General features: G+C 33.4%; 3 protein-coding genes, 1 long non-coding RNA gene and 1 pseudogene across 5 annotated transcripts in view; 2 read left to right on the plus strand and 3 right to left on the minus strand.

The window, feature by feature from the left end:
- The first annotated feature begins 11,236 nt into the window (after positions 1-11,236).
- Positions 11,237-17,099, plus strand: LOC112755205 (high affinity nitrate transporter 2.7). The gene is made up of 3 exons (XM_025803148.3): positions 11,237-12,107; positions 12,451-12,886; positions 16,712-17,099. The coding sequence occupies exons 1-3, from the start codon at positions 11,408-11,410 to the stop codon at positions 16,953-16,955; spliced, it is 1,380 nt and encodes a 459-aa protein (XP_025658933.1). The 5' UTR covers positions 11,237-11,407; the 3' UTR covers positions 16,956-17,099.
- An 890-nt stretch (positions 17,100-17,989) lies between these two features.
- Positions 17,990-22,029, minus strand: LOC112755207 (chaperone protein dnaJ C76, chloroplastic-like; annotated as a pseudogene).
- A 2,709-nt stretch (positions 22,030-24,738) lies between these two features.
- Positions 24,739-27,574, minus strand: LOC112755208 (shewanella-like protein phosphatase 2). Its single transcript, XM_025803149.3, has 2 exons — positions 26,022-27,574; positions 24,739-25,019 (listed from the first exon to the last, which is right to left on the minus strand). Exon 1 carries the CDS (start codon positions 27,428-27,430, stop codon positions 26,222-26,224), a length of 1,209 nt encoding a protein of 402 aa, XP_025658934.1. The 5' UTR covers positions 27,431-27,574; the 3' UTR covers positions 24,739-25,019; positions 26,022-26,221.
- Positions 27,575-31,104: 3,530 nt separating this feature from the next.
- LOC140180386 (uncharacterized) lies at positions 31,105-36,280 on the minus strand. The gene is made up of 2 exons (XR_011874588.1): positions 34,991-36,280; positions 31,105-31,874 (listed from the first exon to the last, which is right to left on the minus strand). It is a non-coding gene; the product is annotated as an uncharacterized lncRNA (long non-coding RNA).
- Positions 36,281-65,181: 28,901 nt separating this feature from the next.
- Positions 65,182-72,089, plus strand: part of LOC112755209 (DExH-box ATP-dependent RNA helicase DExH17) — an 8,969-nt gene continuing 2,061 nt past the window's right edge. For both annotated transcript variants that reach the window (XM_072221285.1, XM_072221286.1), the window contains exons 1-23: positions 65,182-65,331; positions 66,009-66,085; positions 66,392-66,575; positions 66,862-67,023; positions 67,413-67,650; positions 67,748-67,784; positions 67,879-67,925; positions 68,138-68,175; positions 68,312-68,333; positions 68,454-68,666; positions 68,784-68,940; positions 69,035-69,086; positions 69,651-69,722; positions 69,851-69,900; positions 70,012-70,129; positions 70,210-70,273; positions 70,392-70,475; positions 70,567-70,692; positions 70,783-70,979; positions 71,062-71,250; positions 71,362-71,613; positions 71,694-71,743; positions 71,906-71,923. In XM_072221285.1, the coding sequence (XP_072077386.1) occupies positions 66,018-66,085; positions 66,392-66,575; positions 66,862-67,023; positions 67,413-67,650; positions 67,748-67,784; positions 67,879-67,925; positions 68,138-68,175; positions 68,312-68,333; positions 68,454-68,666; positions 68,784-68,940; positions 69,035-69,086; positions 69,651-69,722; positions 69,851-69,900; positions 70,012-70,129; positions 70,210-70,273; positions 70,392-70,475; positions 70,567-70,692; positions 70,783-70,979; positions 71,062-71,250; positions 71,362-71,613; positions 71,694-71,743; positions 71,906-71,923 (2,438 nt within the window). In that variant the 5' untranslated portion in view covers positions 65,182-65,331; positions 66,009-66,017. The remainder of the gene's footprint in view (positions 65,332-66,008; positions 66,086-66,391; positions 66,576-66,861; positions 67,024-67,412; positions 67,651-67,747; positions 67,785-67,878; positions 67,926-68,137; positions 68,176-68,311; positions 68,334-68,453; positions 68,667-68,783; positions 68,941-69,034; positions 69,087-69,650; positions 69,723-69,850; positions 69,901-70,011; positions 70,130-70,209; positions 70,274-70,391; positions 70,476-70,566; positions 70,693-70,782; positions 70,980-71,061; positions 71,251-71,361; positions 71,614-71,693; positions 71,744-71,905; positions 71,924-72,089) is intronic.

Genomic DNA, 72,089 nt, shown 5'->3' on the forward strand with positions numbered 1-72,089 from the left:
TGTTTAGTGGTAAAGGTTTGGGTTAAAAATAAGTGTTTCATTTTTTGGAACTAAATTCGAAGATGAGTAAGAAAGGTTAGTTGTTTTCTTTTATTACTGTAAAGATTTTGTGTGTGAGTTTAGGTTTGGTATAGTTTGAAAAAATGGTGAAGGCAAAAGGAAAAGTAAAAAAGAAGAGAAACACGAAAAAGGGAAAGGACAAAATTATCGTTTAAGAGGAGTTCATTTAGGACTCAAAAGATTCATTTTCATAGGTTGCTGAATTGGTGAAAGAGTAGGTCTCTGTTTTTTATTATGAAACTAGTGTGGCTCAGTTAGGCTATTCTTGTTGGGTTAGGGAGGGTGAGGTTGTAAAACTTGAGTTTTTGCCTTGTTCTGTGTCTGATCGTGTGTTCCACAGGGATGATGGGTGTGAGTTTTTCTTTATATATAGTTGTGTATTGGTTGAGTTAGGTGTTAGATTTTCGTTTACGCAGTGTGAACATGCTGTGTTGACACAAATGATGTATGCAACATCTCAATTGCATCCTAACTCTTGCACATTTGTGAGGAGTTTTGAGATTTTGATGGAGTATCTGGACATTGAGGCTTTGTTAGAGGTATTTTTCGTGTTGTTCTAGACCAAAGGTGTGAAAAAGGGGCTTTGGTTAAACTTAGCCAGGGTCCCTAACCGAACTATATTCAGTTTGTATAGGTCATCTTTTAAGAATTTTAAGGTGATGTACATTAAAGTAAGGTCATGTGAGGATGAGTTTCCCTTTTTTGTGGATGAAAATTTGGTTGAGAAATTTTCCTTGTATTGGCACCCTTCCCCTAAGCAGATTCTTGGTATGGAGATGATGCAGTATAGGAACAAAATAGTTGTGAAATTCTTGGTAAATAATATCATGACCACTAGGTTATTAATTACTTGAGTGAAAAATTGATAGAGATTCGATTACTAAGTATTTAGGAATTTGTGTAATGTAGATCATTGTTCGAAGATGTTGGTTTTGGCTGTTTGTATATACTTATGTTATTTGTGTTTATGTGTAGGTGAGAAAGCCCCCAAGGTACTATTAATAGCCTTCGTGCCTTTTTCAAGGCCAAAAATGTGAAAAAGGAAGGGTCTGCAAATAATGTTAAGCTGGAAGGAGGTGTTGAGGTCGACAAACCTACACCTTGAAAGAAGGTGAACTATAAGAAGAGGAAAATTGAGGTTACTGCTAATAAGGAGTTGAGGAGGTGATCAACTTAACGAAAACCAAGTTTGATAATAAAGATTTGGATTTGGATGAGGTTAAAAATTTTACAAAGAACTAGGTGAAACTTCATGGCTATAGAGAGAATGAGGATATCACTTCCGTGTGGAGTGGGCATTTTTCATTTCTGCTTATGGACGATGAATATGGTCAGAATCCTTCTAATGTGGAACTGGTTCACAATGTTGGTGATGTTAAGGTGGCGCAATATTTGTAGGTAACTAGGAGTATTGAATTAATTGGTCATTGTCGTTTTGTGCTATTTTTAATAAATTGTTATGGTAATTGTGTAGGTGATGGGATCTCGGTTAATGTCTATTAGTCAAACTCATGAGATGAAGCATCCAAGGGATTTTTTTGACAAGGCAAGTACAGAACAAGTAATGCAAGAAAATGTAGAGAAGGGTAATAAGCTTCGGGATACATTAGAGCAAGTTAGCTTGAAAGAAAATGAGGTGAAATCGTTGGAGGAGAAGTGAAAACTGGCTGAGGATAAAGAGAAGAAGCTTGATAAAAAGAGGACGAGTTTAGCAGCTAGAATGATGGTGTTAAACCTTGAAAAAAAGATCCTGAAATATAGCAAAGATAGCGATGGCTTGGAGATGTTTGCTAGCGAGTTTGAGAAAGCTATGGAGTAGGTTAAGTTCCTTGCTCCTGACATGGATGTGGTTGCTATGGACTCGTGTAAGATTGTTGTGAATGGAGAGCTGATGGTGATGGATGATGATGATCAGGAATAGGAGGGCGAGGATGAGAATATTAGTCCTCCATGATAGTTGTTTTATGTAACGAATTTTGCTTTTTGTTTTTTGGAAAAGTTTGTTTGATATTGTTTGCTTATAGTTTGGTAGGTTGATGTCCTAGGTATAGCTCGGTTAATTATAATATGGTTGCTATGTTCGCAAGACAATGTTAGTATATGAAATATTTGAATGTGCATGTTTTTAGTATGATTCGTACTTTTGTTTTTGGTAAGTTGTTTCCCTTAGTCTGTATGATTGCTTTTTGGAATGTATTGCCAAAAAAGGAACCGGCTGGATTAATATTACTGTGGACTGATTTAACGGAGATAGTAGTGAATGTTTTGAGAAATGTAAAAGAATAGGAAGTGATTTGTTAGTTGCCATTATATTCGGCGTGCTTTGCATTGGTCGACTTATAAGTCGGTTAAAAAGTAATGGAAAATAGTAGTGAGAATTGAAGAATTAAGAATTATTATATTGATGAGGATCCTTCAATGTTGAAGGGCAGAGGTGTGCCTCGTTAAAACCTCTCCTGGCAAAACCCGACTTAAAGATAAAATTCAGACAGTATAAAAAAGAGTACAGTACCTTGTTCTGACTTAGCTATAATACATTTTTAAAGAAGAAATGTTCCATGTACTTGGTAGATTATTGCCTTGCAATGTTTGTAATTTGTATGTTCCTCATCTGATAACTTTTGATATTCAGAATGGGTCTTCTCAATTGGCACTGAGCTTTCTGTGACCATGTGGTTTTCGTGCTTCCTCTGTTTTTCTGAGGACGAGGTCTCCTTCATGGAATGACCTCGACTTGATCTTTTTATTGTATTTCTGAGCTATAGCTAGTTGCGTTATGCGTTGTTGAATCAGCGCCTGGTCTTGGATTTCTTCTATTGAGTCCAACTCGGTGGCTCTTAGCTCGTAATTCGCTTCGCCATTGAGGATGTTTATTCAGCCAGACTGATGTGAGACGTCAACCGGTATCATGGCATCACAATCATATGCTAGTCTAAAAGGAATCTTTTTTGTTGATGAATGTTCTGTTGTGTTATATATCCATAAAATTTTAGGAATGAGCTCGGCCCATTGTCCCTTGGAATCATCTATTTTTTTTTTGTAATGCCTGCAATATAACCTTATTGGTAGCCTCATCTAGTCCATTAGTCTGAGGGTGCTCTATAGATAAAAATTGATGTGTGATTTTAAAATTTTGTAAAAAACTTGTGAAATTCTTATCAATGAATTGTCGACCATTATCAGTGATAATGGAGTGAGGTATACTGAATCTACATATTATGTTTTTCCAAACAAAAGAGATCATCTTTTTAGAATTGATTTTTGCTAAAGATATAGTCTCTATCCATTTTGTAAAGTAATCTATAACAACAATTAAGAATTTAACCTGACTTGGTGCTAGTGGAAAAGGATCGAGGCTATCCAGCCCCCACTTACTAAAGGGTCAGCTTACCTCCAATGTGTGTAACTGCTCGGCCAGATTGTGAATGATGGGGGTGTGACGTTAGCAATGATCACAATATCTGACCTTGTTCATGCAATCCCTTTGTATTGTAGGCCAGTAATATCCTGCTCTAAGTATTTCTTATGCTAGGCTTCTACCCTTATGTGACCATATACCCTTTCATTGACTTCATCAATGGCGAGTTTAGCGTCGGCCTTGCTTAAGCATTTTAATAAGGGTCTTGTAAAACCTCATTTGTATACTCGTCTCCAATCAAGGTGAAGAAGTTGGACTGTCTCTTGAATTTACGTTTGTTCTTGATATCCTCTAATATTTTTTCAACTTGCAGATATGTGATGAATGGGTTTCGTGAATCTATCTCCTGTGTAATACTCAAAAGAGCTATTAATGTAACACTGGGTTCATCCAGTGCTAGTTGTGATAAGCTCGGTAAATGAGTTTGACTTCTAATAGTTGCTAGTTTGGATAAAATGTTAACTCAGCAGTTTTGCTCCTGAGGCATGTGGGAGATTTCAAATTTCAAAAAGCAAGAGCTAAGGTTATTAATAATAGATAAATAGTTTTCTAATAGTGTATATCTTACTTGAAAATTATCTGTTACCTGTTGTACCACCAATAGTAAATCACATTTGACATTTAGGTGTGTTATCATGAGGGTTTGAGCTAACTTGAGACCAGCTATAAGTGCTTCATATTCTGTCTGGTTATTGCTGGCATAGAAAATAAATTACAAAAATTATTCTATAACTATTCCTTGGCTATCTTTGAGCAATATACTGGCTCTAGAACCTTGCATGTTCGAAGCGCCATCAACATATACTGTCCATGTCCTGGTACTAAGTGTTGAGTTGTTGAGAGTAAGTTATGCGATAAAGTTAGCCAAAGCTTGGGACTTGATGGCTCCCCGCGCTTGATATTGATGTCATATTTTGAGAGCTCGATAGACCATTTGATTAATGTTCCAACTAGTTTAGGTTTTGTGAAGATTTGCCTTAAGAGATGTTTTGTCCATACTAGTATAGTGCGACTTTGGAAATAGTGTCTTAGTCGCCTTGCTGTTGTTACAAGAGCTAAAGCTAGCTTCTCTAATTTTGGGTATCTGAGTTCGGCATTCTGGAGAGATTTTCTAACGAAATATATTGGATGTTGTTGTTTACCTATTTATGTTACCAAAACAGAGTTAATAGCATAATCAGTAACAGACAAATATAAATATAAAGGTTTACCATGCTCGGGTTTTTGGAGTATTAGAGGTGAGGATAGTATATCTTTTAACTCGGTGAATGTCTGTTCGCATGCTTTTGACCATGTGAACTTCTTCTGTTTTTTTAGTGTTTTGAAGAAATAATGTGATCAGTGAGCAATCAAAGATAAGAAATGGGACAATGCTGCCAGCCGACTAGTGAGTTATTAGACTTCTTTGATTGATTGAGGACTTCTCATCTCTAGTATTGCTTGACACTTTTTTGGGTTGGCCTCCGTACCTCAGCATGTTAATATGAATTCGAGAAATTTTTTCCCATGCCAAAGGCACATTTCTCCAAGTTTAGCTTTATATTGTATAGCCGGCATTGTTGTCAAACTCTCGAGTTAACTCGTAAACTCGTACGAGTTTACGAGTTTAGATATGGAATCGAGTTGACTCGGACATAGACTCTATCCTGAGTAGACTCGGCTAGACTCGATCAAACTCGGACAAACTCGTGAGTTTAGGACCAAGTTAGCGAGTTTGTGTTTTTCTTCATTTTTGCTCAAAAAAACGTTATTTTGAATAAAAAAAATACTTTTTTTATTAGGGTTACGATAACACTCCCAAAGAATGAAAGAAAACTCACTCACAACTCACTCATCTGCGTTGTTTCTCTCAAGTCTCACTTTCTCCATGTTCTGCCGCAGTCATTGTTCCCTGTCATGCTGCCGCTGTTTGCCTGCGTCTGCTACCTCTGCATTGATTTGCGCCATTGTCTTTGTGAATTTTACCTATGATTCCCTCTGCTTTGTATTTCTTCACATATCCACTATCCGCAACTCCATCGTGCTATCACCGTTCACGAGTTCGACTACTTCTCCTACAGTCATATCTCTGCTCTGGTTTGCACCGTCGTGAAATCCATGACTTTTTATTGCCATCGTTTCGTGTTGCTGCTGCACCCTCACCACCGCTGCCTGCTGCACCCTTGCCTTCGATCTGCTATTGCTGGGACTTTGCCCCTTCTTTTCTTCTGTATCCTCTATTTTTTGTATATCTTTTGCCCTTTTTTTGAGCTTTTATTTCTTGATTTAGTTTTTTTTTTTTAATTTTATTGCTTCTAATTTTAGCCTATTATTTATCGTTTATGTTAGATGGCCAGATGGTTCATCCATTCATGGATGATTAGTAATTAATTATTTTGATTAAAGTTAATTTGATTATTTGATATTGTTCAATGTTCAATTAAAGATTTAGTATTACAGATTTAGAATTTTTAATTTTGTGTGTTCTATGTTGTATTTGTATAAGAATAATTATAGATGATTTGAATGTGTATTTTAAAATATTTGTTATAATGTATGCTACTATTTTAATTTATTATGTGCTTTAAGATTGATATTATTAATTTTGAATGGTTAGAATTGAGTAAATATACATTATATATATATATATATATATATATATATATATATATATATATATATATATATATATATATATATATAAACTTCATAACAGGTGAACTCGTACGAGTCTACGAGTTAACTCACGAGTCGAGTCTAGGTCAGCTCCACGAGTTTACTTAGACTCGCGAGTTTGACAACATTTAGCCGGAGCTGTTGAAAAATCTCCTTTAGGTCATTGGTATGACTGCTGTCGGACTTGGTCTTTGCCACCATATCATCTACATATACCTCTATATTTTATTTGATTTGGTTGGAAAATATTTTATCCATTAGCCTTTGATAAGTATCATCTACATTTTTTAACCCAAAGGACATACCTTGTAATAAAAATTGTCATAGTCAGTAATAAATGCAGTCTTATCCTGGTCTGCCGAATACATAAGTATTTGGTTATAGTCAGAATAAGCATCTATAAAATTTAAACATTAAAACTAGATGAGCTATCAACTAATTTATCAATACAGGGAAAAGATGTGTTTTTTGGACAGGCCATGTTGAGGTCAATGAAGTCTACACACATCATCCACCGTTGTGTTTTTTAACCATGACTATATTTGCTAACCAACTTGTGAACCTAATTTCTTTTATAAATCCAGCATCCAATAGTTTTTGAGTTTCCTCTATGGATGCCTTCTTTTTGTCTGTGTCGAGGTGTCATTTCTTCTGAGCTATAGGTCAACTTGAGGGTTTAAGTGCTAGTTTGTGATAAATGATGTTTGGATGAATCTCCGACATGTCTACTAGGGTCCAGGCAAATAGGTCGATATTTTCTTATAGTAGTGTGACGAGTTGTTCTTCTCTGGTCTTTGTAATGCATCCCCTATGCAAGTGTACTTGCTTTCTTTTTCTTTTAGCATCACTTTGGTTAAAGTATCTATAGGCATAGGTCAGTTTTACAAGTCTTCCCAAGGATCTAGGTCTGCTAAAGCAGGTAAATATTCCTAGTTATAGACCGCATGGACGTAGTGCTGATAAGTTTGTTTTAAAGGATTTGTTTTGAGGCTCCCATTATAGCATTGTCTGGCTTTCTTCTAGTCAGCGTGGATGGTGACAACTTTTTTATCCTACATACAAAACTTAACACACAGGTGTACAGTGAAAATAATAGCACCAAATGTATTCAAAAAAGGTCTTCCTAAGATGATATTGTATGGGCTTTGACAGTCCACAACTAAGTATTGGATGTCTAGTGTTTTACAGTTAGGGTATTCACCTAGGGTTGTTGTAGCCATATATAACCACGTATTGGAACACGCTCACCTGAGAAACCTACCAATTCCCTAGTTGATGGTTGTAGAGCGTTGTCACTTAGTTTCAATTTTTGATATGTAGAATAAAACAATACGTCTGTGCTACTGCTTATGTCCAAAAGGATTTTCTTCACCAATAGTTCACCGACCTGAAGTGATATGACTACAGGGTCGTCTAGGTTTTTATCTACCGCTTTAAAGTCTGAAGATTTGAATGTAATCTCTAGAATATCCACGTTGGTGGTTAAGGTCAGTTTGGACTTAGTCACTGACATCATGGTCCTATACCACCACTTTCTAGCACAATTACTGCATCTTCCCCCCAGCGAAACCACCAAAGATATAGTTAATAATGCCACGAGGTTGATTAGGGATTTCGTTTACCTTTTTTCCTTTGTCTCTATAATTGTCATTCAACTTCGGACATTGGTCGAGATCCATTGCGTTTCGTCTCTGTCCCTGACTATCAATGTACTTATCTAACATGCCCTGGCGGGCTAGTTTCTCGAGGAGGTCCTTTGCTATAACACAATCATCTATAGTATGACTGTACTTCTGGTGAAATGTATAGTACTTGGATTTGACCATGTATCATTGGTCTTGATAAGTTTCCGCTTTGTTTGGTGGTTTGATTAATTTGGAGTGCAACATATCTTTAATAATGTCTTCCTTTTGGTGTTGAATGGAGTTATGCGTCAAACTTTGGTGTTAATTTGAATGGCTTTTGGTCCGTCTTATTGTTTGTATGTTTGTTCCGTTTATCCTCCTCTTTGCTAGGGTTAGGTCTTTCTACTCTCTGGATTTGTCGGAGTTTTTCCATTTCAATTTGGCTTGTTGCCCTTTCTTTGAACTCGGTTAACGTCTTTGGCTTCGTCACTGCTATAATCTCTTGAAATTTTTCAGGTTGAAGCCCACTCTTTAGTGTATGTACGTGGACTTCTAGATTCAGGTTAGGTATCTCCATGGCTGCTTTTGTGAACCATGTCATGTAATCTTTAAGGCTTTCATGTTATCCTTGCTTTATAATGCTGAGATAGTATTGACATGCGGATAAATATCGGTCAAGATTACCAAAAATATTTTTTCAAATCAAAGTCACAAGTATAGTCTTAATCGACGAGATTTCCGCAAATCATAGTTAAAAAATGTGTCACAATTTAAATTCAATAACCGGGAGTAGAATCCTGAGTCATTCCCTAGGAATTGACACAAGATGCAAATTATTGGTTGTGATTTTTCTGAAGATTTTTGAAGTTGAAAACAAGAAAAATAAATAACTAGAAAATTAGAGCGATATTTAACTAGTAAGAGTTAGTAATTAATCAATATAAAAAGGCCTTGGTTCGGGGTGAGAACCGGAATTTCTATCCTTATTGTCTTGCCCAATGTGAGGGTAAAAGCTCATTGTTCTCACTTAGTTATCCTCTAAATATTGAAGAAAAGTCAAATGAAACGATTAACTTTAGCTCACAAGTCCTAGTCACTTCATAAAGAAGAACTAGAGTTGATGAGTTTCAAGCTAATAAACAATATTCAATTACCAATCAACACTTGAATATAACAATTCAAGTGGCTCCAATTACTCAACCCCAAACTAAGCAAGGAAATCTACTCCATGATATTGGATGACATTTCCTCAAACACTTGGTGAGCAAAATTAAAAGATATGATAAAAACTAGAAAATAATCCAATTCAAATTACCACTAAGAATAATCAACAAGAACAAAACAAGCAATAACAGTAAATATGGAAATAACTCAATGCCTTAACAAAATTCAATCATAACAAGATCCAAACATGAATTCAAGTAATGAAATGGAAAAGAGTAATAGAAAAATTAGAGAAGAAAACTATAAGGAGAATGACTCCAAATGAAGGTAACCACAACTTCTCTCAGGATCCAAGTGAAAGTAAAACTAAGAGTACCAAGAACCCTAGAGAGAAGTAGGAGTTTCTCTCACTAGAATTCAAAACTCAAAAACCAAGCTAAAGTGAAAGTGTGTTCAGTCTCAGCTCCATCCCAGCCTCTAGTCTGCATTTTCGGGCTTGAAACTGGGCCAAAATCAGCCTAGAAAACGCCCCCATCGTATTCCTTTAATTGTAGCACGTGACGCTCGTCATGCGTATGCGTCAGCCACGCGTACGCATCGGTGGGCCCTGCACAAGGTCACGCGTACGCATCAGTCATGTGTACGCGTCGCTTGGAACTGGCTTGATCACGCGTGCGCTTCAGCCATGCACGCGCATCGCTTTCAGCTTCTCAAATCTTCAAATTCTTGTGTTCCTTCCACTTTAGCATGCTTCCTCTTCATCCTCTATGCCATTCCTGCTCTATAAATCCTGTAATCACTTAACGCACATATCACGGCATTGAATGATAATAACAGAGGATTAAAAATTAGTGATTTAAAGGCCTAGGAAGCATGTTTTCAATCATAGCACAACATTAGGAAGGAAACTTAAAAACATGCAATTTACATGAATAAGTGTGAGAATAGTTGACAAAACCCACTCAATTCAATCCAAAATATACCATAAAATAGTGGTTTATCAAGTATGAGTCATGCACATAGATTTTGGAAGCTACGAAGTTGTTAACGAAAAGGTCGGCCAGCTCATCGAAGCTTGATATAGAACTTGCAGGTAAATCAGAAAACCAGATCAAGGCAGCACCGTCTAAGAAAGTTGAAAATATACAACAAAGTATTGGGTCAGATGCACCGTTCATGAACATCATTAAGTAAAATTTAGTGACGTAAATGTTGGGATCACCGGTTCCCTCATAGGGTTTCAGTGTCATCGGCAGAGTGAAGTTCTTCGGCATCTGAAAGCTCATAACTTCCTTTGAAAAGGGATTGGTTCTCTTTATTAATGGCTTTAGGGTGACTATCATCGCGGCTTTAGTTTCTGCAGTATAGTCGTCATCGTCATCGTCAACGTCATTGGCAGGGATTTTCTGTTTCTCCCCGTCATGCCAACTATTTTGTTTCTGGTTCATTAGCTCGACCATGCGTTGGACTTCTGCTCGCAAGGACTCACTGATAGCTAGAAGCTCGGCTTGAGTGGGAGGAGGAGGAGGGTTGCTTTGCTCTTCTGCCATAGGTCGTGACCTGCAAAAAAAAAAAGCTAAAATAGGGCAGAAAAGATGATGGTGGGGTTAATTTAAAACTTCAGCCCCACGATGGGCGCTAAATGTTCCTGCGTAGTAAGCCTCGGGAAAGGTATAGCTCGTTCGATCCAAGGTTGAATTTACTTCCGCCTGAGTTGGATGAGATATACATTGGCTTCTCAAGAACGGAGGCGGTGGACACCTGCAAAAGCACTCCAACGCTCAAATTAAAAAGAAAATGAGATGAATATATTGCTATTCAAAATAAATAGTACCTTCTTTTGCTTAGGGTTTTTTCTTTTATAGACTTTTGAGTTCGAACGTGCTATCGTATCATTACTTAGTTGACCTATTTTTTAAGTGATTCACTTGGAGATTTCTTCTGAAGACGCGTTATCTTTAGTAACTAAATTATACACGTAATTTTGGATTTTTCTTCTGTTTTTTGTTATCATGCCGATTTATAGATTTTGCGGGCGAGTTATATAGAATGGATCACTTCTTATATACCAAATTTCTTTATATCATTATAAAATATGATTATTATTAATTAATTATGTATTTAAATTATTTTACTTAATAAAAAAAGAAACAAACGTATTAGTTACTTAATTATTAAGAAAATATTAACATGAAAATAGTATGGAAAGTGGGCAATGCATCGCATAGCAGAGTTATTACTTATTTAGTATTTACCTAGATTTTGTACGATAAAAGTATACATGTTTTGGTTAAAAAAAGTGTATTGTACATGTATAACGGAGTGATCCATATATACACCTCATTAAGTCATGTTTTTGCCGTTTAGTGCCTTGCTGCTTCAATCTACATACATATTTTGCCTCCCCAGAATTTAGTTCCAAGTTTCCATTAAAAAAAAGAAGAAAAAAAAAAAAAGAAAACTAAATAACTAAAAAGGTCCCAACATGCAACCTGAGCATTACTTCTCGGAGAAGTCCTCGTTCCCCGTTGCCGTCGATGAGGACGACAAAGCCACCGAGTTCCGTCCGCTCTCGGCAGCGCGGCCACACATGCTTACCTTCCACCTGGCATGGCTGAACCTCTTCTCCTGCTTCTTCTCCACCTTTTCCATTCCCCCACTCCTTCCGATCATCCGTGAAGACCTCAAACTCACCGCCGCGGAAATAGGCGCCGCTGGCACCGCCTCCTTTGCGGGCTCCATCTTCTCCCGCCTCCTCATGGGACCCACCTGTGACCTCGTCGGCCCCCGCATAGCCTCTGGCACGCTCTCCCTCCTCACCGCCCCAATCATCCTCGCTACCTCCCTGGCCTCCACACCCACCTCCTTCATCGCCGTCCGCTTCCTCGTCGGTTTCTGCCTCGCTAATTTTGTCTCCAGCCAGTTCTGGATGAGCTCCATGTTCTCCGGCAACGTCGTCGGCCTCGCCAACGGCGTTGTCGCAGGCTGGGCCAACGTCGGCTCTGGCGTGACCCAACTCGTCATGCCCGTCGTCTACTCCCTCTTCATCTCACTATTCAACCTCCCTTCCTCCACCGCATGGCGCTTATCATTCATAATCCCGGCAATTTTCCAAGCCACCACCGGAACCTTGGTTTTGTTATACGGTCAAGATCTCCCTTCTAGTAACCACAACACCAAGAGAGGTAGTTAAGATTTAAGATTATATATTGATCAAGGCCAAAAACAAAAACAGAGTAAACTCTCAACTGAGGGGTCAAAATGTTATGTGTCAGCAAAGAATTAATCACCAAATCAGTCGTATCTGTATATAACGGCTCATTTTTTGTAAACACTTAATATAATCAAGAAAATGTATTAGATAAAAGTAGAATTAGAAGTATATATTCATGGTTTAAAGATACAATAGTAATGACACAATTAAAGAAACATCAAATTGAATGAAAATAAAATGAGTACTGAGATATAATTAAATATTATATTATTGTATATAAATGTAATAGAATCCTAATATATATATTGTAACAGGTACTAATCGAAAGGAGAGTGTATTTGTTGTTGTGGTGCGTGGGTTGTCGAATTACAGAGGATGGGTTCTGGGACTGCTGTATGCGTCGTCGTTTGGGATGGAGCTTACAATGGACAACATAATAGCGGAGTATTTCTATGACAGGTTCGGGGTGAATGTTCAGACGGCGGGGACCATAGCGGCGTGTTTTGGGATGGCGAATGTGTTTTCGAGGCCAATGGGTGGAGTGATGTCTGACAGGATGGGAAAGAGGTTCGGGATGAGAGGGAGGCTTTGGGGGGTGTGGGCGGTTCAGACGGTGGCCGGTTTGCTGTGTGTGTTGCTAGGCCGAGTTGACTCGCTTTGGAGCTCGGTGCTTGTTATGTGCTGCTTTTCAGTGTTTGTTCAAGCCGCTTCTGGCCTCATCTTTGGCGTGGTTCCTTTCGTTTCCAAGAGGTTAGCTGCTATATTCTCGCTTCATCAAATTTATTTTTTTGTTTTTCAATTGAATCTTTAAGTTGTTTTTTATTTTATAATTAGATTATTTTTATATTAAAAATATTAAAATTAATAGAATATTTTTTTAAAAAATATTTAATAAAAAATGTAATTAAATTTTTAATTATAGATATTTTATATTAAAAATTTTAATTATAAAATTAAAAATAATATAAAAATATAATTAAAAAAAATATAAAAATTAAGAATTTAATAAAATTATAAAAAATAATAAAATAATTAAATTAAAAAAAACAGTACTCTTTATACAAAATTAATAGTTATTAATAATTATTAGATGGTAATTTAACCAATTCTATCAAATTATTTAATAATTATTAACTTCACATAAAAACAATTATACGTAAATTTTTATCATTAAAAACTAAATAGTAAGTACACACAAAAATAATTTTAGAATCATTCCTACATTTTATTCTTCAATTAATTAATTGGTGTAGTAAGTAGACACAAAAATAATTTTAGAATCATTCCTACATTTTATTAATTGTTATGTGAGTATTGTCCAGTAAATATAAACAATACAATCAAAGTAATTAATTACCAAAACAATCAAAGTAAAACTACTATTATATTTTTGTATTTTTATTTGTATTTTGATCAATTGCATTAGTGATAGTTTTTAAATTTAAATTTCAATCTAACTTAATTATATTATTTATTAAATTTGTTTGTAAGTAGTATAATGTCATTCCTGTATTTCTATATAGATGATTAATCTCTAATATTTACGATTCCTATACCGGCATCCTTACAAAATTAAGCACATAGTTACTAGCTATTTGTAGCTCAAAATCTATACTTTTAAACTTTCAAAACAATTTCTCGTTACATTTAAAAGTTATGATTAAATCACCACTGTTAGTGGATATATATAACACAAACATATAAAAATAAGAGTACGACCTTAAGGATGACTTAGGCTGTCCCTGATGATTTCAAATTTTTAATTTATAAAGATGATTGATTTATTAAGGATGTAATCTGAAAATTTTAATTACTATATGAATTTTATTAGTCTTAAAAAATTATTTTCTAAAAATATATTTTTATTTAATTATTAGTTGAGCCATCCCTATTAATACCTACCTAGCACTATAATATTTTGGGTATATGATCATGGTTTTTTTTGTCACGGTAAAAAATTATAATTATAGATCTTCTATGATCACGATTTTTTATCGTGGCTAAAGAAACAAAAGCTATGGTCACGATTTTTAAAAATAGGGTGATTATAAAATATCTATAATCACAGTTTTTTAAAAAGAGTGGCCTAAAAGAATCTACGATCACGGTTTTAGAAGGTGATCTAAAAGAGTTTATGGTCACGATTTTTTTACAATAACAAAAAAGAGTCTATGGTCATAGTTTTTTAAAAAAATGATGACCTAAAAGGGCTTATGATCACGATTTTAAAGAGGGGTGACCATAAATAAAGCTATGATCACGGTTTTAAGGTGAGGTGACTATAGATAAGACTATGATCACGATTTTAAAGTGGAATGACCATAAAAATTATGGTCATATTTCTAAGGAGGGATCACCCTTTTTATTAGTTATAATCAAAATTTTTTACTGCAACCATAGACATTTTTTTAGTATAGAGCATGAAAAGAAATAATATTTAAATATCTAAATTTTTATCAATTAATATTTAAAATAATATTTAAACTTTAATTATAACTTAATTTAACTTTTTTATTTTTAATTGAGTCAATTTATACCTGAAATTTTAAAGTTTGACTCAGTTGGCCCTTCCATTCACAAAAAAAGAAGAATGCTATACCCTTCTTGTGTTAATGTGAAGTATAGTGACTACAAACGCCCCGGTCCGTAAATAGTCATGCATATGCTCATGCTTTGGTCATGTTGTTTGTATATATCGTGTGCGTTCACTCTCAATAAAATTGCTTTTTTCCAACTTAATTACTCCAGAGTTTCTATTTGCTATTTTTATATATAAATATTAATTAAAATTTTAATTATAACTAATGATATATGTACCTAAAAAATTATTCACCAATTAATTACCGTATTAATTATGAAAAAATTTAATTATATTATTACAAATAAATTTGATTATTCTAATATGATAAATATAATTATTTTAATAATTGATTATAATATTAAGAGAAAATTTTATTTTTTTAAAGAGATATTAAAATAACATTTTACTCTCTTACTCCCTTTTATTTATAAAATATACACTCTCATCTCTTATAACTTTTAAAAAATTTTATTTTTAATTTATTTTAACTTTTTTGTATTAAGTAACATTAACTTTATCTATTTTTTAAGAAAAAATAAATTATTTTTTATAAAAATATCTTTTAGTAAAATTTTTTTATTAAATTTTATTTACCAAACTACCCTCTAATAAATTATTTTTTTATTAATTAAATTGTATTTTTTTCAAAATATTTTTTTAAAAATTTTTTTACCGATTAAATTATTTTTTTCTAAGATACTCTTCAATAATTTTGTAATTATTAAAGAACTTGTTTTATAAAAATGTGAAGGAATGAGATGTTAATTTTTTAAATTTGGGATTTATCCATCTCAACTTGTTTTTAAGTTTTGATAAATTTGTTAATAATTTTTAATAGTTCTATGAAATAAATTATTTATTAATATTAATTATTATACATATGAACAGTGGTAAGATTTTTTTATTTAATATTAAAATAATATGTATTGATATCGAAAAATTAATACTAAAATAAAAATAATTGTTAACAAAAATTTTGGTAAAATCACAATTTAATAATTAAAAAAATTATTGAAGGATATCTTAGAAAAAAATAATTTAATCATTAAAATTTTTTTAAAAAAATATTTTGATAAAAAATACAATTTAATTAGTAAAAAAATAATTTGTTAAAGGCTATTTTGTTAAATAAAATTTAATCACAAAAAAATAAAATTTTTATTAAAGGGTATTTTTGTAAAAAATATTTTATTTTTTCTTAAAAAATAGATAAAGTTAACCTTAATTAACACACAAAATTTAAAATAGATTTAATTTTTTTTTAAGTTATAAGGGAGAGAAGTGTGCATTTTACAAATAAAAGGGAGGAAAGTGTTATTTTAGCACCAAAAAATTTAAATTTTCTTATAATATTAAAAATTATAAAAAAATATATAAAATTGATTTGGAAATTAATTTTTTATATTAACAAAATCATTATTGCAAAGTTATTTGTCAATTCAGATAATAAACAATTATTTTAGATATACACAAAAAATCTGATATCAAATCAACTATTTATATAAAATATATATTAAGAATAATTTAAAACAATAATATATTTATACAAAAATACATTATAATTGATCTAAAGACTAATTTTTAATATTTAAAACAATAATTTTTGCCTTTGAAGTTTTAAATTTGTCAAAATTTTTGAAAGTACTCATAAATTTTATTTTATTTTAATTTAATTTTAGAAATATTTAATTTGCATCAATTGTACTCCGCCAGCTAAACTTTTATGAAATTGAGAATCAATCAAATAATCATGTTTGACTACTCAGAACATGTCTAATTTACCTGTATTAAAGTTCTTCTTACAAAATTGTCTTTAAATTGATCCTATTAGCTTATATGGATATATTTAATGGAAATAAAAATTTTATTAATAAAATTAAAATAAAATAAAATTTAAAAATATTTTTAAAATTTTAAAAACAAAAAATATACTTTGTTTTATTTTTTATAACAAAAATATAAAAATAAATAAACTTGCGTTTATTTATAAACAGATCACTGGGAGTAATAGCAGGAATGACCGGAAGCGGTGGAACTATAGGAGCAGTTGTGACGCAAATGTTGCTGTTTTCAAGCGGCAACTTATCTAAACAGACAAGTATATCCGTGATGGGTCTATTTATCATATTTTGTACTCTTCCTGTAACTTTGATTTACTTCTCTCATTCGGGAGGAATGTTTTGTGGTCCTATCTCATGCGAGGATTCGATCCAAGAAAATTACAGTCTTTTGGAATAATATCCAACACTTTCATTTATATTCGAAGAAGAGCCAAATACGCGTATTAGGTCATGTATAACTAAATTGGTCAATGTAATCTATGACATATACTGATATACTATAATCCGCTGAATTAATTTATATTATAATTAATTTTCTATACTTTTTCTTGTAATTAAGTTTATTTTATTTGAAGAGCGAGAACTTTATCCAGCTAATAAAATAAAGTGAATTATCTCTCATTATAAAAAAAAATCAAGTATAATTATTTTTATATAAAATTAATAATTAAAAATTATTATAATAATTTAATCAAACATATTAAATTATCTAATAATTCTTAATTAATAAATTTACACGTAAAAAAAATTACATATAAATTTTTATCATCTCTAATTCTCTATCTTTTCAATCCCGTTATATAATGGCAACAATAATTAATTAACATGATCACTATATTGATAATGGATGAGGTATAAATAACAAATTTTTTGTACTGAGTAATTGTTTTATAATTTATTTTATTATAACAAATATAACAAGCTTAAAAAAGAATTTTATTAGTTATTTATTAATAAAAAATAAAATTTACTATTTATAAACGTTTCAACCATCAATAAAAGATTAAATCATTAGATATATTAAATAGAATTTTATTAACTCGTGTTTCAAGAATATAAACTAAGAATATTATAAAAAATATTTTATTAAAATTATTAAAAAATAAATATTTTTATATTTTAATACATTAAATATATAAAATTAAAAATTTTTTATTATTATATTTTTAAAAAGTTAGTTAAATTCTATTAATTGTTATTGCTGTTTTTATATATAAAAAAATTACTTTTTCATTTTAGATTTTAGTGACAATTTTAACAGATAGGTAACATGTAAAATTGATTACTTATGTGGGAAAATGTTTCATCCGTGGTGGGATTATTAGTTACAAGAAAAAAAATAGACAAAACGTCGTATTATCAGTAAAATGTTTTTTGGTGAATATTCACGTTTTTATATGAAATTGATAATTAAAAAATATTAAATAATAATTTAGTTAAATATATTAAATTATTTAATAATTATCAACTATGAATGTCGCTTAATTTACAAAACATCACATGTATAATCTATTGATAATTTACAAAACTTTAGATAATAACTTCGTTTGTATGGATTTTATATAATGTTTTAGTTTTTAGAATTTAGTCTCATTTTTTAACCAGTGTTTTGATTTTTTCTGGTTGTTGTTACGTTGCTTGTCGCTTGAGCTGTTTTTTGAAAGACTAGCGGCATTAAAGATATTTGCAGGTCTCTCCCACCCACCTCCATATACTCCATACCCTGCCTTTGGCTGTGGCTGGATCAGAAACTCAAGCACCGCCAATTCCTCTGTCTTCACCCGATATATGCAGTTCACTGGGCATGACTCAATAGACACCTAAGATTTTCATGTATTATTTAGAAGCATATATAATTCATCAAGAGGGAGCTGGACTAAATTTTAGAGAAAAACAAAAGTTAATTTTGTATTTTTATAACACAGAAGAGATTAAACTAAATATTTTAATAAGACTAAATTAAAATTTCTATATAATTTATGAAGAAAAACTAAAATTTAGAAGGATCATGATTATTACTCTCTTTTCTTTACAATAGACTCTACCTACGTAACTTGTATATATATTATATATGACCCAAATGTAATATATAATAACAGTGATCTGTACTAAAAATTTTACAATAATCACAATATCGACAATTATCAACATTAATAATGAGAGGTGAGAGAGTATTAATAAACCATGAAAATAAAATATTAAAAAAATTATAAAATAGTACTCTATACTCCAAAAAGTATTGCATTAATAATTCTTAACCATCATCAAAATTAGTATTTCTTTACACTTCTATTCTCCCTTCAACCATGTATTTTTTATTCTGTTGTAACTAATTCATACGTCAGCAATAATAATAATAATAATAATAATAATAATAATAATAATAATAATAACGTGTGTTAGGGGTGTTCATGAATCAGATTCGATTTGTATATCCACGGTACTTATTCGAATACGATTCGAAAATTGCGAATATAGATTCGATCCGCACACTAGTAGGATTGGATGTCGGATTTTGGGTAGATATCCGCAAAAATAAAGAAATATATAAGTAAATATTCTTTTTATTTTTTATTCCAACCATAGTTATCAGAATCGAACTGGTGATCGAACCAGTCAGGTCACTGGATCACTGAGTCATTGGTTCAACCGGTAGATTACTGGTTGAACCGATTGACTCGGTCCTATGTAAATAAAAAACAAAATATAGTTAAAAATTTAGAATTAAAAATTTAAAATACATATTTTTACTAATATTTTAAAAATATCTAGCTATTCTAAACACTATGGAACAAAATCGATAAGTATTTTATTAATTTTACTCCATCATAAATATTTTTATTTTATTTTTATATTAAAATAACTATTATTTTCAAATTTTAATAATTTATTAATTAATTTATATCTATTATACTATTATATACTACAAGTATTTATTGAAAAATAATGTTAATAGATATTATATAATTATAAAAAGAAAATAATAAGTGAGTTTATAATTACTGTTAAATAAAAATATAATTAATTTAAAAATGAGTGAACTTATAATTAAAATTAAAATAAATTAAATAGAAATAAATTATTTGTCGAAAGATATCAATATGTATTTTAATTTGCATATATACTAGTAACAAACAAATTAGCTTGGTGGTTGAGGCCACCATTCATATCCTTGAGGGAGGGGGTTTGAATCCATCTGTCGGTTTTATACCTTGTGCAGTCCAATCATCGGATTGGTATAGGATCCAGTTTACTAGTTTTTCGGTCGAACTGGTCTGATTCCATTTTCACACCTCATAATTTTTTTTCACATTTTCTCTAATTGGATTACTCTTCTTAATGGGTTTATTCGACCCATCGTTTTTATCTTCTTGGGCTTTCATATTGGCATTGTTATTATTGTTTGTATCATATAGAATATAAACTTTTAAATATTTTTTAGTGTACCTCAATATTTTGGTCCGTGTCTCCATATTGAACTTTGACTCGTGCACATCCATGAGCTTCATCCATGATAAATGTGTTGCTTGCATGATAGACACATTCCCTGCATCCTGATATGAATTGGATTAGTGTTCACTTCGGTTCTTATAGGCACACATATGAATCATATATCCTTTTGATTATATATTAATTAATTAATGAAGAGTATACCTATGCATGCATTTTCATCAACAAATAAAGCTTGTGGTCGTAAGGGTCCTTTCCACGTGCTGTTATTTTCCCCAAGTCTTATCCTCATTTGATTTATTGATTCGTCATATTTTCTCCTTAGATCATCTTTCATCAGCACCTCATAAGCCTCATTCAACAATAGAGTATACTTGTGACCCTAAAAATAACGGAATAAAAAGAAAAAGCATAATACCTAGTTATTCTTATTCAATCTCCACGTAATGAAAGTATAAAAGACTAAATATCCTATTTTCTACCAAAAAAGATTTATTTCCCAAAAAAATATAGATAAATATAGAGAATATAAAAAAAAAAAAACAAATACACAGACAACCAATATTAGAAATAACAGCACGACTCGAATTTATGGATATTTAATCCAGACAAAATGAGTTAACAACCTGATCTGCAGCAGACAGAGTTGAATTTGGGTACTGAATCAATCCTAATTACCCAACCCACATCCTTAGTATATAATGTGAATTTTTATAAAATATATACTTATGATGAGCCGGTACAAATTTTAATACAAATTTCTATCTTTTGCATAAATATTTAGTGTCACTAAATTAGTAATTTAATTTACTAGGCATACATAAATAATATAATATATAAAATCTGAAAGGACTTAATATTGTGATCGAGTGAAAAATAAATATATTTTTACGGGTCAAGTCGAGGTCCGGATGAGAGATTTGAGGTGAGAGTAGAATTCAAATTGAGAAGTTTAAATCTACAAGTGAAGTTAGAGTAAAATTTAAACCCTATCTTACCCTACTCATATCCATACATAGAGTTACCTTTTGGCCAACAATGTCTGGATGATGCTGCTTCTGCAGCTTTCGGTAAGCTTCTCTGATTTCTTGGGCATTTGAATCAGCAGAAACTCCAAGCAATTCGTAATAATTGTGTTGAGCTCTTGGTGTTTGCCATGATCTACTACTACAGCATCTCACTGTAGTGCATTCTTGCCTTCATTTTCAACAGGGTAAGGTATGTAAAACTACTATCAGAGCTAAGTTATATAAACAAGTGAGAGACTCACATGGAAACCAGTTTAAAAGAGGAGTGCTAGGGGGCAGCAACTTTTGTGTTTTGTAACCATCAATTGGCTATCAATAGTGCTTTTAATGGTGTGAGATTACATCCAATGGTGAGAGATCACTCACTCTTCTTTTGATGGTTAAGTGCTGGCCACAAAACACAAAAATTGCTAGTCCCCTAGACTTTTTCAGTTTAAAATTTAAGAAAAAATTTGACAATTTTATATATTCATTAATGAAACGATACCTTAACAATTTTGAATGTTTGCTGAAATTCAGATAACCATGAATTTGAGCAGGCTTTGACCATGATAACAAATAGCAGCTGGAGATTAGAAGTGACATATTCCTTGTGTTCTTCAATAGTCCTTGTACCGGTGACTTTGCTCACAACGGTTTTCAGAAGATATTTAGTTGAGACTTGAGAGTTGAGAGTAGATAAGCAAGACTAGATATTTTGTTCCAGGGATACATACAAAACCTATACACATTACTTGAAAGAATATGAATATATGATATAGACATCGCTTTCGTAAACAAAATATTGCAGATACTAATTAAAAAGAAACAAGAAAAATCAATTAATCAATATTTAGTCCATTCTTTTTTGAAGAAATAAGAGTAAAAATAGACTCCTTAACTAAAAGTTGGTTAAAAAATTAATATCGAGTTTGATTTTATTTAAAAAAGGACAGGTTAAAAATAAAAAGTGTGTTTAATTTGCTATAAAAGTGTATTAGTGCGGTATACTTTGGCTCCAACCACAGAGACATTACATTTACTACTTGACAAATCCACGTAAATACATATCTCAAACAAGTTAGCTATACATGGAGATATTACTATATAGTGGAAGTCTACAAAGTTGACTATGAGTCTATGACAACTAACTTCACAAAACAATTCATGGATAGTCCTATAAAAAAGGCAGTTAATCAACATGTTGAAGCATCCTATTGATTATCTTATATTGAAGAAACACACACAACTTTATATGATAACAATTACATTATGCACAGCTCCACCAGAGAGCAACTCTTTACTCTTTAGAAGCTATTAGGGGTGCACAGACCGGCCCGGCCCGAAGGCCCGGTCCGGTCCCGAACACTTTAGGGGCTAATTTGGTGTGATTTCATCGGGTTTAGGGCCGGGTAAGGGTCTCAAAAATAGACCCGGTCATTATTTCGGGTCGGGTCCGGGCCATAGCTCGGTCATCCAAAGTCGGCCCGGTGGCCCGGTCATCATACACAATTAATATTTTGTGTTATTAGTGATGGATCATGACTATTCTTATGTGAAATTTAAGTATTGTAAACCTTAATATTTTGTTTTATTAGTCATTATAAGACTATAAGTTAATGTTTTATGTTTAGAATGCATAAGAATTTAGACTAATGCATAATATTGTGTTATTTGTATTGATTTAAATATTTGGTATTATTAGACAATATTAGTATTGATTGTGGTTTTGCTTTAGTATTGATTGTGGTTATGCTTTAATTTTAAAGAAGGGTTGGTTTTTATTATGTTTTTCTAAGTGAATTTTACCATGTTAAATAATGGTTTGAGTCTTGGAAATTTGGATATTTTTACATGCTAGTTTACAAGAAGGTATCAACGTAATGTAATGTTAACGGCCCGGTTTTCACCCGGTATAATTGTGGCCCGAAAGTGTATTGGTTTCATCGGGTCTATGGTCGGGTTCGGGTCTAATAAATAGACCCGGTGTATATTTCGGGTCGGGTCTGGGTCACATCAAACCCGGCTTCACCCGACCCATGTGCACCCCTAGAAGCTATGATTGGCAACTAATATCCGAAACATGTCAAACAATAGTCTTGTAGACTCATCTCTTTTGAAAGGCTGCTGCACAAGATCGAAAATATATAGATTTCAGGAAAAACTACCAAAAGTATCCATGAAGTTTACGAATGCTGACAAAAGTATCCATAAACTAAGGAAATTAACGATGTACCCATGGAAGATGAGTTTTGTATGACAAAAGTATCAAAATTTTAATTTTTTATTGATTTTTTAATAAAATTACCAAACTATCCCCACCCTCAACTTCAATTCACTTTTTCAACTTTTCATAACTCAATATGCACCTTTAAAACCCTTGCCATGGAGTCCAAAACTACTCCTACAACAGACGAAATGAACCTTTTATGATGGACATTTTGGATAGTAACGCAACAGAGGATTGCAGCGCCGAGATTAACAAAAGAATCAATTAATACCGATGAAGAATCAGAGAAAGAATCATAAAGGAACAGTTTTTATCGTTTCAGTTGTTTTCTCCTTTTTTTCTTAATTTGAGGGCTTTCTTTGTGTGAAAGGATTGGCGAAAAAAATGGGAAAGAGCTCACCATACTAAATTTATTTGTCAGGAATCAGTCGAAGTCCTCTACCACCACCACTATCATTGATTTTGGCCTGGTCTATTATAGGAGTAGTTTTGGACTCCATTAGACCATAACAAAGGTTTTAAAGGTACAGGTTGGATTATGAAAGTTGAAAAAGTGAGTTGAGGTTGAGAGTGGAGATAGTTTGGAAATTTTATTAAAAAATCAACAAAAAAAAAAATTAGGGTTTGGATACTTTTGTCATACGAAATCCATCTTTCATGGGTACATCGTTAATTTTCTTAGTTTATGGATACTTTTGTCAGCGTTCGTAAACTTCATGGGTACTTTTGGTAGTTTTTTCTAGATTTCAAGACCTCGATGTTGATAAAAGAGAAAGAAATTGTACTCTTTTTCTTATTAAAGTTTTTGTCCACAGGATTTTTTTTACAAGAATTTTAACAAAATAGCCCTTGTCAAAAGAAATGTACTATTTTTTCTTCGTCACAGTTTTTTCCAGTCTTTTAGTAAGATTTTAATAAAATACCTTCTTGATGAATATCTAAGGAGAAGTGTTATGAAATATTTAAATGTTAAGAAAACTTTCAAGTATCTCGGTACACTAGTATTTCAGTGATTTTTAACCATTGATTCTAATTATAAAATATACACCGGTATACCAATATACTTGAAAACTTTCCAATTAGTTATAGATCTAATTTAGTTTAATTCATATCTGGCATCTTTTTATTATAGAAAGGTCTTTTAGATGTACATTCTGTTATTGTTAACTATTGTATTTCACTACAGTCTTGCAGTTATGCATATTTTAGCTTGCTTTGTTCTTCTGAATTGTGTTTGTTACCTAGATCATTTTTTTTTTTTCTAAGAACACGTATTCAGAGTATTAACTGAGAAAATTTTAATAGAAAATATATAAAATATAAAGCTTCCATTATTATGTGTTTATTAAAACTATATGTTAGCTAAACTCAAAAAAACAAATTCTTGTCAGTGTTGTTGCTAAGTAGCTGGGTGTTGCAACCATGATCGCCATGCAGAAGACAGCAAACTCAGCTGCCTTGTTCTAAGACACTCCCCAATATTACAATGCAAAGGACTTCAAACATTCTATTTTGCATTACTGTCACAAATTAGTGACAGGTATATTTTAAGATGTGAGGAAGAGGTTCAATCCCACCTTCTCATCATTTCCTCCCTCTTTCCAAACCGTTTTCCCACTCAAATAAATAAACAAATGAAAGAAAAAGAATAGCGAGAGGATATATATCTGGTATGTGGACCAGGCAGAACAAGTGTTAGTACAGTATGACTGATGCTCCTCTCGCTTTCCAACCATGCAAGGAACCCTAGATTTGTCCCCCACATCATATGTACCTGAAAGAACACAGCTCAGGCATGAACTAAACCTTTCAAAGGAACAAAGGGGGAAGGAGGAAGGATGTAAAGAGAATTATCAAGATATGCAAAAAGATGAACGAATGCTCAATGTGAACAATAAACAACAGAGAGCGATGCCAAATTCAGAATCAAATCAATGAACTGGTCCTAAGAGAAGAATAAGGGAACATACACTTCATCACCAATGGGACTTTTAACAACAAATGTACACTCCTTTTTTACCTAATTATGAATTGCAGCTAAAAGGAAATAGGCTTTTATTTTTGTTGCTTAATATAACTTAATGGAAGCATGACAATTCCCATATCCCAATGGAACTTGCTGAAAACTCCCCAAGTTCTCAATAAAATTCTCTGCACATGATAAACAATAAAGTTTCTCTTTATGAATTTGGCCTATTAGTGCCCTTAACTAGTTCGCTCATGTGCTTAATTATTTTAGAAAACATAAGAAGTTCACATTTTTCAATGCACCTATTGAGTTAAAAAACTTTTAAAATTTACCATCATTAGTAACCTTTAAAAGGCATTTGTTAGACAATCCCTTTATTTTGGGCACATCATGGGTTATAAAAAGCCATAAGTTAATGCAATCAACGATTACATTCAACCAAATGATTTAGCCTAAAAAAAGGTCATATAGCAGACTAAGCGTAGAATAATGGCCAAGATGTTTAACGCATATATCTTGTGTCCAAAGAAGTCATCCATTCATTTCAGAAAGAATAAGTTCATTGTGAAATAAATAGTGAGGAAACCTAAGCATCCACCAGATCAATGAGGATATCAACAATGAACCAAATATAATGGAAATAGCTCCAAGCCCTCTTCACCAAAATAAAAAGACACTGAAAGAGGTACCTTCCTAGCAATGGCTCTTGATAAATCAATGCATTATTCAATGTTTTTTCATACTTCACATACCAATGATAAACTTTACAAGCAACATTTATTTTAATACAAGAATGATTTTGTTTACCAGTCAAGGTAAAGGTCTTAAGACATTCAATGAATTCAGCATCCTCACAAAGTCTTCTTCATGGTGGACCAAAGAGAAAAATTGTGGATAACATCCTATACTGTACAATCCCCCAATTCATTCGTTGCCAATTGAAACAAAAACCAACAATAGCTCATGAAAGTTTAACCAATAACACTAAAAGCTAAACCTCCTTAACTTCAAGCTTTAACTTCTACCTCCCTAAGTCCACCATGTGCAGGAATCAACAATTCTTCCTTACCCACATTTAACCCAGCATTGCCCATATTCTGGTACAATGGATTCGAAGTCAATATCCGCAACCCAGAATTCTTACTTATCTCCAAAACCTCAGGCAAACCACCACCACACCCCCTCGACATGCCCACATCGATCCGAATAGCTCTGTTCTCGCAGGCACCATTAATACCAGCCGTCTGAATTGTGTGTCCCATGATCATCCTCTTCGCACCAGGGACCGTCTTCAGAACATGCTCAAGAGTCGCACAATCGCAATTCTGAGCAACCTCATTTGAGAATTTCCTCAACCAAACGACAGCATTCCTCCCCCTGCAATACTGCGGCGAAAACTTCCCCGAGGAGCCATTAATCCAATCCCTAACTTCCTCATTGATCCTCTCCAAACCGTAATCAACATGCTGCGGCAACAACCCTCCGTGAACAAAAACGGAATCCCCAACAACCAAGACAGTTACATTCTGCGACAGAAACCTACTCGAAATTGGGCCGTTAGGCCGCAGGGCCGCAGCCCGGGCTCGAAACCCGTCGAAGAACTCTCTTCTCACACCGTGAAATGACATAGGAACCCCTTTGAATGGGTCTGTGGGGGTTTCTAAACCTTGGCAGAGGCCCTTCATTTTGTTACCAACACTGAACCACTGCTCCCAAACCCTAAATTCATCTAGAGCTGTTTTCGTTACAAAGCGGAAATCACCCTCAACGTTCATGATCTCGTGGTTGCCGTTCATGGTGATGATCTTGCCGCCGCTGCGGGCCGCCTCGCGTTTCAGCTTCTCGAGGAAGTAGAGGATCTTGAGCTCGTCGCCGCCGCGGTCAAGGACATCGCCGACCTGGACGACGGTGGCGGAGCCCCCTACGTAGCGGTCAGAGGCGTCGATAAGGCCTGCCAGGCGTAGTGCCTGCTTCGTCTTGTCGAGGTCGCCATGGAGATCGCCGACGGCGATCAGGCGGCTCGGAGAGGGCAGCCGGGTGGGTAATGGCGGTAGGGAGCGGGAAATTGAAGGGTTAGGGTTTTGTAGCGGCGGCGTCGGGAGGAGGAAGAGGCCACTGACTGAGAAGTCGACGAAGGTGTCAACGAAGGATGAGAGGAGATTGGGAGCGTCTTTGCAGATGGAGGTTTGGGTCTCGGCCTCTTCTTCCCCTCCCATTTTGATTCAGTAATGAAAAACAGGATTTCCTTATGTGTTATAGTATTATTAATTTATTATATTTTGAATGTCAAAGGTTGGTATGAGTAGCCCATCACCAAACTATTAATTCAAATTCGATTCGACAACTATTGTTTCAATTCTAATGTGGCAACTATGTTAATGTTATAGGATGTCTATAAAATAGCATATACAAAGTTAAGAAAGAATATATATCTTTAAATAAATTATAATATATGTGTTATATTGAGTATATTATTATTGAAAGTATGTTATAAAATTTTAATTATAAAGAGATACATATCTCAGAGGATATTAATAATTTTTTATTTTTTATTTTATTTTAATATTACTTTTTTTATTATTTATTTATTTTACAATACGTTATCAGCACGAAATTCTAATAAAATTTAAGAAAAAAAGATGTCGATAATAAATTTATATTATGTCAAAAATTTTTTTATCCTGAATTAATGTTTTTAATATATCTAAAAATAACTATTTATTATGAATATTAGATGTCGGAATTCATCTTGATTTAATAGATTTTAGAAACATTATTAAAACTAATAATAAAATATCTCAAAACGATAAAGTTAAAGCTATGATCTTCATTGGTAGTCATCTTGACAAAACATTGAAGAATGAATACCTTACTTAAAAGATCCTACATATATGTGGAAGAACATAGAAAATGTATAATAATCAAAAAAATGATACTTCCTCAAATCTGTTATGAATGGATACATTTGTGCTTACAAAATTTTAAATTCATAAATGAGTATAATTCCACAATGTTTCGAATTATCTCACGAATAAAATAATGTGGAGAAAAGATAACTAATAACAATATGTTAGAAAAAAAACTTACTCGACCTTCCATGCTTCGAATGTGCTTCTATAACGGCAATATCGAAAAAATAATTTAAAAATATTCTAAACTAAATTTTTTGCCTCCTTATTACTAAACAAAATAATAAATTGCTCATGAAAAATTATGAAACGCGTCTAGCTGGTACTGTCCTATTTTCTGAAACAAATGTGACAAATTATAAGATTTTGGTAAAAAGAATAATTATGAAAGAAAAAAAATTTACAAGAAAAGATATCATCAGAAATGGGATAATCATAAAAGAAATAATAGGTAAAATAAAAAAATAGAAAATAAATACTTTTATTATGGTAATAAGAGTCATTTATCACGTATCTGTCGTATCCTAAGACCACCTAGTTAATCTTTATCAAGTATCTTTAAAAAAATGATAAACAAATAGAAACAAATTTCGTTTCAAAAGATATTATTGAAAGTTATGTCACTCATTACAAAATATTTTATTTTTTTGAGAATTTTAAAAGAAATATTGATTATTTAATCAATAATAAAAAAATTTAATAGTTTGGTTCATCGTTTTCTATGTTTTTTATGTCATGAAACAATGTAAGAAATTTTTTTGTTGAATTTTGTTTTTTATATATTTGAATCTAAAGTTTAATGCATTTAAATATAATATTCATTAAAATATGAGTAATATCCAAATAGGTCCCCAAAAAATTTACCACCCGACAGTTTTGTCCCCCACAAAATTTAACTAAGATTTCGATCCTGAGGTTCTCAGATATTCTCCAGATACGTCCCCAAAACCGTTTGATCCGGTTAAAGTGGTGACGTGTCAGGTTAACTGTGACATGTCACCTTTAGGACATTTAGGTCCCCATCCACGCTGGACAAAACGACATCGTATTGAAACCAAGGGCAAAACGACGTCGTTTCGAAGAGGACAAATTCGCCCCCACTTAGACAGAGAATGCAAACGGCGCCGTTTTTATGTTGGGGTCCTATTTGCCTTATAATAGTATCTTAGGGGACCTATTTGACCTATAATTCGTGATGTTAAAAGAAGTTATATGTACTTCAACGCAAACCTTAAAAACACATTGACATTAGTCTATTCATTTATCAAAATGGTAACATAAACCTGAGAACCCAAACATGTTAACCACACAAATATTTGGCTTCAATAGCAACACAAACCAAATCAAGTCAAAAGAAGGTTTATTTTCTTCAACATAAACTAAACGAAACCATTCTAAACAACATAACGTCTTCTTCCTCCAACATAACAAAATGTGGTAACATAACTAAGACAACAACTTTGACACTAATTCTTAGAAGCATCATTTATTGAAAGACTGGTTCAACCCTCGTGTTGGAATGAATTTGAACAACTTAGATACTGTGCCACTGGTTGCAGCTGATATTGTCTCAACACTAACACTCTCCGAATTATTTACCCTAATTACTGTCTCCTTTGACGTCTAAAAGAAAGCTGAACTTGGAATAAACAGTATTGTTATCACCATGTTTCACACAAAATTTCAGTATTGCTGAAACATGGTGATAACAATACTGTTTATTCCAAACTCAGCTTTCTTTTAGACGTCCAAAGGAGACAGTAATTAGGGCCGAGAATTCGGGGAGTGTTAGTGTTGAGACAATATCAGCTGCAACTAGTGGCACAGTATCTAAGTTGTTCGAATTCATTCCAACACGAGGGTTGAACTAGTCTTTCAAAAAATGATGCTTCTAAGAATTAGTGTGAAAGTTGTTGTCTTAGTTATGTTACCACCTTTTGTTATGTTGGAGGAAGAAGACGTTATGTTATTTAGAATGGTTTCGTTTAGTTTGTGTTGAAGAAAATAAACCTTCTTTTGACTTGATTTGGTTTGTGTTGCTATTGAAGCCAAATATTTGTGTGGTTAACATGTTTGGGTTCTCAGGTTTATGTTACCATTTTGATAAATGAATAGACCAATGTCAATGTGTTTTTAAGGTTGCGTTGAAGTAAATATAGATTCTTTTAACATCACGAATTATAGGTCAAATAAGTCCCCTAAGATACTATTATAAGGCAAATAGGTCCCCCACATGAAAACGGCGCCGTTTGCATTCTCTGTCTAAGTGGGGACGAATTTGTCCTCCCCGAAACGACGTCGTTTTGCCTCTGGTTCCAATACGACGTCGTTTTGTCCAGCGTGGATGGGGACCAAAATGTCTTAAAGGTGACATGTCACAGTTAACCTGACACGTCACCACTCTAACCGGATCAAACTGTTTTGAGGATGTATTTGGGGGATATCTGAGAACCTCAGGGTCGAAATCTTAGTTAAATTTTGTGGGGGACAAAACTGTCGGTTGCTAAATTTCTTGGGGACCTATTTGGGGTATTACTCTTAAAATATTTATGTTTACGTTTTTATTAAGAATTCAAATCATCTCTCAAAATTTTTTTGGTATACCTACTGTTCAAAAATAGGATTTTATTGTTTATACACTTATTTATTTTATTTTATTTTTTTATCACATGTATAAAATATTTTAAAATTCTTCATATTATGATCTAATTATTATTATTTGTTTTTTAAAAAAATAATAAAAATATATAATAAAAATATTTATCTTACAGATAGTACAAGCATATCATTATTAAAAGTAATATTTAATTTTATTTATCTTACTTCTAAAAAAAAATTTGTTAATACTATTATTAGTTTAGGTAATGTGACTGAAGACTCTGAAAGAATTATTATTTTATTTTTTAGAGGAACAAAATTTATAATAAATAATGCACTATTGTTTGCTAAGTATTTAAGAAATTTGTTAAATTTTAAAGATATTCGCCAAAATGGATATCATATTGAGACTATGAATGAGACAAATGATATGTACCTATACATCACAATTAGTGATTCAAATACAAAAGTTATACTGGAAAAATACCTTCACTTTCATTTGGTTATATTATACTAAAATTAGTACTATTGAATTACATGCTATTTTTTTTTTGAAGGAAAATGAGCTCAACATATTTAGTGGAGCATACAAGAAAACATAATAAACAGTTTTGCAACTCCTATATTATCTTCGGTATAGCCATCAACAACATGAGTTACCTTTCGCACCACTCTGTAAAGTAACCAAACGTCTTAGCAACGCAATCTACCACTTCCGCTATCTTGTTCTGAAAAATGACTTCATTTCTACACGACCAGATGTTCCATATAACTGAGAAGAATCCCACTAACCATGTTTTTCACACATCTTTTCTCAAATTCATCGTCCTCCAGCTCTCAAAATGTTCTTTTATGGAACCTGGGAAGCTCCAAACAAGACCCACATGACTTATCCATGCGCAAACACCTGCCAAGCAAACTCACACGTAACAAACAAATGTTGTACAGTTTCAATTTCCTTACTACACATAACACAGATGTTATCACTTTGTTCAATGATGCCTAATCTGCTCAAGCGATCCTTTGTATTAACTCAGCCTACCAGCACGAACCAAGTAAACAACTCTACCCGCGGTGGAACAATTCCTTGCCATATTTCATTTGTAAACTTATAGCTGAGGATATCATCCGTCAATGTCTGTACCTGCAAAACCTGCACAAATGAGTTAGTGGTATAAACGCCTTCTTTATCAAATTTCCACACCACTCTATCTTGTGTGTCTGCTATCAGTCTCACAGCTTGCAAGATCTCAAGCATTTAGTTCAAACTGTCGGTCTCCCATTGACGGAGTTCCCTCCTCCAATGGAAGTTCCAAACCCACTCTATCCCATCCCAAAATTCACACTCCCCAATCACGGATCCCTTATTATCTGAAATTAAGTAGAGTCTTGAAAAGGAGTCTTTCAGCTTCCCCGACTGTAGCCATGTATCTTCCCAAAATCTGGTTAGTCTACCATCGCCTACTTCCATAGCCAGCCCGTCAATCATCTTCTATCTGACATGCTGCTCCTTGATTTGCAAGTGACAAATATCTCTCCACGGACCCCCTTTTGCTAGTATAGCTTGAGTAGACAATAGCTGCCCAAGGTTCAGATTATTGCATGAGCACACTACCTTCTTCCATAGAGGGCATTTTTCCTTAGAGAATCTCCACCACCATTTAAACAACAATGCGGTATTACGAATCATCGCATCTCCCACACCTAGTCCCCCTAGTTTCTTCGGTGCCTGTATCATCTCCCATTTTACAAGAGCCAGTCTAGGTCATCCGTCGTCCTTCCCCCAAAAGAATCTTCTTTGCAATGAGATTTTTTTTTTCCACCGTAAATGGCATTTTATACAAGCTCAAATAGTACGTAGGTAGACTATTAATCACAGATTTAATGAGAACCAACTTCTCCGGTTTACTGAGCACCTTTGCTTTCCACAAACTCAGATTCTCCTCCACCTTATCTATTACTGGCTTCCATGTTTTTACTAGCCTCGGGTTTGCACCTAAATTAATTCCTAAATACTTCACTGGTAGATTTGCCGCCTGACATCCTAATAATCTGCACATTTGACTCACCCACGCCTGACTGCAATTTACCGGTATCAAACTAGACTTGTCAAAGTTAATGCTCAATCCCAACGTGACCTCAAAACACTTCAGGAGCCTCTTGTAGTTTCTCACTGTCTCCTCCTCTGGTGGGCAGAACAATATAGTGTCATCAGCAAATTAAAGGTGAGATAGCTCTACATTGTCCCTGCCAACTAATAGAGGAGATATTCTCCTATTTCTTACCGCCTCCCCGATCATCCTGTTCAGCACATCTACAACGAGGACGAATAGAAAAGGTGATAACGGGTTGGCTTGTCGAAGCCCTCTTTCCATCTTGAACGGTTTGGATGGAGCCCCATTAATCATTATAGATATAGAAGTTGATCTAATGCACTCTGCAATCCATGCCCTCCATCTTCTACCGAACCCCATCTTTTCCAGCATAATATCAATAAAATTCCATTTGACTCTATCATAGGCTTTCTGGAAGTCCAATTTGATGATAGCTGATGCCTTCTTCTTCATTTTTAGCCACTATACAGTTTCACAGGCAATTAACGCTCCATCATGTATTCGCTTGCCTTGACAAATGCACTCTGTGATTCTCCAACCAATCCTGGCATTACGCTCCTCATTCTTCTTGTCAACACTTTTGATATGACCTTGTAGATGCAACCAACCATACTGATCGGTCTAAGGTCCTTTATCTCCTTCGCGCCCACAAACTTTGGAGCCAACGCTACCCAAGTAATATTGGAGTCTGCTGGTAGTCTCTCTGTCTCAAAGAAGCTTATCACAGCTTTAGTGAATTCCACCCCAATTTTCTCCCAACATCTTTTTATAAAATTCATGTTATATCCATCGCTACCTGGAGCCTTAGATGATTCACAGTCCCATATTGCCACCTTTACTTCCTCCACTGTCGATAACACCTCTAGTGCTTGGGCTTCCTCCATCTCCAAGCGATTGACTAACCCATCTCGAAAACTGATATTTGGCGACTCGTCCTAGTGGTATAGGTTCCTGTAGAAATCTCTAATTGCCACCTTAATCCGCGCATAATTCCTTACCAACCTTCCATTAATCACTAGAGACTAAATCCGGTTATTCATTCTCTTTGCTGATGCAATATTGTGAAAGTACCTGGTATTCCTATCCATCTCCTTGGCATGATGAGACCTAGACATTTGCTTCCAGTGTATATCTTGCCTCTCATACTATACCTCATAACATCTTACCAGTGCCTTTCTTCTTACTTCCACTGTACCATCGTATACACCGTTGCTAACCATGTCATCCACTTTCTTAATCTCGTCCTCAAACCTTTGGATCTTCTCACGTATATTCCCAAAGTGCTGCTTGTGCCATCTACACAGTGGTTTTGCCAGTGCCTTCAGTTTGTCCAGGAACTGCACATTGCCCAATCCCTCCATTATTCCTTTATCATCTTTAGAAATCCTTCATGCGTGAACCATGCGTCTAAACTGCGGAATGGTCTTGGTCCCTGAGCTATTCTTCTATCTTCCACTATCAGAGGACAATGATCTGAAAGGCCCCTCGGGCCTCCTCTTAGGTGAGTATCTGGGTATGCATCTAGCCATTCCAAGCTAACCAGGCTTCTATCAATACGGCTGCAGGACTGGCCTCTAAACCATGTATACTTGCGATCATTGATTGCCAAATCCACCAACTCCATATCATTGAGCCATGCTTTGAAGTCTTCAGCAGAAGCTGACAAGTTGGTCGCCCCTTTTCTTTCCTCTATATGCACAATCTCATTAAAATATCCTATGTAGAAAAATTGGGTTTGACACAATCCTGTAATATAACTTAATTCCTCCCACATTAAGAGTTTTTCGTCTCTCACATGCGGGCCATACACCAGACAAATTGCACAGTAAAAATTATCTTTGGCCATCACTCCTTCTACACAAAACCACCTATCTCCTTTATAGCAATTCATCAATTTAAATACTGATTCATCCCAAATTAATAGTAAACCTCCGGACGCTCCAACAGAATTAACACACTCCCAATTAGCTCTATCATTACCCCAAATTCTAGCTGCATCATATTTATTCACCTCTTCTTTTTTTTATTTCTATCAACCTAAACATATCTAATCTAAACTTATTTTTGAAGTTTCTGATCATGTTTAGTTTTGCAACACCTCTCAACCCCCTAATATTCCAAGAGCTTAAAATCATTTATAAATTTTATTACACACCTGCTTACGACATTTTGGGCGACTTCTTTTGACTATCTTCGCTTCAGAGCTATGGCCTCACTTTGCTCCTGGAGGATTGCCATGATGTCTTCCTCATCACTGCATGGTATTGCTCCTAATTCGACTGCCAATTTCCAGGCCTCTTTATTCTCCGCCATTTCCTCTTCCCAGCTCCGAATTTGCATTCCTCTGCACATCGTTGAGTCTTCTTGCATATCCACGTCTGTGCCAAACTCTTCCACTACTTGGTCCTCAGGTTCTCCTGTTTTTCCAAGCCCAGAAGTTTCTCCCAGGCCCACGACTTCCCCCGCCATGAACTTCCTGCCTTCTGTATCACCGGTTACACGTTCCTCTTCTTGTGCATCCATTTTTGTCATTTCAATTGTACCCTCATATAGCTTCTGTACATCTCTAGCCTTTCCCCTTCCCTCCACCTCAACTTGCTCTGGATTACTAATCTTCCTGTTGGTACCTTCAAATTGGTGGTCAGTTGTAGCGGCTCCTGCCCCCTGTTCATGCTCGTCATGGCCGCACCTTGCTCCCTCCTCCGCATTTACACCAGCCTGCTGCCCATGGCTTCCTTCTTCTCCAGTAGCTCCTTGCACTCCGCCGCAGTCACGCTGTGCGATAGCAAGCCCGCCCCCAACCGCATCCTCTTCTCTTCGCTAGCATCCTGGTAACATTAAAGGAACCGGCTGATTCAGAGCGCAGACTTCCAACCGGGACATGCCTTCTCCAACTTGTTCGCACTTCTCATGGCTGCCCCTTGCTCCGTCCCCCGCATCCGCCACTGTAGGCTGTCCCTCTCTCGTTGCTTCCCCAGCAGTTTGTAGCGCTGCGCAGTAATCCCTTTGGTCGCTCGCACTCTCGCCTAGGCTTTCAGTATCGTATCTCCGCTGGCGTCGTGCAACTAGAAGAGGAGGCACTGGGTTTTTCGCTCCTTCATCAGACCGGGTCAACACATCTTCAACCGGGTCAGCCCTACCCGATCCTGATAGCACAAGGCCAGCCTCCTTCCTTTGGGCCTTGGTCTTCTTTTTTTTTTTACCACCATCCTGTTTCAATTTGTTGGGCCTTTTTGTCTTCAGCCCATTAATGAATCACCCCTTGATTTTTGAATGCCTTTTTTCCTGACCAAAAAAGGAATATTCCCTTCAAATCTCCTCATAATTATATGATAGAGTACAATCTGAGTCTTCATCTGTTTGATTTGCAACTGACGCCTTGAAATTTTCCTTCCCCTTGATTATTGCATCATTAGTACCCACATAATTGCAATTTGAATTTTGAACATTCTATTCATTTAATTCATACGGTAAAATCCCAATTTTTCCCTTGTGTTGTTCTTTGTTCCGTTGTTCCACCACCGTAAGTTCCGCTGCCGGATCCCTACTGACCGCCATTGGCTCTACTCTGCGACTGACTTCCTCCCTTCCTTTATCATTCTGCATATATTCCCTTACCACTACGCGACCAGCTTCTTGGTCTACCTTCATGTCCGAAAAGCATTCTTCTCTATACACCTCTCCACCCGCCTCTTTTACAAGGACGTCGAATTTGCTCGTCCCAATAGTGACATGAATCCACTCATTAATCATACCAAACATACATGTGTCAATCATAACTCGGCCAACACTAAACGAGTTACATGTTTTTGTTAAATCGTCACACCTTACCACCTCCCCCTATTGACCTCCCAATTTGGTAAAGGTCTCCGTTGACCAAGCACGCAACGGTACTCCATAGCACTCCAACCATACTCTTCTTGTCTCACTCCTCTCACTCTCATCCCATCTCCATACCATATGGAATAGTTTTAAAAGCTCGTTCATTCTGAATGTGTATGCTTCCTCCGCACTAGATACCGTGTCAAACGTTAGCATTGCTTTGTAAGCGCCCAATTCCTGTACATGCGTCACGCACGGCCATTCATTATGAATCTTTTGGAGGAGTGCCTGAAAGTTAATCATCGTCTTTGTTCCTCCCACAATACTCCTTTGTAACCATACCACATTATCTTTTGCCACTGATATTTCTATTTTCTTGGTCCACCCATTTTTATTCGAGTCCTTAACAACTGTCTCTCTCGGCATCTTTTCCACCTTCTCTTCTTCCTTCCTTGGCTCCCTATGTTTCTGCTGCATGCTGTATTCTTCCCCTTGTCTTGTGGCACTCTCTATTTCTTTTCCTTTGGTCTCTTCCACGTCGGATTTCCTTCTATACCTTGCTTCTGCTACAAACATTCTTTTCCCCCTCAACACCATATTATTCATTTCTGCAATCGCCTTCAATGCTCCTCCCTTTGTTGTGTACCGCACGAATGCAAAGAGATAAATCTGTTCGTTCTTGTTCTTTCTTGACAGGTAGATGACTATAATCCTGCCCGTCCAGTTGAACAGACTGAAAATTTCTCATTTTGATATATCCACCGGTAGATTGTCTACAAATACAGAGAAAGAGTCCAGCTCCAATCGATGATACTCTTCCTTGTTCCAGATTCTAGGATCTTTTCCGTGACTGGTCGTTGCCTATTGCTACCCCTCCCATTGTTCCCCCACCCCGTGTTTTCCATCACTTGCGCTCGCTCTCTCATTCTCTCACTTCCTCAGCCCAATAACCTTGTCAGTGCACTTACTGTAACAATAATCACATGCTATTGTAAATCAGAAGTATACTAATCTAAATAATTTCATTATTTGGCATGACCGATTGGGTCATCCTGGAGTAACTATGATGCGAAAGATTATTGAAAACTCACATGGACATTCGCTAAAAAATTGGAAGATTATTAAATTTAGTGAATTTTATTTGTGCTATATGTTCTAAGAAAAAGGTAATTTTAAGACTATCATCAGTAAAGATTGGATTTGAATCTCCTAAATTTTCGGAAAGGATTAAAGGCGATATATGTGGACCAATTCATTCACTATGTGAATCTTTTAGATATTTTATGGTTCTAATATATGCATCTTCGAAATAGTCACACATAGGGGCGAAGCTAGACAATATTTAGCAAGGGGCCAATATTTTTTTAGTTTTTTTATTTTAACAAAAAATAAAAAATAACTATATATATAATTTTAATTAAAAATAACAACTAAGACTTAGAATTTACTTTTTATAAGATAATTGAACATATCGTATATTAAAATAATTAGACACAAATATCTCAAAACTAATTTCAAATATTGTAATATATAGGTTGTTGCATACTTACTTTAGAATCTTCAAATACTATTCAATTTCTTTTTAAATATTTCCTGCAAAATTATTGAAAAATGTATTATGCTTCATGTAAATAATTTAAATCACAATCATAACTTATACAATGAAAAAATTAATAATAATATTACTAGAGCTGAAATGAATTAAAATTTGTAATTTACATAGACAATTGAGCTTGACGTTTTTTCTTGATTCAAAGTTATCTATTATTGAATCTGTACTGAAAGTAGCTGCAATTTCTTTCTCAATGTAAATAACTAAATTATCTGCACGAAATTCGTCTGCCATTTTATCCTGAAGCCTTATTTTAACAATTTTCATTACCGAGAAAGCTCTTTCTGTTGTTGCTGTAGATACTGGAAGAGTCAAGACATTGCGAATCAGTTTATTAACCAAATGATAAGTTCTTGATTTTCCCGTTTCTTTTAATTGTTGACATAACTCAGAAAGTGTCCCAACATCTTTTAGATGATTCGATATATCAAATGCATAATGTTGCAATTGAGCATTGAAAAGAATTCTTTCATGATTAGAAAAACCTGAAGGATAAAACTTTTCAACTAACTTGTATATATTTTGAATATTAAACAACTTAAAATTGTCTTTAGGGTCCAAAGCAGTACTTAAAGTCAAAAGCTCCATGGTTTCCTCATTGAATCTACTATTTAACTCTTGTATTTGAGAGTCAATTGTTGCCAAAAATACATCTACTCGATAATGATGCTCAATTGTTATCTTTAGTTTATGAGATTGACCTCTTCCAACCGTGTATTGCGTACTCATATCAGATATGTCAATTTCATGTTTCTCACAAAACTTCTTAACAATCTCAAGTAAATTACACCAATCATTATCCCTCAATTTTTGAAGAAGTAATTTTAATGTGAAAGCAACATACATTGCATTCAAAATATTTTGAGATTTTTGTTGTAATGCTTGGCATAAAATATTAATAATCCCCATAATTTCCTTCATCAATTCAAATGTAATGAAAAAACAAATTCAAATGAGGATAGTACTTTATTGACACCATAAGCCTTACCTCTTTGAGCAGAAATTGTACCATCATCAATAATGTTATTGAGAACGGTATGAGTAGTTGCAAACATTCTTATCAAGTTATAAATAGAATAAAAGTGAGAACTTCATCTTGTATCTCTAGTTTTTTGTAATGTGCCCACTTGATTTGCACCTTGACCTGTTTCTAGCTCATCATTGGCAATCAGTTTTGCATTTTCAATTTCTTGAGCTTCTTGTAGTTGATCATGTTGTCTGCAAGATGCACTAACAATATTTACAATAGCATTCAATTGTGTGAAAAACTCATGAATTTGAAGTACTTTCCTTGAAGCAGCCACTAGTGCTAACTGCAATCTATGAGCAAAATAATGGACATAATATGCTTGTCGGCAATCATTGAGAAATAAAGCTTGTAAACTACTCCATTCCCCTCTCATATTGCTAGCACCATCATACCCCTGACCTCGAATATTTTCAATTTGGAGATTATAAATAGAAAGCATATATACCAATTCTTTTTTCAAAGTCAAAGCACTAGTATCACTAATATGTACAAGATCAAAGAAGCGTTCACGAACAAAATCATCCACATCAACAAATTTCAAAATAATAGCCAGTTGCTCCTTTTTAGATTCATCACAGCTTCATCAATGATGATACAAAATTTGGCATCTCCAATATCTTTTCTAATTGAGTTTCTCACCATTATAGCAAGAACACATAGAATTTCTTTATGAACATCACTTGAAGTATATTTAACAAATCTAGGAACATTTTTTAAAACAAGCTTCTGGACACTACTATTGTAAGAACCCAAAAACTTTAACAATTCAATAAAGGTACCTCGATTATTTGAACTCGAGCTTTCATTATGGCCTATATAAGTGTAACCTTAAAAAGTCAACCGTCTAACACAATCCATAGATACTCTAAGTCTACGTCAATTATTCTCAATTTCCTCTGATGTTTATCATTTCATAAGTGTATCAACATGTTGTGAATGCTTCATCAAATCATCTTACCCTGTGATGGAACGAATTGGGACCTTTGCCAATGTGATTCAAACAAGGACAATCTTTTTCACTATTTATCTTCTTCTAATTCCTGAAGCTATTTTCAATGAAAGCATTTGAACTTATGTTGATTGAAGATTCCATAGTAAATAGGTAGCATGGTAAAAAATATATAGCGTCATCTTCAATAGAATACTCTAACATGAAGGGTATAATTCAAACCAAGAAGCTTGAAAATGACGACGATGACTTGTATCGCTCGAGAATGGATAATTATCAAGTATGGTTGATTTGGTCCAACTTTAAGATAAGCTTGACGAATTTCATCTCTTTTACTTGGATAAAACTTTCAAATCATTGGTCAAAATCCTGGATCTCTTACCAAATGACATACTTCTATTTGTTCAGGATTAAGTCGTTGTGGGCGCTTTGACCTTGAACTATCTTGTTGAGGAGTTCAAGTATTTATGTTTGATGCCTCAAGTATTGAAGAGGTTGGTGTTGATGTAACAATATTAGAAACATCTTCACTCTTCTGGCTAGTCCTTTTAAAAAAAGTGTTTATTATTTTCATCTTGCCCATGATTCAACTAAATTCTTACAATTGAGAATTTACATAGATAATAGATAATAAGATAAATATTATGCAACTTAATTAAACTCAATTAATTTTTTATAAATCAATAATATCAATATCATAAACAATTAATAATGGGAGAAAAAATTAAAAACAATACATGCTAGAATAGCATTATAATTACATGATTATCATCTTCAATTTCTTTCAAAAACCTAAATTATTATTATAAGATTATAAACTAGATAAATAAATAAATACATAAATTATTCAAAAACAAACAAATAAAAGAAATAACTTACAAAAGAAAGAAGAATGAGAAATAATAATGAAAGACGAAAGACTACTTGCTATCTTGTAAGTTGTAATGATAATGAAAATATGGAGTGATATTTTGTTTTCTGTTTGAAAAAAGAAAGAAGAATTGAAGAAGTGATTTGTTGGCCTGTTGTTGTTGTCGTTTCAGATTCTCTTCACTTTTAATATGGATTAGGACTTTTTTTTAACTAAGCATATGACCCATGGCCCAAATAACACACTAGTTTCAAATTATTCTTTGCTGCACCCACTTTTTGAATGAGAATTACGAAAAGTTATATAAGGTTTATCATCGGCTTAGAATTTCTTCTCGATAAGAGAAAATAACTTCGTTGCACGTATAGTTCCAAATCGACAAATAATACTCAATCAAAGTTTAATTTTAGTTGTCACAAGTCAAACCCAATAAAAATAACCGAGAGTATTAGTCCTGGGTCGTTCTCCTTAGGAATCACAATCGAGTGCTCAATTATTGGTTATGAGTTTCAAGGGGTTGGGTTGATAAAACAAGAAATTAAAAAGGACAAGGAATGTAAATCAAACAACTAAGGAAAATAATTACTAAAAAGGAGGCATTCATGGCAAGGATTGAGAATTAAGACTTTCTATCCTAGTCATTAATTATTATACAATAGTTAACAAGAGCTAATCATATTTCGTCATCTCCAACATCGGAAGAAGGTACAATGTTATCTTCACATTGAGAGAAAGTCAAATAAGACTAGTTAATCTCAATCCATAAGTCCTAATCAACTTACTAATTGAATTAGCAAGAGATTAGAGTCAATGAAAATAATATTAACTAACAACTCTTGATCACCAACATAAGTTGGGTATCAATGACTCAAGATTGCCTAATTTCTCTTTCCAAGCCAAGAATGCTCAAAAAGCTATAGCAACATCCAACCAAGCATTTTATCAAATACTTGGAAGGCATAAAATAAAAGCATGGTAAAATTACAAGAACTATAAAATCTAACAACTACCAATTGCAAGGAAACAATAATAACAACTCAATTAAACAACAATAAACAAAGAAACATCAAATTGTATTAAATGAAATTAAAATCAACAAAAGTGTTCATAAACTATAAAGAGGCATAAAAGAGAAATTAACAAGAAGAAATAGGAGAAGATTGAAGCAAATCAACAAGGAAAAATAAAGAAAACTAAATCAAAACAAGTAATTAAACCTAAATCTAAGAGAAGACTAAACTAAGAACCCTAATTTCTAGAGAGAAGAGTGAGCTTCTCTCTCTAGAAACTACATAAAGTATGGTCCTAATCTAATCTAATTGCTCCCCCTCTTGTCCAATCTTGAATTCTGCATCAAATAGCCTCAGAAAAGAGTTGGATTTGGGCCTGGAAAGATCAGAAATCGCCCCCAGCATCTTCACTTTAATGAGGTCACGTGATCAGCGTTACGCGTGCGCGTGGGTGACGCGTGCACGTCGCTGATAGATTTCCTTCTCATGCATACGCGTGGATGATGTGTGCGCGTGGCCTTAAGTCCTCCAAATGCTCATTTCTTCATGAATTCTCCACTTTGCATGCTTTTCTCTTCATCTCTTCCATCCAATCCTTGCCTTATAAGCCTGAAATCACTCAACAAACATATCAAGGCATCGAATAGGATTGAAGTGAATTAAATTTAGCTATTTTAAGGGCTAAAAAGCATATTTTCACTCTTAAGCACAAATTAGGGAGAATTACAAAAGCATGCTATTTCATTGAATAAATGTGAGATAAGTTGATAAAATCTCCTAAATTCAACACAAAATTGGGGTTTATCAAACCTCCCCACACTTAAACTAAGCATGTCTTCATGCTAAACTCAAAAAAGATACAAGAAGTATCAACATTTATTCAATGCAAACTATCTAAATGCAATCTATCTACATGAATGCAACTACTTGATCAAAATAAATCAATCTCCAAGAAAGTATATATGAACATAAGGGCTAGAGGTATTAACAACCAAGTCAAATCCACAATTGAATTGAGTTATTGAAAAGAATTCACAAACTTGCAATAAAAGAGATGATAACCGGTGGAAACATGTGATTGAGCAATCGAACCCTCACCGGATGTGTGTCCGCTCTAGTCGCTCAAGTGTATAGGGTTGATTCACTCAATTCTCCTCTAATCATGCTTTCTAAGATTTGTTTTTCATCTAACAATCAACAATTATTCAATGCATGCATACAAATATCATGAGGACTTATCCATGGGTTGTAATGGGGCTAGGGTCAAGGTAAGAATTTATTTGGTTAGGTAGACTAGAATTTGAATCTTTGATTAACTTAAACTTTCTACCTAACCTATGACAACCTATACTATTTAGAGCAAACCTAACTACCCATTCTTCACTTTTTCACACACTCATGCATTCTCTTTTTTATCACAACCTATATGCATTGATTATTATTGCTTTACTTTGGGGCATTTTGTCCCCTTTTTATTGCTTCCTTTTTTTTCTTTTCTTTTTTTTCTCTTTCTACAATTTTTCTTTTATTTTTCTTTTGTTTTTCTCTTTTTCTTTTGATAAATTATATACAAAGGTACCAATGCATATGGTTTAAATATATAATGCATGAGTATGTACCCAATTTCTAAAATTTTTAACAAAAATACCAAAAATACACTTTTATCTCTACCCAGTGTTCCTAACTCTCCCACAATTAAATGATAAACACTCTCACTAGTCTAAGCTAATCAAAGATCCAAACAAGGGACATTTATTATTTTTCGCTTTACGGCTAGTAATGTGCTAAAATTAAGAACAAATGGGTTTAGCATAGGCTCAAAGTTGGCTAACAACGAAAGATAAAAGGGTAGACTATTTGGGTAAGTGAGCTATTTGAAACGATGGCCTCAATCATATGAATGCATTCATACACAAAATAATGGACATAAAGAATCAAACAAATCAAAGATTGCAATCATAGAAAGAGAATAATACACACAAGAATGAAAATCGTGATTATATGATGTAATCACACAATTAGGCTCAAAACTCACATGCTTATGTGTTCTTAGCTTAAAAACAAGTCCCACAATATATATAATTCAAGCAAGTTCAATGAATTTTTTTTTTTTCAAATCAATTGGGGTGGCCTATAGATGAATTTCTTGGAAAATTTTATTATTTTGACTAAGCTTATTATATATATGCAAACTAAGGAAATGCAACTAAAAATTCTAAAAGACTTAAAAATGAAATGCGAAAGTGTTGGGATTAGAAATTTGTCACCCAAAAACACCGATTGGTCGGACGACCTTCCCACACTTAAAAGTTTGCACTGTCCTCGGTGCATTCAAAGATGAGCAAGGGGGTACGGCGACTATACGGATTGCCACCTTCAGCTGGTGGATCAATCGGTTGCTGTGGGTTCTTGCTCCCCATAGTTAGCAAAATCGGACCAGACTGGCCGGTTTGATAAAAAAATCGGTAAACCGGACCTAGTATCGGTCCAGTTTGACATTTGGACCGTGCAAGGTATGAAACCAGAACGAACCGGTCAAACTCAGAGTGAACCGGTCAAACCCGGTAAGACCGGTCTGACCGAACCGTTTGAAAGTCAAAATTATCCAAAACGTGTGATATAGGGTTCGAACCCCTATCTTCTGTAAGATCAAAACCTTTCCTTGCCGCTAAACTGTGTTGATTTTCAATAATATATATGCAAATTATAATATATATATATATATATATATATATATATATATATATATATCTTTCATCAAATAGTTTATTTTTATTTAATTTATTTTAATTTTAGTTATAAACTCACTCATTCTTAAATTAATTATATTTTTATTTAACAATAATTATAAACTCACTTATTTTTTCTTTTCATAATTATATAATATATTAATATTATTTTTAATAAATACATATAGCAATTTTTTATTTTACTTATATTCAATTAATTTTAATTTTAAAGTCACTCATTTTTAAATCAATTATATTTTATTTAACTATAAATTTTATTTATATATATATATATTAAAAAGATAAAAAAAATATTAACCATAATTTATTTTTTCTTTTTATGATTATATGATATCTATTAATATTATTTTTTCAATAAATACTTGTAGTATATAATAATAGGTAAAGACTCACATGCAGTTATCTTCATATGAAGTTAATAATTGAAAATCGTTTGATGATATTTAGTTAAACTTGTCAAATCATCTAACTATTTTTGAATATCAAATTCACATGAAAATTAACTGTATGTAAGTTTTTACTTATAATAATATAATAATACAATAAATATAAATTAATTAATAAAGTATTAAAATTTGAAAATGATAATTATTTTTATAAAAACAAAATAAAAGTACTTATAATAAAGAAAAAATAATTAAATTTTACATAATTATTTAATTATACCGGGTTAACCGGTTCGACTAGTGACCTACCGGTTGAACCAATAACCCAGTGACCCAGTAACCTCACCGGTTCGATCACCAGTTCAGTTTTGACAACTATGTTGCTCCCGCTTTCGTTTTTGCTTATGATGAGTCACCCATGAAAAATAGCAAATAACACAGTAAGATGAGAAAATGCAAAAGCAAGGAAGCGTAGATTGTTGGAATGAGGTAAGAATCACTAGAATGAAGTGAGTGAATTAGTGTGACATCGATGAAAAATGGTGTGTGAGTTCTAAGTTGCATGCGGTTTAGAACACACATTAGCATAGAAGCTATGTCACAATTACAAAAGAGGTGTACCTTCACTCATTCTAGTGTGCTTGAGATACGCTAAAGAAAACTTGTAGGTCAAGACAACCAAACAAGTAGTGAAGAAGAATGAAAGCATTCAAGCAAGAATTAAGCGATTGTAAAATGGATGATGAATGGACATTGATTGATGTGCAAGGAAGCTTAATGAACAAAGGAATAATGAAAATCACACATCAATCAATGACACACTTTGTATTTTGGCTCACATCACCTACTGGACATAAAATGGGAAACATGGTTGCTATGCAATGTAGTAAAAGAGAACTAGAGGTGAGAATCAATCACATAGTAAGCATGGTCCATATAGCTTGAGAATTACAAAAGGATGTCCCTAGGTGATTTTACAATCTAATTCACAATTGAAGCATTATGCCAGAATGAACAGTTTCAAATATGTGTAGAGCACATAAGTAAACAGTTAATGGTCAACATGTCATTAAGGCATAAGCATAACATATGGATGCATATGATCAAGAAATTGCCTAGTCAAAGAAAAGAATTCAAATCACATGGTGGCCAAATCATGCAATTCAAAAGATTTAGAAAGTCTTGAAGGCAATGTCATAAATACTTGGTGTACGCAAATGTTCAACATGAAGAACTCAAAACCAAGTAACAAAGTAGCCTCAATAAAGAGATCCAACAATGAATATAAAAAACAGTTATGCTAAAATAGCATCAAGTTAATAATAAGCAGCAATAAACAACAAACAAAATTAATAATCCAACACTTATCATGAAAAACAGAAAATTAAGCAAAAATTAAACTAACTAAATAACTAACTAACTAAAGGAGTTGGTGATAGATGGTGATTGGTAGTGTTGGATGATGGTTGAAGGAAAGAAAGGAAAGAAGAGAAGAGAGAAGAAGGAAAGAAATGGAAAGAAGAGAAGAAAAGAAGTATGTAAAACAGGGCCGAGGGTCACGCATACGCATCAGGTCACGCGTATGCGTTCATGGCAGAAACAGGGTGCGACGTGTACGCCTCATCGACGCATACGTGTGATAAGAGAGAAAAGAAGATGACGCGTACGCGTGGAGCATGCGTATGCGTGGGTCAAAATTGTGCTAGACGCACAATTTCAGCACACTATGCACACAACTCTCTGGTTTTGGTACTGCACCTGGAAATTTTGGGTGTCACGCGTACGCGTGGGCGAGGCGTACGCGTGAGGGGTTGGAAACTTGGGGTTCATGCATATGCGTGGGTGATGCGTATGCGTGGCTGGGTGCTCTATTTTTCAAAATTTTCCAATTTCTTGCACCAAACCAAGCATTCCAAACATCCAAACAGCTACTAAAACACCATCAAACCTTATTTAACATACTAGACTCCCAAATAAACACAACAAACCAAACTAAACATGAAATTAAACTAATTTTACCAATATTTACAAAAGAGAAAAATGAAAAGAGTTTACCATGGTGGGGTGTCTCCCACCTAGCACTTTCATTTAAAGTCCTTAAGTTGGACAATTGATGGGGTCCTTGCTATGGTGGCTTATGCTTGAATTCTTCTTTGAATCCCCACTAATGTTTGCATATCCAATGTCCACCGGGATCCCAAATTAGGCGCATAAAGCCTTCAAGCGAATTGAAATGAGTGACAAGGCCCCAAAGTTGTTGATTGTCGAAGTGGATTCCGGGGTCCCAAACCTTGTTTTTGCACCCGTCTTCTTGTTGACAATCATAGTTCAATCTGGGTGACAAGGCTTGTGAATTCTCAATTGAGCATCCAAACACCTTCCTAGACCCATTCAATGTAGCATTACACCAACCATTGCACTTAAACTTAGATGAGGCAACCATAGTGAACCTTGAATTATGATGCCTGCCACTAACCAACTCTTTCTTGCTTTTCATTCCATAAATATTCCTAAGTTGACCATCCGTTTCAAGCAAACCATATTCAAGTGGAATAAGAAAGCTAAGGGATATGAATTTACCCACTTGAATGGTATAAAGGATGATGGTGACTTAGGAAGAGGGGCTTCCCCACACTTTGACAATATGAGGTCCACTCCTTTGTGCTCTTCTTTGGTTACCTCCACCTCTTGACAAGGTTCTTCACATTCAATCACTTCCTCACCAACCTCTTCTAGCTCTTCTCCATCCTTCATGTCATAACTTGGAGGTAATGTGAAACTTATCTCAACATCTACCTCAATTTTAATGGGAGAAGACTCCACAAATACAAAAGAATCATGTGTTGGTGTGGAATCATCATCAAGAGAAAGATTTGTTGCTTGCCTAACTTCTTCCAATTCTTCATCGTTCATCCTATGCTTTGGAGGTTGCGTACCCTCCTTAACATAGCTTTCAAGCTCAATGGAAGAAGGATCAATAGTATCATCGAGGTGATTTGTTAGTGTGGACAAGAACTCATCAATGATTGAGTCCAATTCTTGATCAACCTCTCCTAATTCTTCAACCACTCCTTCCGGCTCAATTATCTCAACTTCCTCCTCTTGTTGCAATTCTTCCTTCAACTCCTCTTCTTCACCTTGAAACTCCAAATTCACTCCCTCACTATGCTCCTTGGTCGATCCTCCACATTCGTCAATGGGAGTATCTTGAATGCATGAGCTTAGGTGGGGGGCCATGAGGTTAGCGGCTTCAGTCATGGTAGCCACCATGATTTCTATCTTCTTTAGCTCCTTTTGCTGCTCTTCTTACTTTTGGATATAAGAAATAATATCTCTTTGTTGTTCTTACAAGATGGTATGGAGAGCTTCATCCATTGAAAGAGGTGGTAGAAGAGAGGGTTCATTGTTTGGGGAAAATGGTTCATAACTGGAAGGTGGTTCATCTTGGTAAGGGTATGGAGGTAATATATATGGAATTGATGGTTCTTAAGAATATTGATGTTGGAATGGTGTTGGCTCTAAATATGGCTCATATGGTTGTTGGCATAGTGGATATGAGTTAGGATCATATGGAGGTGAATGGTGGAATGGGGCTTGTGAGTAAGGTTGTTGAGGGCTATGTTGAGGGAAAGAATTATATGCATGTAGTGGTTGTGGTTGACAACCACAATGAGGGTCACCACATCCATTAGATTGGTAAGCATTAGGAGTTGGATTGTATCCATAAGAAACCGGAGGAGGTTGTTGCCAAGAAAGTTGTCTATATGCTTAAGGCTCTTCCCACCTTTGATTTCTAAATCCTTGATGCATATCCTCATTGAAGCTTCCATTTCTTACAACATAGTTTGAACCGAACTCATAGCCAAAGTGATGAGAATTCATAATAGTAAAAGAAAATAAAAACAAGAACTAACAAGAAACAAGAAAAACAAGATGCTACAACTAGTAAAAACTAGCAAACAAACAAAACATCAAGCTATCCACAATATTAACATATATACAATAACCAATAACAAGCACACATTGCAATCTCCCGGCAACAGCGCCAAAAACTTAATATAAGGTTTATCGTCGGCTTAGAATTTCTTCTCGGTAAGAGGAAATAACTTCGTTGCAAGTATAGTTCCAAACCGACAAATAACACTCAATCAAAGTCTAATTTTGGTTGTCACAAGTCCAACCCAATAAAAATAACCGAGAGTATTAGTCCTGAATCATTCTCCCTAAGAATCACAATCGAGTGCTCAATTATTGGTTATGAGTTTCGAGGGTTTGGGTTGATAAAACAAGAAATTAAAAAGGAAAAGAAATGTAAATCAAACAACTAAGGAAAGCAATTACTAAAAAGGAGGCATTCATGGCAAGGATTGAGAATTAAGGCTTTCTATCCTAGTCATTAATTATCATACAATAGTTAACAAGAGCTAATCCTATTTCGTCATCTCCAACATCGGAAGAAGGTACAATGTTATCTTCACATTGAGAGAAAGTCAAATAAGACTAGTTGATCTCAATCCATAAGTCCTAATTAACTTACTAATTGAATTAGCAAGAGATTAGAGTCAATGGAAATAATATTAACTAACAACTCTAGATCACCAACATAAGTTGGGTATTAATGGCTCAAGATTGCCTAATTTCTCTTTCCAAGTCAAGAATGCTCAAAAAGCTACTCTAACATCCAACCAAGCATTTTGTCAAACACTTGGAAGGTATAAAAGAAAAGCATGGTAAAATTGCAAGAATTATAAAATCTAACAACTACCAATTGCAAGGAAACAATAATAACAACTCAATTAAACAACAATAAACAAAGAAACATCAAATTACATTAAATGAAATTAAAATCAACAAAAGTGTTCATAAACTAAAAAAAGGCATAAAAGAGAAATTAACAAGAAGAAATAAGAGAAGATTGAAGCAAATCAACAAGAAAAAATAAAGGAAACTAAATCAAAACAAGTAATTAAACCTAAATCTAAGAGAAGACTAAACTAAGAATCCTAATTTCTAGAGAGCTTCCCTCTCTAAAAACTACCTAAAGTATGGTCCTAACCTAATCTAATTGCTCCCCCTCTTGTCCAATCTTGAATTCTGCATCAAATAGCCACAGAAATGAGTTGGATTTGGGCCTGGAAAGCTCAGAAATCGCCCCAGCATCTTCACTTTAATGAGGTCACGTGATCAGCGCCATGCGTGCGCGTGGGTGATGCGTGCACGTCGTTGGTAGATTTCCTTCTCACGCGTACGCGTGGATGACACGTGCGCGTGGCCTTGAGTCCTCCAAATGCTCATTTCTTCATGAATTCTCCATTTTGTATTCTTTTCTCTTCATCTCTTCCATCCAATCCTTGTTTTATAAGCCTGAAATCACTCAACAAACATATCAAGTCATTGAATGGGATTGAAGTGAATTAAATTTAGCTATTTTAAAGGCTCAAAAGCATATTTTCACTCTTAAGCGCAAATTAGGGAGAATTATAAAAGCATGCTATTTCATTGAATAAATATGAGATAAGTTGATAAAATCCCCTAAATTCAACACAAGATAAACTACAAAACTGGAGTTTATCAGCTATACATTTTTCAAAGGGGAGAGACCATATATTTTTTAAGGGGGTCATTCTTTTAATTTTTATTATTTTTGTAAAGAATTTTGGGGGGCACTCCCTCCCCTCCATAATAGGTAGCTTCGCCCCTGGTCACATGTGTACTTATTGTCTTCTTTCAACTTGGTATTTGCGATATTACTTACTCAAATTATTTGATTTAAAGCACAATTTTTAAAAAATTCAATCAAAACAATTTGTCTTGATAACGTTGACGAATTTATCTCCCAAGTTTTCGATACTTATTGTATGGCCAATAATATAAGTATTGAACATCCAGTAGCTTATATTCATACACAAAATGGGCTAGTAGAGTCACTTATTAAACGAATCTAATTGATTGCTAGACTTTTACTTATGAGAACAAATCTTCCAACCTCTACTTGGGGGCATGCCATTTTGCATGCCGTAGCACTTATTTGTTTAAAGCCAACGAATTATCACAAATTCTCTCCTTTACAGTTAGATTTTGGCCAACAGCCAAATATTTTTCATTTAAGAATATTCGGGTGTCCGATATATGTTTCAGTTGTCTCGCCTAATCGCACCAATATGGGACACCAAAGAAAATTGGGATATATGTTGGATATGATTCTCCCTTTATAGTGAGGTATCTTGAGATACAAACCGGAGATATATTTAAAGTCCGATTTGCAGATTATCATTTTGATGAATCAATATTTTTAACATTAGGAGGAGCGGATAAACCACTTGAAAAAGAACTTAATTGGATTCCATCATCCTTGATGCATCTAGATTCTCGTTCAGGACAATATGAACTAGAAGTTCAAAAGATTATATATTTGTAACGAATAGCAAATAAACTGCCTGATACATTTTCTGATACGAAAAGGATAATTAAATCCTATATACTAGTTGAAAATACCCAAATTCAAATTAATGTCCCAGTTAGACAAATGGCTACTGAAATAAATTCATGCCAGAAGTGAAGTAGACCTGTCGGTTTCAAAGACTAAGATCCTAAAAAAAAAAGACAAATATTATTCCTATTGAAAAATATAAAACATAGTAAAGATACTAGCAGTTATTCAAAATTTGGATGTAGTTTTAATGCTAAAAGATGTTCAGGTACTTGAAAAATTAGAAAATTATAAAAATAATGAGATCTCGATAAATTATATCTTTACGGGAGAAAAATAAAATCGAAATGAGACAATTGTCAATAAAATATTTGTATATCATGTGGCATTTCACATCATGCGTGAAAATGCTGATCTTGAGTGAAGAACAGTCGAAAAATGTCAATAAAAAATAATTGGCCAAAATAGAAAGAAGCTATGAAAGCAGAATTAGACTTAATTGCAAAATATGAAGTGTATGGACTTGTAATTCTTATAAGGCTAGACTTGTCGTGCAAGGATTTTTACAAAGACCTAGAATCGATTATGAAAAAACATATTTTTTTATAGTGGATGAAATTACATTGCGTTATCTGATCAGTTTATTTGCATATCATAAGTTTGATATGCATCTAATGGATATGATGACAATTTATTTATACAGATCATTAGATCGTGATATTTATATGAAAGTCCCTGAAGGAATTAAGATATCTAAATCATCTAATGAATGTTCTCAGGGGTTATATTCAGTCAAATTGCAAAGATCTTTATAAGGTTTAAAGCAATCCGAACTAATGTGGTATAATCATCTTACTCAATATATGATAAAAGAAGATTCAAGAACAATGATATATGTCCATGTGTTTTCATAAAAAAAAATTATATTTGGATTCATTATAATTGCTGTGTATATTGATCTTTTAAATATTATTAGAACTCTTGAAGAGATTCCAACAATTATAAAAGTTCTAAAAGAAGAGTTTGAAATGAATGATCTCGAAAAGACTAAATTTTGTCTTGATATGCATATCAAACATACAAATAAAGGGATCTTTACTCATCAAACAAATTACACAGAAAAAATCTTGAAGAGATTTTATGTGGAGAAGTCACATTCATTAAGTATTCCAATTATCGTAAGATCTTTGGATATGAAAAAGGACGCGTTCCGTCCTAAAGAAGAAAATGAAAATATTCTTAGTCCTTAAGTACCATATCTTAGTGTCATTGGAGGACTAATGTATCTCACTAATAATACACGACCTTATATATTATTCGTTGTAAATTTATTAGCAAGGTACAATTCATCTCCAACCAAAAGTTATTAGAATGGAGTCAAACAAATTTTTCGATATATTTGCAGAACAATTGATATAGAATTATTTTATCCATATGAATTCAAGTCACAGTTAGTTGGCTATGAAGATGCAGGATATTTATTTGATCCATACAAAGACAAATCTCAAATCGGGTATCTATTCACATATGATAATATAGCTATATCATGGAGATTCACAAAATAGACTATAGCAGCAACATTCTCTAATCATGTTATAATACTTGTGATACATGAAACAAGTCGTTAATGTTTCTGGCTTAGAGGTTTGACTTAATATATTGAATCGTCACGTGGATTATCTAATAAAAAAATAGCTCCAACCATTTTGTATGAAAATAATGTACCATGCATTGATCAACTTAAAGGTGAATATATCAAAGATGATAGAATAAAGCATATTTTTTTTAAAATTCATCTTCACTTATTACCTTCAAAAGAACAATCGATGTTCAACAAATTCGTTTAAGTGATAATTTGGCAGATTTATTCAGTCATTTCTGACATCCTCATTTGAAAGATTGGTATACCAGATCGAAATGTGTCGATTTCGAAATCCTAAGTGATATTAATAACAAAGAAAGAGACTGTACTCTTTTTTTTTAATCAAAATTTTGTTTCTATTGAATTTTTTTTACAAAATTTTTAACGAGACAGTTTTCATCATAAATAGATATTATACTTTTTTTTTTACTTTAAGATTTTTTTAGTAAAATTTTAACAAAACATATCCTAAATTGACATAAAAAAAATGTTATAGTATTATTAATTTATTATTATATTTTGGATGTCAATAGTTGGTATGCCTGGCGCATCACTAAACTATTGATTCAAATCCAATTTGGCAACTATTATTTCAATTTTAATGTGGCAACTATGTTAATGTTGTAGGATATTTATGTGTTTTTGAATTGGCTTTTGTTAAACTGAAATTTAAATAAAATTGATTTTGGATAAAAATAAATCTGTGTCAATATTATTTATATTTAATAATTTTATATTAAAATTAATTTTGATAAAATAAATATTATTTAAATAATATTAGTTAAAATCACTTTTAAATAAATAATTATTAAAAAAGATATACTATTAAATTATAATATTATTCTTTTAAGTATATTTAATCTTTTTATACTTTTTTTTAGTATTTTTTTTATATAATATTTTTTTTAGTATTCTTAAAAAAAACAATAAAAATTTTATAAATAAAATAATAACATGTATGAATGATAGAATTGATAGAAGAAAATTAAAAAAAACATAAAAACTAGTTAGTGGAACGCAAAAGTTAAAATTTGTTGTTTTTTGTAAATATGAGTTTGAGCACTTTTACATTTATAAAAAAAAATTAACCCAACAAAAAATTGACATTCAAAAAATATATTTTTCACCCTTCAAACGCAAAAACAAATACACCCATATAAATAGGTTCCAAATCAGTGTCAAAAGATAGATAGATAGCATAAACAAAGTTTAGAAGGAATATATACCTTCAAATAAATTACAATATATGTTATATTGAGTATATTATTATTGAAAGTGTGTTATAAAATATCAATTATAAAGAGATATACATATTAAAGAGTTTTAGTAAAATCTTCCTATTCTCCTATTTTATTTCCATATCTACTTCTCATTCCTATTTATTTATTTATTCTACAACGGTACAAAGTCTTGATCACCCAAGTTTGTTTTTGAAATAACAAGAAAAGTATGTCCAAAGAGCTGGATCTCGGATTTAATAGTGATTTTTTTTTAAATTAAAAGATTAAAATGATAAAAATTATAAATTTGAGAGATCACTTTAGGTTTTGGAATTTAGTTTATATTTATCACATTAGATAAATTTATTATATATTTTATATTATTAATTTTATAATTAAAATATGTCATATGTTATTTATTTATTATAATTGTAATTAATTTTTTTTTAAATTAAAGAGTTTTTTCTCTTTTTTTATCTCTCCTATTTTTTCGTCTACTCTATATTTTTTATATATCATTAATAATGACTAATTATAATTTTTACAATTAAAATGTATAACATTATATTTTCTAATTGTAATTAAAATTAAAATTAAAATATTAAAATTCTAATTAAGAAATACTAGAAAACCATTAAAATTTATTATTTTTGGCTATCAATTAGCATTAATAGCCTTCTAGTATTTTTCATTAAAATTAAAATATAGCTATATTATATTATTAATTTTATACCCAAAATCTATCGCACGACACTTTCATTAAAATTGAGATAAAATATTTTCTTTTAAAATTATCAAACTTCTTTCTTCCATCCTCTTTTTAACCTCTCTCCCATTTTCTATTTCTCTCTATTCTTTTCATTCTATACATAACTTATAATTTATATTTTACATTTTTAATTTGACAAACTAAAGTATATTAGGAGATATTCTTTCATTATAATAAAAATATAATCTTTTTTCCCAAAATTAACAATCTCTCTCATTTTTTTTTTATCTTTTTCTCTTTTTTCTCTCTCATTCTCTATCTTTTTGTTCTATAAAAATTAAAATTAATAAAATAATATAATCCAATTAAATTTATAAAATTATAATAAGTAAATTATATGCATATATTTTTAGTTTTTTTATTTAGTTTTAAATTTTTGTCGTTTATCTTTTTAATCTATATTTTTACTTCTCTTTCTTTAAATATTTATTAGGTTTAATTACTCTGTTGGTCTCTATCTATAGTTTTGCGAAATTTTTAATTAGGCCCCTGTACTTTTTTTCCTTTTAATTGAGTCCTTGCACTAATTTTTTTTTTAGTTGAGTCCCTACACTTTTTTTTTCCTTTTATTTGAGCCCCTGCACTAATTTTTTTTTGTACGGTCCCTATACAATTAAGCCAGTTACTACCAAGAGGGACTTAATTAAAAAAAATTTGATGCAGGGACCCAATTAAAAGGAAAAAAGGTATAGAGACCTAATTGAAAATTTTGCGAAAATATAGGGACCAACAGAGTAATTAAACCTATTTATTATATATAATTTAGAGAGAATAGTAATACTAATGTTGTGATTAATAATTAGAATCAAGGTTCAATTATTTCAAAAAAATTAATTTTAAGTTAATAATTAATTTGATAACTATCAATATATATATTTTTATACTAATATTTAATTATATTTTTATATTTATAGAGAAAAAAGTATTTTTTAAAATAACAAGCATGAAAATTAATTATTTTTATTTGTGTGACATAGTTAACATCTCATTAATGTAAAAGTATACAATTAAATTCTTTTTAAGTTTTAGATAATGAATATTAAAATTAATTATTAGTAAAAAATTAAATTCTTTTACATGAAAATAATAACTAAAAAACTTATTATTTGAATTTTTTATCTACAGAGATCTTGGTTCTCTTAGTTGACAGAGATTTTTACCTCTTATAACCTTTTTATAAAAGTAGTTTGATCTTATAAATTTTTTGTATTATAATTTATAATGTTGACAAAACTAACATAATTTTAAAAGATTTATATTTCTATAATATTATTACATATAAAAATACTAATCAGTTTCTAAAACTAATTCAACTAAAGTAAAAAATAGTTTAAATTCTTAAAAAATGTTGAGTGCACCGAAAATAAGTTATATATATATATATATAGTTTAATTTATTTTATATTTTTATATTTTATACAGAGTATATATATATATATATATATGTATATATAATATGATTAAATTTATAAGTTACTAAATTGTTGGTTTTTTTATTGAAGAGTGTTAGGAAGTCAATAGATTTTGTGATTTGTAATCATTAATTAATTATTATTAGTATTTTTAATAATATTAGATTATATTTAATAGTATAAAATTATTCATTTTTTTTTATTAGTTAAATATTGACTAAATTTTAATAAAAATGCTGCTCCTAAATTTTTTCTTTATCTAATTCATTCGAGATTTATAAATCTAATGCATCTTTTGTCAATCGTTTATATATCTTGTTTCATTAGAAACCTATAAGATTAGTGATGTAATTTTTTAAAAACTTATTTTGTATTTTTTTCTTATAGAACCTATAAATCTTTAGCAAAAATTTCTCAAGGACTTAATTATACTTTTTTTCCCCTTAAAAATATATAAATTGACTACAAATTTTTTAAAAATCTATTTATTCTATTAAAAGATATTTTATGAACAACTACTAAATTAATAATTATATATTATATTTATATATGTTTTTAACAAAATAATTAATTATTGGAATAATCATATCTTTTATAATAAAATAATTAAATTTATCATAATAAAATAATCAAATTTATTTTTTTTAAGACAACATAACTAAAAAGTTTTTTTTGTATCGGGCCTGCTACACATACAAGCAAAAAGGCCTTACAAGTGATACAAACCCCAGCCCACAATCCTTCCACACACGCAGTGAATAACATTGAATGGAGCGTCATTTACACGCGCTCTACCCAAACGGTTGCACTTCGCGTAAACCGCTCCTTAATGACGCACTCTTCTACTTCTTAAAGCCATTCAAAGAAAACTCAACAGTTCCATTTTCGAGAAACATTCGAAAGCGAAGATATACAACTTGTCGCTCAGATTCGAAAATTTCATCAACACAACATAGAACTCTCGATCGAGAATCTCCAGAAAAAACGAAGTTATAATACTGAAGGTACGTTACGTTACTATTTTAGTCATCCTGTATACATTCCACATTTCGAAATCGAAGAACTAGATTTTACTGTTCTTCTACGTTGTTGTACGTTTTACTGTTCTTCTTGTTCTACGTCTCATTTTACAGTTAATAATGTTCTACTTGTTCTAGGTTTTACTGTTATTCTTGGTTCTATGTTACACTGTTCTACGTAGTTCTAGTTCTACTGGTAACTGATTTTTAGGGGTATATTCCGTAGTTTGGTGGGTATATATGGAGTAATTTGTTGGGTGTATATGGCATAAATTGTTGGGTGTATATTTCTGAACTGATATATTGTAATAGTCAACAGTTGCAACTGTTCTTATATTTGCTTGTCCATGGGTGTATATTGCTTGACCTTGTAATGTTGCTTGACCTTGTAAATTAATGCATGTTTGAGTGATATCTGACTGATATATATGGGTGTATTTGACTCATATCTATGGGTGTAACTGACTCAATAAAATTCCACCTTGGGTGTATATTTTATTACAGTATAGGTGTATATTGGGTTACAGTTTGGGTGTATATTACCCCTAAATAGTTTTTTTTATATCATGATTAATTTTATGTGTCGTGCAGCACTCCTGAACCCCCCCAAACAACTTCAAGAAAGCACACACACACTTCCCCCAACTCCATCTAAAATGTAAGTTCATTAGAGTAAAATCAATGTATGGGTGTATATTGGGTTACAGTTTAGGTGTATATTAGGTTACAGTTTGGGTGTATATTGCCCCGGAATAGTTTTTTTTATGTCATGATTAATTTTATGTGCTGTGCAACACTCCTGAACCTCCCCCCCAACAAGTTGAAGAAAGCACACCCACACTTCCCCCAGCTCCATATCAATGTTTTGGTTATCATTTATATATTCTTATTGTTATAATATGTTATACATGATCACGCAGTAATCTAGCCCTAGAAGACGCTGCTGCGTTGATGATGATGGCACGGACAGCATCGTACGTTCCTAAAACGGATCCGATGCCATCATTCAGCCTTGGCTTCACTGATTCCAGCCAAGAAGAAACAACAACGCAGGAGGGAGCGTCAACGCAAGATGAACACAGGGCAAAAACTCCAGAAACCCCAAAACTGCTGGAACAGTTAGAGGATCTGGTACATAAAATTGCAAGTGGTGGGGTGACAAAAAAAAGAAAAAAGTCATCCAATTCCAAAGGAGAGTGGGACAGAGAGTTTCGAGAAGTTTGAAACTCCTGTCAGGCCGAATTTAAATACTACTGACATGAAACAGAAATGCTACCACTGGGCTATACGAGTGAAGACCTATTCAAATGGGAGAACTGATGAGTTTGACGACATCTGCAGACTCCAAGCCCAAGATAGATACACTCTGTCAAAATTTCACCTTGCATCACTCGCGCCTAAATCGCATATAGAAGCTGAGGTAATAGTACAACAACATTAAGTTTTTTATCACCAAAATTAACTACAATGCTGATTGATGTAAAATTAATTTCGGCATCTTTTTCTAGATTGTCACTGTCATGTGCTTCATCATAAACCAACAAAATATTCCAAGGTTTCAAGAAGAAGTATACTGTCTCCCCCCTGATATTTTGGTAAGGGTTGCTTCAACGAATTTTGAGTGTATTTTCTTCATACCTTCGGGTGTATTCTTTTTCTTATATTGGGTGTATTCTGTTTATTCATTTAGGTGTATTTTCTATGTCCAATTGGGTTTCAGTTGTTTATTTATTTGGGTGTATTTTCTGGATTCATTTGGTTGTTCACAATTTTTGCAGAACATGGCCCTTGCAAATCATCCAGATGGCGTATTCTTACAGCCTAAAAACGATAAGCCATTCAGTGTGGAAGACTACCCAATGTTCATACCCTTCTTGGACCTTCAAAAATTAAAATCGCATCGTTATGTAAGTTTTCATTTCTAAAACTACTTATTATCATTTTTTACTTACATGGCAAATTAACTAAAACAGTGTTCAATCTGAACATATTTCAGATATAGTTGCACCTATTTGCTATTCACAACATTAGTGGTTATGGATCGCTGATAAAAGAAAGAGGAATTTTTATATAGTCAACCCATTACACAACAAATCTCCTTCCGATGCGAGAACTGCACTGAATAAATTTGTTGTAAGTTGGTTCTGTGTTCTGTGTATATATATATATAGTTGGGTGTATTTCTATTTAATATAAGGTGTAACTATTAGCTCCTTTGGGTGTATGCTTTTATTGAAATTATTCATGTATTACTGATCTGTTTTGTGTTTTAAGGGATACGTAATTTCACGAATTAAAGTATATGCTGGGGGAGCACCTCTGAAATCAAAGGACATGGACAGGAAAATTGTAGCACCATACCTTAAGATTTCGGGCCAAAAGACAAGGTATCAATCTTTCACTCTGAAAATTAAACTTTCCTATATGTAATTTATAATTTATTTTTCTGTTTTCAGCTATGACTGTGCTATCTACGTATTGAGGTGGCTTGAGATATTTGAGCCCGCAAACATTAAGAGGCGGAAGTATGAGTGGGACAATTGGACCCAGGTAAATATGTTTAAAACTAAATAACTCTGTATTACGTTACTCAATTAACATGGTTGATTAAACAGAATATTCTTTTTTACTGTAGGACGAGGTGGACCACTTTAGAGTAGAATATGCTTCCCGGATTCTATTTCATGATATGAATCTAGACAAAGATGAAGCCATTAGGGGAAGTAATGCAATCAGACTGTCCAGGCCATCCTCGTTGTTATTGAGTCCATATTGTCAGATAGATTCTCAGGATGTTGACACTACTTAATGTAAATGTTATATAGTTTGTAACAAATGGAAGACATGTTGTAAATATTTGACAATTATAATGCAGTTTATTGTGAAATTTCTTTCAATAATTAAATTCTATCTGCTGTATTTAAAATGTATGAATTACAGGTACTATAATATGAAGGAAAACATCAAACCAAAATATACACCCATAACCTGCCATTTTTTACACCCAAAGAAAGTTGAATATACACCCATAAATCTATCACCCCTGATGCTTTATCCCTAAAACCCTGAATCCTAAACACTTAATACCATACATATGCAAACTGTATTTTATAACATAAAACCCATAAAACATTGTAAAAAAAAAAAAACAAACAGCATTTTATAACATAAAAATAAGGTTCTGAAGTATATATATGTATATATATGTAAAATGTGAAATACAAGAAAATTCAGAAAAACACCCAAACGAACAGTGCTTTTACACCCATATTCTGTAACTATACACCCAAAGAATTATCCGCTGCTGCTGGTACCCTGAACTGATAATTCATAACACGTGCTTGATATTGGCTGGAATTTGAATGCACCACTGATGCAGCATCAAAGAGGTTCAACTGAATATAACAAACTCACATATTAGCTAAACTATTAACGAGAAAATTAAACTCAATCACCACGTATTTAAAGAACATCACTTTTACCTCGTTTAAAGCTTTCGTTTTCTTCTTCTTTATGACATTTGCAATCTCTTTGTCCAACTTTGAACCTAGCCTATTTTTTGGACGTCCTCTTGTTCGAATCCTTGGAGGGCTTTGAAGCTCATTAACGGATTCCAAGTTGGCGTCTTCGTGAGATAAAGAAGATGTGCCCTTCCTTTTGGCTTTCAATAATTTCATCTCAACCATGACGTTATCGTACGCACGGTGCATAATTGCAGTCAGCTCCTCAGATTCGGATGCAAATTCGCAAATATTTTGCGAACGAAAAACCAATTGGTCAAACCTCTTGCTTCTTGGCTCCAACAGTGGCTCGTCGTGGCTGCTCTTGATGTGTGTGTGTCGCCTCTTTACCTTCTTGCTCCATCGTTCCAGTATATATCTCGGTGACACTTGGCTTACTCGTTCAAAGCTTAACACGCTTAGTGCGTGACGGCACAATATCCCTCTCGACTCGAATAATAAACATTGGCATTTTACCTCGGCTGCTACTGAGTCGTAAGTAACCACAAACTTGTTGAATATTGAGCTGAAAACTTGTTCTCCAACCTCATATACTGAATAGCCTAGAGTAGAATTCGTTAATCTAGTGATGCAATTCACCTTTCCTCTGAATTGCGCTTGGACTTCCCTAAACTTTTGATGAGTGTACACATCTTGAAACTGAGCTTCAATGGAGGATTTGGTTGCACACGGTATGACCGTGTGAAAATCTGCAACATCTGATTCTCTCTTTGCTTGCTCCCTGCTTCCGAGGCAATTATCGTATTGTTTGACGAATTGAATAAGCGAGCTGTTCCGGGTAATAAACTTGTTAAAAAATGAATGCATGCTCTCGCTCCTTTGTGTGCTTCTCATCCCTGCCCAGATGTGGTGATCCAGATAGATTGGAACCCATATATGACGGTCTTCATAGAGATCTGCAGAATACACCCAAACATACACTATGAATACACCCCAAAAAATATGCAATTTACACCTCTGCTGCATATTTTAAACAAACATTACCTGAAAGCCACTTGTTGTCCACAAGACCAAAATTCAGGAGAAAATCATTCCAATTCCTATCAAATGAGTCTTTGCTATGAGAGTTCCAAACAACTTGGCTCATTTCTTGTTCAATTTCTGCATGTCCTTTGTACCCGTTTAATTTGCTTGGAATCTTCTTCATGATATGCCAAATACACCAACGGTGAATTGTTGTTGGCATACAGGCCTCTAAAGCCCTTTTCATTGATGCGCATTGATCGGTGAGAAACCCTTTCGGAGCATTTCCTCCCATGCAACGAAGCCAACATTGAAATAACCATTTGAATGATTCAATTTCTTCATTTTTCATCAAAGAGCATTCGAGAAGTGTTGACTGACCGTGGTGATTGACCCCGACAAAAGAACCACAAACCAAATTATACCTGAAACAAATTACCATAGTGCAGAATGGAAAATCATTAGATACACCCAACAAATGCTTTGAATACACCCAAAAACACCCAATATACACCTCTGCCGCGGATTCATAAAAATACATTAATTTAGCATCATAAACAGGGATAGTTTGTTACCTGTTTGTATTGTAGGTGGTGTCAAATGAAATAACATCTCCGAAATACTCAAAGGCAGCTCTACTTGCATCGGCCCAAAAAGTCAGTTTAATCGATTGATCCTCCTCGAGTTCAAGCTCAAAAAAGAAATTCTGATTCTTCTCTTTCATTCTTAACAAATATTTTCCGAATTCCTTTGCATCTTCTTGTTCAGAAACATTCCGCACTTCTCTCGTAATGTAATTCCTCACATCCTTTTCAATAAAATTTAACTCGCGGTGACCCCCGGCAGCCGCAACAAATGATTGGTAGGTTTTGCTTGGTCTAATACCGGCCTCCTCGTTATTCTCTATTGTACGACGAATGGACATGCTTAGTTCCCTGTGCTGTTTGAGCATCTCTGCTTTACTTGGACAGCAAGGGTGTGAATGATCCAGCACAACCTTTGAAATGATCCAAGCACTGACATCCTTCAATGTGTGTATATAAATTCTTGCAGGACAGTTTAAACCGGCTGTCGGATTGGTCTTCTCGGTCGGAGATATTTTAGATTTCCATTTTCCTCTCTGCTACATGTAATCAATTGATTCTTAATCTCGTTTCCCTTCCTATTTGTGCTCCGAACTCTTGTAGAAAAACCTGCAGCCTTGGCATAGTTTCTGTAAAATTTTTCAGCATCTTCAAGGGTGGTAAAGGTCATTCCAACCTTCGGAACAAACTGGTCATCAACAACAGAGAGAGGCTGCAGAATACACCATGTCAAAAACTAAAAATATACCCAATCATTGCTGATATAATACACCCGAACCGCAACAACTCAACTAAAATAACAAAAAAAAATCATAAACTGTAAATACACTAGCTACAGAATACACCATGTCAAAAACTAAAAACACACCCAATCATGTCTGATATAATACACCCGAACGACAACAACTCAGCTAACATAACAGAAAAAGTCATAAACTGTAAATACACCCACACTTATCGCAAAAATACACCCAAAAAAATTCTGATCTACACCCGAGCGTCTGCTATAAATTCCAGATAATTAACCAAAACTAATACATTACATTCAATCCACAGATTCATGTTAACGTGTTAGTTTCACAGTCAATGTTCACGAATTATTTAGCCACACAATGCTATTCAAATGACTGCAACAAAATTCAGAGTAATCATATGTAAATCAAACCTCAGGAACTTCGTTAGATTCAAATTCATAATCCACTTCGCCCTGATTCAGCTGACAATCTGAGGTTGAATCATCCATAATCTTCAAAACGAGTTCAAAGTTTGATTTCAGAAAACAACAAATCAAATAGAAAACGAAGCTGGAGTTGCAGAGAGAGGAACTAACGTAAATCACGAAGAACATACCAGTGAGAAAAGAGGGGAAAATAACGATCGAGAAGAAGGAGGGAAGACGCGCGAGAAGAAGAACGAGCAAATCTGAAAATAAGGAGAACGAAGAAGGAAAGAAATCTTTTAAATTTGGTAGTTATATATACGCGGGATCTTATATAGCGCGTGTATTGGACGTATGTGTAGCAGCGCGTTTTTTGGGTTTATTCCTTAATGAACTTGTAAAGCATACAAGCCCTAATGGCTTGTATGCAGAGCTTTTCTGTTTTTGATACACCAAATACGTGGTTTCATTGTGTAGCGGAATGGATAGACTGGATAGTTGATCATGTAGTATGGTTGTAAAATCCAAAACTTTTATTACACGATTTTTAATTTGAAAAATATTAAGAAATCATCAAAATTTATTATTTTCGGTTATTTTTTGTCATTAATTAACTATCAATATTTAAAAATATAAGATAAAACTATTAGATTACTAAACTAAAAGAATTGAATTGATGATTAATTAATAATAAAAAAATAAATTTTAATGATCACTTAATATTTTTTAACTTTTAAATATTAATAATTAATTAGTGACAAAAAATAATAACTTTTGACTATCCTCTAATATTTTTTATTCCATTTTTAAAATGGACTTAGAAAGATTTAAGTCGTTCGGTTATATTTAACGGACCTAATTTTAAAACTACAGTTAGAGAATAAGCATAAGTGAATAAATTTTAAAAATCTTAATTAAAAGACAAAAGTATAATATTTTTAAAGTAAAAGAATTTTTTTGTGACAAATAATTGAACACTACTTTGAAATTATGTATTAAGATAATAAAACATAATTAATTGTCCTTAAAAATCTTTTAGATTATCCCGGTGAAAATTAAATGTTATATTTTTTTTAAAGAAAAAAGAAAAGGAAAAATAAAATAGAGCAGGAGCCAGGGAGAACAAGTTCCGTTGTGATCCCGCCAAGAGGACTTCACCAGAGGTATAAATAGTAAATACCACTTCTTTTCGACTTCGTTTAGTTCTGCATTTTGCTCGTTGAATCAATCTTCTTCGGTTCTTCCTCTCTGATTTTCCTCCGTTCCTTCCACTTCCTCACTTCGGAAACGCACACAAGAACGCGAAATTGAGCAACCTATTGCCTCTCAACTTGAGGAACAAAACTAGTATCGTTTTTCTTTGCCCTGTTTTTTTTGTTTGTTTGTTTAATTTTTCTTTTTCGTGCACCTCATTTCTCCTTTCCTTTGTTGCTTTCATGTCATAATTTGCATTCCGCTGTTTACTTCAATGCTGTATGATCTCAAAATCCACGATCTTCCATTTTCTTTTTGGGCAAATTACGATTACGATGGACTCTGTATCCTAGAACAGTGAATAATTCCAGATTATGAATTGGATTCATCATATTCTTCGACTCGTGTCATTTACTTTTCTCCCTTGGTTTCTGCTGGCATGCATTTACGTTTCACGATTGACTTTTTTTTTAAAAATATTTTCTCGTTAGTTATCCGTTAGTAACTTAGTATGGGATTCAATTTGAATATAATTTCTAAAAATGGATCTTATGTAAATTTTTAGGTTTCTCAGAAATGGTTGGATATTTTTCTCTCTCACGTTTTTCGAGTTGACTTTTGTCTCGCTATTTTCCCCCCCGATATTGCTCTAATTTTGGCATGTTTACTGTATATCACTACTGGCTGAATATTAGCTGTTATAAATATTGGTGATATGTAATCCAATATTACAATATTGGAATTGTTATGTTACTTTAATTATGTATGTCTCTATATTTTATACTAATGCTCTCTTTTTTTCCCCTCCCTCAACTTATGTTTGTCTTCAGCGTTTTGTCATGGACACATATTCTTTGAAGTCGGTGTTCGATTTGCCAGCACCTTTTCGTTCTTGTTTTAGTTTCAGGTATTGTGTTTTTTTCTATATGAAGGATACACGTTGTTGAACATAAGTTCATATACTATGAAGCTTTAGCTCCTACATTTTGATTTGATCATTGCCAGTGGTATTTCACATTTGACCATCATTCATGGTTTGATAAAGAAATGTGATCATAATTTATTTCTGACATGACATAAAATGTTGTGATTTCCCCATACACTTTCAAAGCTCTGATTGTCTAGGATTAAGACATAAGCGGAACCTGAAGTGATCTCATAAGGTTTGCTTTCTTGATTACTATAAAGAGCTTTCATGTTAAATGGAGTGCAGGTATTTTAATTCACTTCAGAGTGAATGCTTTCCTATCTGTTTCCACTCTGATGCAAACATGGTCATCTCGGCCCCAACTGGGAGTGGAAAAACAGTGCTATTTGAGCTTTGCGTTTTGAGGCTTCTCTCCAGGTTCATTTCTGCAGATGGAAGATTCATACATTCAAAGGGGTCCCTTAAAACAGTAAGTTCCTTTCCTGAAGGGCATCAGCAGTGAATAATGAAAACCTTTATCATGGCAATCCTTGTGAGGAGTAATTTAATTTGTGCAAGAGAAGAAGACTCCTATCATATTTGCACCATTTTCCAAATTCTTCAAAAAAAAAAAAAAACCTGTTGTGCTGTAACATAAACATTGGGCCAAGCTTTCGCACATGGTGAATCATAATGAAGTTTACAACTTTAAACATTTCGACAGTGTCATTTCCGTAACTAATTACTGCAACAATGATTTCATATTTTGTTTCAAGGTCTATATTGCCCCATCTAAGGCTTTAGTACAAGAGAAGCTCCGTGAGTGGAATCGCAAGTTTGGTCCATGGGGAATAAATTGCCTGGAGCTCACTGGAGATAGTGAATCTTACACTTCAAGGAACATTCACGAGGCAGATATTATTCTGACTACTCCTGAGGTCAGTATGTCAATGCAAGTTATATAAACCCAGGTGCAAGACCACGCATTCTATAGCTTTCTTTGCCTTTTCTTCTTTAAAATATTAAATGGATATAGATCTCAATATTATCTTGGATTTAAGTATTTTAATATTGTCCCCACAACCAAAAGAACGAGATGAAAAACTGAACTGGAGAAGTTAACTCTTGTGTCATAAGGTAGGATTCCCTCATTGGCTTTTCAAAAATAATGTCATTTCATGGTCTTTTCCCTGGTATTGGTTAACTTTAGTTGGGATCGTTGCAGAGTTATATTCACACACGCACAAGCAGTAGGGTAACTGAATATTTATAGTTCACTAGATATCAGCTATCAAGTGGTGAAGTTGACTTCCTTTCGTATGAATAGAAATTTGATGCAGTGTCACGTTATGGGATAGAAGGTGGTGGCTTAAGCTTTTTCAGTGACATCGCACTTCTACTTATTGATGAAGTCCATCTGTTGAATGATCCACGTGGAGCAGCGTTGGAAGCGATTGTTAGTAGAATAAAGATCGTTTCTTGCAATCCAAAAATGAAACTAAATCCTCTTGCTCAGGTGCGCTTGGTTGCTGTGTCGGCCACAATTCCAAATATTGAGGATCTAGGTAATTTTGTTTTAATTGATTTCATCACAAGAGTTACGAATATAATATGTAAACGTAAAAGTTGGAAAATTTTAACATAATATACATACTGTTGCAGCTGAGTGGATTAAGGTTCCTGAGCAAGGGATTAAAAGGTAGGTTTTACCACCACATCCATAAGATAGTGTGTTGCATAATGTTGAAAGGCAATACCCAGAGAAAATACTATTTTCTTTTGAATACTCACAGATTTGGGGAAGAAATGAGGCCAGTAAAGCTGACAACCAAAGTATTTGGTATGCAAATAAAAAGAATGTAGCCATCTATAAATTTACTTTTTATCAGTTCTGTATTTTTCATATCATATTATCATATCTATACAGTGAAGTTGGATACTTAGATATGTTTTTCTTTAGGAAAAGTGATGTATAGTGGTTATTGTCTTGGCTCATAATCATTGAGGTTATTTTGACAAGTGCAAATTTGTTGTACTATTAAATTTGTGCAGGCTATGCCCCAGCCAAGAATGACTTTCTATTTGAGAAGGTTTGTTTCCAGTTGACACAATTCAGATGACATCAATCTTCAATGTTTGCTCTGTGCTGTGCTATTTTAAAAGAAATCGTTGAACCAAATAAACTTATCACTGTTTCTAAGTTTTATTGTTTATACTTCCATGCAGCGCCTTCAAAACTATATTTTTGGTAAGGAAGCATACTTCAGCCTACTGCTTAACAAATTTGTTTTAGTTCGTAACTTGTTTTCTGCTGTTGACATCTCTGTACAAGGTAAAGAATTATCATTCTTTTTTTAATCTCATTTAGATATTCTAATGCAATACTCAAGAGGAAAATCTGCGCTTATATTTTGTTCAACGAGAAAAGGAGCACAAGAAGCAGCTCAGCGACTCTCTCAAATAGTCATGACTTTTGGTCAGACAAATCCATTTATTAGGAACAGAGAGCAGCAAGATCGCCTGAGGGAGGCTTCTCTGTCATGCAGTGACAAGCAAATGCAATCATATATTCTTTATGGGGGTATGCCAGAAGTCTGCACCTTGTTTTGGATACAACAATCATACTAAAAAGCAATTCAGTTCCATGCATGAAAACTAACAGTAGAAGTCTGACATTTAGAAATTGCTTCACATATAGTTGGTTATCACAATGGTGGGCTTTGCCACAAAGATCGCAATCTTGTGGAAGGCCTTTTTCTCAAGGGTGACATTCAAGTACTTTGTACCACAAATACACTAGCCCATGGAATCAACCTCCCAGCACATACAGTTGTTATTAAATCAACACAGCACTTGTATGACTACAGTTTTTCTTTGAAAAATGGAAATATGCACTTCATTGATGCATTTTTTTCCCCAAGAAATTTAATGAAATCTAACTATGTCCAGCAACAAGGAAAAGGGTCTCTATATGGAATATGACCGCTCCACAATATTGCAGGTTTGTTTCTTAACATTTCTGATAATTTTGGCTTATCTGTGTATAATATTAAAAAATGGCAATGCATACAAATTAATTTCAGCAGTATCGATTCTCCTTAATTTGAACCACTTATACACGTCATCATCATAGAAGTAAGGACTTGTCATTTGTTCCCTGCAATGCAGGATTTGTTGTGATTTTCAAGATTTTATTTAGTCACTAACTATATGGGATAGGTTAAGATGTGCATAAGATTTTAGTGAATTTATCCTGTCAAAACGACCAATAATTTCATATTTTAAATAATGAAGCGAATAACATATATCTATCTATACATGTCAACTAGTAGCTGGTTTCAGAAAGTCATTTATAATAGAGTCTTCTCAGACATATAATCGTTGCACTTGAAAAACACAAACAGATACAGCCAGAAGATATCTTTACCTTTTTCTATTTATGCAATCTCACTGGCTACCAGAAATGGTAAGGGTGGGGAAGTCAATTCTTGAAGATTTTTCAGTGTTATGTTGTCCCATTATTGGATTGCTAATATAACATTTGGGGTAAAATTTTATTGCACAGATGTGTGGAAGGGCAGGGCGACCACCATTTGATGATACAGGCTTGGTTATAATCATGACAAGGAGGGAAACGGTGAACCGAGCTACATTCGCATGCATTTTTTACTGTCCTCCTCCTCTTAATCCTTTGAGATATCAGTCCTATATAATGCTTTTTTCACTTTTACTCTCCCAAAATTCAATTTACTCTTTTTATTTCAGGTTCATTTATATGAGAATCTCTTAAATGGATGTGAAGTAGTGGAATCACAGTAAGGCAGCCTCTTTCTAAGTTGAAGAAGGATATGATGGCCATGTTGATCCTGTTATGTAAACACACGGAATTTACGGTGGTTTCTCATTATGATATTTTCTTCAAATAGATTGCTTCCATGTGTGACGGAACATTTACTTGCGGAAATAGTTCAACTGACAGTAACTGATATTACAAAAGCAATTGAGTGGTTGCAATGCTCATACTTGTATGTTAGAATGAAAAAGGTATGTAATTTAGAATGTCTTTTAGATTTATCTTGGAGTTTCTCCAATTTGGTCTGATGAAAATTTTTATCTGCAAGCAGAACCCTGAGAACTATTCAATTAAGAAAGGAATTTCTGGTGATCGTTTAGTGAAGCATGTTCAAGGTGCAATTGTTGTCCTGCAGTTGAGCTTATAGCTTTCTATTTTTATCCCTCTCTTTCTCCAAGGTTTTTGTTTTCCTCCTATTTCCCTTCATTAATTATTGAAGCTATGTTATGTTAGATATTTGTGTTAAGAAAGTTAACGAGTTATCTCAGCACCAAATGGTAGAGATTGATGAAGATGGTTTCCTCTTGAGCCCATTAGGTATGTTATCTTCAAGTATAATTTATTATCATGCTATATTTACAGAAATTAGAATCCAAACTGGTTGCTGATATTTCCTTTTCTACTGCAGATCCTGGGAGGCTAATGACAAAGTATTATTTGAGATTTGATACTATGAAACAGATAATGAGGACACCTGAAAACTGCTGTCTAGAAGATGCACTTCATGTTATTTGCTCTGCAGAAGAAATTGCTTGTGCGGATATTCTCATTAACTGTTTTAGTGTCTAATGCAAATATGTTTCTTCATTAAGTATTGATATAGTGTTGTACCCGTAAAATGAAGGGATACAGCTAAGACGCAATGAGAAGAAGCTCTTAAATGAGATCAATGCTGATAAAGATGGACGGCTTCGCTTTCATATTCTTGGAGATAGAGGGAAAAAGAAAAAACGCATTCAAACAAGAGAAGAAAAGATATTTATTTTGGCAAATGACTGCTTAACTGGTGATCCTTCAGTTCATGATCTATCTCTAATTCAGGTGTGAGATTTTAATTCCTGCATGTTGTGCTACAGACCTACAAAAGTTAAACCCCAGTTATTAAGCAAATTTGATGCTACAGGATATGAATTCTATATGCTCAAATGGATGTAGAATTGCAAAATGCATGAAAGAATATTTTATTTTCAAACATAATTACAAAGGAGCTGTGAATTCAGCTCTTCTAGCCAAATCACTTGATCAGAAACTTTGGGATGACAGTCCATACCTGTTGAAACAATTGCCTGGAATTGGGATGGTTACGGCAAAGGTAATATGTATTGATTTTTATTTTGGTGTTGTCTTAATTAATATAATAGTGTCTGGTACTTGTGGACTTTCCTTTTAGTGCATGATTTGCTTGTTGAGATGTTCATTTCAGGCACTAAATTCAATGGGAATTAAATCATTTGAGGCCCTTGCTGAAGCTGATCCAAGAAGAATAGAGATAGTAACTGGTCGAAAGTACCCATTTGGAAATCATATTAAAGATTCTCTACTGTCACTACCTCCAAAAGTTGAAATTAAGCTTGCAGAAACTGAAAGCAATAGACAAGGAAAGTTCAAGCTAGTAGTAACGTTGACTAGGATATCACAGACAACCCAGTCAGTTAAACGACATTATGCTGATATGGTGTGTTTATTGAATGATTCCCCCAAAGGAGTTCTAGAATCTAATAATTAAAATAAGCATGTGAAACTTTTTTCTCACAGATTGTTGGTTTGGAGGAGGGCAACACCATTCTTTTTCATGAAAAAATAAGGTGATGGTGACTTTTCATGATTATCAGTGTGAACCACATAAGAAAATTCTATGAAATGAGTCATTGATGCTTTTGATTCCAATGTGTTTTGGTAACCTGTGAGTACAAATAGTTTGTTCCTCGTCTAATCAGAGTTTAATGGTCGTAAAATTACTGCTGCAGGGTGGATCAATTTTCCAGGTACGTAAACTAAATCCTTGACTGTTATTCTGGACAGAAAACAAATGACGTGTGGAGTGTTCTAGAACACCCACTCACCCATAGACATATGAAGGATTTTCAGTGTAAAACTGAAAGAAAAGATTACCCTTATGAAATGAATTCTTATATAATAAGCATTCATTTT

The sequence above is a fragment of the Arachis hypogaea genome, chromosome 16 (genome assembly GCF_003086295.3).
Source record: "Arachis hypogaea cultivar Tifrunner chromosome 16, arahy.Tifrunner.gnm2.J5K5, whole genome shotgun sequence".
Classification (NCBI taxonomy): Eukaryota; Viridiplantae; Streptophyta; class Magnoliopsida; order Fabales; family Fabaceae; genus Arachis; species Arachis hypogaea.

Coding starts and splice junctions, on each gene's coding strand:
- LOC112755205 (XM_025803148.3), top strand. CDS start 11,408: ATGCAACCTGAGCATTACTTCTCGGAGAAGTCCTCGTTCCCCGTTGCC. Junction 12,108..12,450: donor TAACCACAACACCAAGAGAG/GTAGTTAAGATT, acceptor ATATTGTAACAG/GTACTAATCGAAAGGAGAGT. Junction 12,887..16,711: donor GTTCCTTTCGTTTCCAAGAG/GTTAGCTGCTAT, acceptor ATTTATAAACAG/ATCACTGGGAGTAATAGCAG.
- LOC112755208 (XM_025803149.3), bottom strand. CDS start 27,430: ATGGGAGGGGAAGAAGAGGCCGAGACCCAAACCTCCATCTGCAAAGAC.